Source organism: Arachis hypogaea, chromosome 18 (assembly GCF_003086295.3).
Source record: "Arachis hypogaea cultivar Tifrunner chromosome 18, arahy.Tifrunner.gnm2.J5K5, whole genome shotgun sequence".
NCBI classification, from domain to species: Eukaryota; Viridiplantae; Streptophyta; class Magnoliopsida; order Fabales; family Fabaceae; genus Arachis; species Arachis hypogaea.
In genome coordinates this window covers 104,010,476-104,082,564 of record NC_092053.1, presented here as the reverse complement: position 1 = coordinate 104,082,564, position 72,089 = coordinate 104,010,476, and the positions used below count along the sequence as shown (strand labels likewise).

At 39.0% G+C, this 72,089-nt stretch overlaps 1 protein-coding gene and 2 non-coding genes across 3 annotated transcripts; 2 read left to right on the top strand and 1 right to left on the bottom strand.

Moving 5' to 3' along the window:
- Positions 1-29,112: 29,112 nt before the first annotated feature.
- Positions 29,113-29,220, bottom strand: LOC112774704 (small nucleolar RNA R71). The gene has a single exon (XR_003189172.1). It is a non-coding gene; the product is annotated as a small nucleolar RNA R71 (small nucleolar RNA).
- Positions 29,221-47,379: 18,159 nt separating this feature from the next.
- Positions 47,380-47,760, top strand: LOC112770224 (uncharacterized). Its single transcript, XM_025814619.1, has one exon. It carries the CDS (start codon positions 47,380-47,382, stop codon positions 47,758-47,760), a length of 381 nt encoding a protein of 126 aa, XP_025670404.1.
- A 9,991-nt stretch (positions 47,761-57,751) lies between these two features.
- LOC112773727 (small nucleolar RNA R71) lies at positions 57,752-57,859 on the top strand. The gene has a single exon (XR_003188263.1). It is a non-coding gene; the product is annotated as a small nucleolar RNA R71 (small nucleolar RNA).
- The last annotated feature ends 14,230 nt before the right edge of the window (positions 57,860-72,089 follow it).

Below are 72,089 nucleotides of genomic sequence, written 5' to 3'. Positions count from 1 at the left end.
TGACGCGGTCGCGTGGATAGTGTTTTCGCCATATGACGCGATCGCATGGGGCATGCGGTCGCGTCGTGCATCCCTTTTTTTTTTAATTGAATGCAGGATGCAATGCTTAATGTGAATGCTATGCAGGATTCCAGGTTTAATAAAATAAAAATAAAATTCAAAAACAAACAAAACGAAATAAAATTAAAATTGCAAAAGGAACGATCATACCATGGTGGGTTGTCTCCCACCTAGCACTTTTAGTTAAAGTCCTTAAGTTGGACATTGGAAGGGCTTCCTGTTATGGTGGCTTGTGTTTAAATTCATCCAGAAATCTCCACCAGTGCTTGGAATGCCAATAGCCTCCGGGGTCCCAAACTAGGCATGTAAAGCTTCTGAGCAGCTTCAAACAGATTTTCAGGATCCCAAGCTTTGCTATTAAATCCGCCTCCGTCTTGATCTATATGTTTCCATCCGGGCGGTTTAAAAAGTGGAATCTCACCATGGTGACCAAACGTTCTCTGTGATCCATGCAATTGAGCATGATACCAATCCGTGTACTTCGAGGTGAAGCGTGGAACCTTATTGAACCTTGTGCACCAACTCTGAGTACGAGCCATTTCCCTCTTACTCTTAAAGCTGCAAAGAGCTCTACGCTGGCCATCTGTTTCAAGCAAACCATATTCAAGTGAATAAGTAAAGTTATATGTTAAGGATTGTACCCACTTGAAGCTTGTATTAGGTGGTAATGGCCTTGGGATAGGTGTTTCCGGTGGTTCTGTAAGTTCTACTCCCTTGTGCTCTTCCGTGAATTCCTCCACTTCCTTGCAAGGTTCTACAATTGTATCTGTGTCCTGGTCAAAGTCTTCTATGTCTTCCTCATCACTTGAGTCATAGATTGGAGGTTGAAAGAAATCTACCTCTGCATCATCTTCGTATTCATCTGGGGAAGATTCTTCGATCTCAGAGAATTCACTTGCGGATGCAAGTTCATTACTAGGAGAGCTAGACTTGTGACTATCACTATCAAGGGAAATTGCTTCTTGGATTATTCCGTCGGATTCTTCATAAACGACTTGCCTTGGGGGTTGTGTACTATCCTCCTTAGCATCAACTGTAGCGTCCTTGACGGAGTTCTCCTCAGTTCTGGATTCCCATGGAGGTTCAGCATCTCCTAGATCTTCAACCAACTCTTCTTCTTGAACAATGACAGCTTCTTCTACCTATTCTAGTACGACTTCATTCTCTGTCTTGTCTACTGGAGTTTCTGGTATCTCCTTCATGCTACGCTCTTCGTTAGACTGTTCACATGGGGCTGTGGTTGATCCTTGTGTATTTGAGTGCCTAGAAACCCATTGAATTATTGTTTACTCCAGTTGTCGAATGGTTGTTTGAAGTTTATTTACTGTTTCCTTTAGGCGAACCTCTGCTTCTCGGGTTGCCGGACTTGGGCATGATACATAGGAAAGTGGCGGTGATTGGGAGTGATTGGATTGGTACTGGGGTAAGGAAGGATCATATGGTGGCGAATGGTGAAGAGAAGCTTGTGAGTGTGGTGGTTCGAGGTTATGTTGAAAGGATGGTTTATATGCAGGGGGTGGGGCTTGTTGGTAGTTACAAGGTTGTCCACCATATCTTTCAGCTGGGTATGCACGGTAGAATGGTCTTTGTCCAGGATATCTCGGAGGGTGTTGCTGCCTAAAGGATTGATTACATCCTCTTGGCTCCATCCATCCTTGATTGGTCTGACCTTGATGCATATTCCTACTGTAACTTCTATTTCCTTCAACAAAGTTAGAACCAAACTCAAAGCGAGAGGGGTGAGAGTTCATGGTAGCAAATAAAGATAAAAAGGAAAAAAAAACAAAAATAAATAAACAAGCAAAAGAAAAATATTTACAATAACCAATAATAAGGCACACGTTAGCAGTTCCCCGGCAACGGCGCCATTTTGATGAGAGAACTTTTGCGTGGTCTAGAAATTTGCGGATAAATCCTCGTTGCAAGTATAGTTTCTAAACCTTCAAAAGTCCTTTCATACAAACGTTTTGGTTGTCACAAGTAACAAACCCCTTTTAAAATTGATAACCGAGTATTTAAACCTCGGGTCGTCTTCTCAAGGAACTACAAGGAAGTATGTTCTTATTATTGGCTATAAAGGTTGTAATAGGGGTTTAGAAGGTGAGAAGCAAGTGATTTGAATGACAAGTAAAGTAAATGGCAATTAAAATAAATAAATACTGTAAAGCAACTTTTGGCAAGGTAAGAGAAATTAGAAGTCCAACTTAGTTATCTCTCTCAACAATAATGAAAGTTGAATCTAAATTCCACTTAGTTAACCCTTACTAAAGCAAAGGAAAGTCAAGGGACTAATTAGTTTGACCTTCGAATCCTATTTATTTCCTAAGAAAAATTTGGGATTATTGAAGTTCAGTTTAATTAGCAAGATAACGATTATCAATTATGCTGAGGTTGATAACTGTTGAGTTACTGATTTCTTAACCAGGACCAAAAGGGGAAAAAGTAAATTGCTGGAATAAAATATCTTCATATCGAAAACAATGATAACTTAATTTAAAGAGAACAATAATGAACTGAAATACCTCAAATAATCATTAACTCAAATAATAATCTGTAACATGGAATAATTCATAAGCCAATTGGGCAACATCTGCAGATACGAATAAAAGCATTAAGGTGAAAGTAGCATAGAAACATGAATTAAAGTAAATATTAAACCTGGATCGAGAGTCACTCTTAAAAACTAAGAGAAGTCCTAAATCCTAATCCTAAGAGAGAGAAGAGAGAATCTCCCTCTCAAAACTAAATCTAAATCATGGAAAGTAATAAAAATGCGAGCTCTCCTTTTTGAATGGATGCATTCCCTGACTTTATAGCCTCTATTCTGTGTGTTCTGCACCTGGATCTGGGCTAAGAGGGCTTCAGAAATCGCTGGGGGAGTATTCTATAAATTCTGATACGTGGCGTCTGTCACGCGTCCGCGTGGGTCACGCGGTCGCGTCATCTGGAGTTTTCCTTGTGGCGCGGTCCCGTCGGTCACGCGTCCGCATCGTATGCGCTATTCTCAAGTCGCGCGGCCGCGTCAGTCATGTGGCCGCATCGCTGCTTCTTCGCGTCTGGCACGCGATCGCGTGGATGCCAGTTTCTTCAAAACTCCGTTTCGCACTTTCCTTCCATTTTTGTACGTTTCCTTTTCCATCCTTTAAGTCATTCTGCCTTAGAAAATCTGAAACTACTCAACACACTAATCACGGCATCGAATGGAAGTAAAGGTAATTAAAATAATTAATTTTAAAGCTTAGGAAACATGTTTTTCACATACATCACATAATAAGGAAGGGAAAGTAAAACCATGCAATTAATATGAATAAGTGGGTGAAGGATTGAATAAATCACTCAAACTAAGCACAAAATAACTCATGAAATATGGGTTTATCAAAGAGCTAATATCTCTTCGTCAAAGAGCTAATAACTCATGAAATATGGGTTTATGGAGAGCTTCATCCATTGGAGGAGGTGGTGGAAGAGTGGGCTCATTGCTTGAGAGAAAGGGTTCATAATTGGAAGGTGGTTCATCTTGGTAAGGATATGGAGGTATTTGGTGGTAGGGGGTTTGTGAGTAGGGTGGTTCAAAACTATCTTAAGGAGGTGATTCATAGGCATATGGTGATTGCGGTTGACAACCACAATGAGCGTCACCACATCCATTAGGTTGGTATGCATTAGGAGTTGGATTATACCTATAAGAAACCAGCGAAGGTTGTTGCCAAGAAGGTTGTCCATAAGCTTGGGTCTCCACCCACCATTGATTGTTCCATCCTTGATGCATGTTGTCATTGTAGTTCCCATTTTCAACAACATAGTTTGAACTAAACTCATAGCCAAAGGGGTGAGAATTCATATTAGAGAAACAAAAACAAAAGCACAAAAACAAAGAGATAAAATCTAACTACTAACTCAAACAAGCAAACCAACAAAAGAGCAAACTATTCACAATATTAACATATGCACAATAACCAATAACAAGCACACATTGCAATTTCCTGGCAACGGCACCAAAAACTTGAAAGAGTATTACCGTCGGTTAGGAATTTCTTCTCGGTTAAAGAGAAATAACTTTGTTGCAAGTATAGTTCCAAACCGACAAGTAATGCTCAATCAAAGTTTAATTTGTTTGTCACAAGTTCAAACTAATAAAAATACCAAGAATGTTAGATCTCGGGTCGTCTCTCAAAGGAATTGCAGTGAGATATGCACATTATTGGTTATGGTATCCAAGGGGGTTTGCAAATAAGGGGATAAGAAATTAAATGACAAGAAAATAAAGCCAACAACTAAATATAACAACTAATAAAGAGATACATTCATGGCAAGGATTGAGAATATAGGCTTTCTATCCTAGTTATCAATTATCATACAATCATTAATAAGAGCTAATCCTACTTAGTCATCTCCAACATTGGAAGAAAGTACAATGTTATCTTCACATGAGAGAAAGTCAAATAAGACTAGTTAATCTTAAGCCAAAAGTCCTAATCAACTCACTAATTGAATTAGCAAGAGGTTAGAGTCAATGAAAATAATATTAACTAACAACTCTAGATCACCAATCTAAATTGGGTATAATGACTCAAGAGCACCTAATTTCTCCTTCCAAGCCAAGAATGCTCAAAAACTACTCTAACATCCAACCAAGCATTTTGTCAAACACTTGGTGGGCATAAAAGGAAAGCATAGTAAATTACAAAAAATAGTAAATTCTACAACTACCCAATGCAAGAAATTAACACTAACAACTCATTCAAATAACAATAAACAAATAAACATCAAATAATAACAAGAGTGCTCATAAACATAAAAGTGACATAAAAGGGAAATTAACAAGGGAACTAAGAAGAACAAAGATGTAAGAACAAGAAATTATAAAGAAAACTAAATGAAAACAAGAAGTAAACCTTAAATCTAAGAGAATTTGACCTAATTCTACCCTAATTTTAGAGAGAAGATGCAGCTTCTCTCTCTAGAAAGTACCTAAAGCATCGTCCTAACCTAATCTAATTGCTCCCCCTTTGACCCATATTGAGTTCTGCATCAAATAGCCTCAGAAATGAGATGGATTTGGGCCTGGAAAGTTCAGAAATCGCCCCCAGCATTTTTACTTTAATGAGATCACGTGATTAGTGTCACGTGTGTGCATGGACGACGCGTGCGCGTCGCTGGAAAATTTCCCCCTCACGCGTACGCGTGGGTGATGCATGCGCGTGGCCTTGCAGATGTCCTTCTCTTGATTCCTCCAAATTCTCATTTCTTCATGAATTCTCCACTTTGCATGCTTTTCTATTCACTTCTTCCATCCAATACTTGCCTTATGAACCTAAAATCCCTTAACAAACATATCAAGGCATCAAATGGAATTAAAGTGATTTAAATTTAGCTATTTTAAGGGCTAAAAAGCATGTTTTCACACTTAAGTACACATTTAGGAAGAATTACAAAACCATACTATTTCATTGAATAAATGTGAGATAAGTTGATAAAATCTCTTAAATTAAGCATAAGATAAACCACAAAATTGGGGTTTATCAAGACTCACCCTCTCTCTGCCTGAAAGTCTGAATGCCCGTCTTCATCTTAGCCAGCCTTTGAGGTATAAAGAACTTGCTCAAAAACTTGTTAACCACCTTATCCCAAGTGTCTAGGCTCTCCTTGGGCTAAGTGTCAAGCCACTATTTAGCTCGGTCCGGTACAGCAAATGGTCAGAGAAGTAGCTTGTAGACATTAGGATGGACTCCATTAGTCTTTACAGTGTCACAGATCTGTAGGAAATTAGATATGGACAAGTTTGGGTGTTCCTGTGGGAGTCCATGAAATTGGCAATTTTTCTGCACTAGAGAGATCAACTGAGGCTTTAGCTCAAAGTTGTTAGCAACAATAGGGGGTATGATACTGTTATTCCTATAGAAATCAGGGGTAGGAGTAGTATAGGAGCCAAGTGTTCTCCTCGGTTGTTCAAGCATATTGGGAGGATTAACAACATTGGCATTGACCGCATTGTTGTTGTTGTTGAGCTCTATAGTGGACTCTTCAACTTCCTTATCAAAATTGCTTCTGAGATTCTCACCGACTTTATAAGCTCTAGCTTGTAGCAAATGCCGCCTCAAGGTCCTTTCAATCTCAGGATTAAAATCTAAAAGAGGTTCTTTGTTTCTGTTCCTACTCATAAACAAACAAAAAACAAAGAAAAGGTGGGAATCTTTATGATAGAGTGTAGAGAATTCCCAGTGAGGTATCCTGTGTAAAAGAAATACAAATAAAATAAACTGCACAAATAACACTAAAAGTTGCAAAAATCAACAAGGAAAAATGAACCACTAAATTCAAAAATAATAACAAGAAAATTAATCAGAAAAAATAAAATAAAAATACTAAGGCGGACACTAAACTTAATTTTAGAAATTAAGAGAAAAATTTTAAATAAAGTAACCCTAAATTTTCAAAAATTTAAAAGACAAAATTGAATAAAAATAAAAAACTAAGAATGCCTAATCTAAGCAATCAGACGACGGTTAGTTGTCAATCATAGTCAATCCCAGCAACGGCGCCAAAAACTTTGTACGGAATTCAAAGTCCACAAACTAACCGACAAGTGCACCGGGTCGTACCAAGTAATACCTCAGGTGAGTGAGGGTCGATCCCACGAGGATTGATGGACTGAGCTACAATAGTCGAATGAATAACTTAGTCTGGCAGTCAAAAAATGGTGTTTTGAGGTTCAAAAAGCATTAAACAGTACTTTAGAAAGCAAGAAAGCAAACAGTAGAATCGGTGTGAAATATGTGTGAGAGAACAGTTAAGATTTTAGAGTTGTTTATTCTTCCGAATTAAGTTTTCTTACCAACTATTTTAATCATGCAAGATTCAATTCATGGCAAACTGTAATTGACTAAACCCTAATTTCTTAGTGTTTTGGTCTCCTCTGGCCTCGTTAACCGTCAATAACTTGGTCACTTAATTTCAATTAGAGGTTTAAGTCTAATCCTATTTTATTATCCAAAAAAACCCTAATTACCCAAATATAAGAGGATTATATGTCACGTATCTCATTAAGTCCAAGCAACTAGAAGTTTCGGAAGAGTTTACTTTCAAGCTGGTATTCAAGTGAGATAACTTTTCCAAGAATTAACAAGAATTCATGTAGAATAAGGGTTGTTCTTCCGATATACCCAGATTCATAAGATAAATAAATGAAAGTAATCAGTGAAAGTGAATAAATATAGTAATTAAAATAGAATGACAAGAGTGTTAATCCATAGAAATCAACAGAGCTCCTAACCTTAACCAAGGAGGTTTAGTGGCTCATGACTCAGAGAGAAAACTAGGGTTCAGAAAATGTGAATGTGTGTAAGAGAGAAGATCTCCCGAAGGGCTAAATCTTTTCCCTTTTATATATAACCTAATTTGATTTGAAACTAAAATAAAAATAATAAATTCTAAACCTAAAAGATTTCGTTTGTAAATAAAAATAACTAAAATAAAATAAAATATAACAATTAAAAGCCAACTCCGACTAAAGATGCTCATTTGGTAGAGGTGGATGGTGCGGAATTTATAACCCACAAACTAACCGGCAAGTGCACCGGGTCGTACCAAGTAGTACCTCAAGTGAATGAGGGTCGATCCCACGAGGATTGATGGACTAAGCAACAATGATTGAATGATTTACTTAGTTAGGCAAACAGAAAATGGTGTTTTGAGAGTTCAATTGCATCAAATAGTCAGAAAAACAAAAAGCAAGGAATAAACAGGTTGTGAAATATATGGAGAAAACAGTTAAGGTTTCAGAGATATTTATTTTCCGGATTCTTTTCTTACCAACTATTTTAATCATGCAAGATTCAATTCATGGCAAATTATATGTGACTAAACCTTGATTTCTTAGACCTTTATAGTCTTCTCTAACCTTCATCAACTGCCAATTCCTTGGTCACTTGATTCTAATTAAAGGGTTAAGTTCAATTCTAGTTTATATGCCACAGAAATCCTAATTTTCCAAATATAAAAGGATTATATGTCACGTATCCCGTTAAGTCTAGATAATTAGAAATTTAGGAGAAATTGTTTTCAAGCTGTTGTTCAAGCAAAGAGCTTTTCCAAGTTTTACAAGAACTCAATTAGAACAAGGCTCATACTTCCGTTCCACCCAGATTCCTAAGATAATGAACGAAAATAATTATTGAAATTGAAATCAATACATAAATTAAAATAGAACAGTAATAGTATTAATCCATAGAATAAACAGAGGTCCTAACCTTAACAGTGGAGGTTTAGTTGCTCATGGGGTTCTGAAAAACTATAAACTGTGGAATGAGGTACGAGAGAAGAGAAGAGCCCGAAGGGCTGATTCTTTTCCCTTTTATATCTAATCCTAATTAAATGTAAAATATATTTTCTAAAACTAAATAATATCTTTTTCTATTTATAAATAAAATAAAAGTTTAATCAAAATTAAATGAGGATCTTCGTGTCTTTGCAATTGAGACGTGGGAACCATTGTTAATCATTAGTGTAGCGCCTAACTTGGATGAGGCAGCAAGGATTGGACGTGACTTGCTTGACCTAGCACCTAACTTGGTGGATTGTGGCGCCTAACTTGAAGGAGGCAGCAAGGAATGAGTGTGAGGGTAGTGTCTGGCGCCTAACTTGAAAATCTCCAAGTTAGACGCTACCTAGGCAGTGAACACTTGAAGCCTTTCTCTTGTCCTGGCTCCTAACTTGGTGAAACCCAAGTTAGGCGCCACCTATGCAGCATGCAATTAATGTGTGGAGTTTGTCTTGGCTCCTAACTTAGAGAATCCCAAGTTAGGCGTCAGCCTTGCCGAATTGATGGAGAAGAAGTGCAGACTATTATACATCGTTGGAAAGCTCTGGAAGTTAGCATTCCAATGCCACTAGAATCACATCAATTAGACCTCTATAGCTCGAGTTATTCATGTTAGAGTGCAGAGAGGTCAGGGTTCACAACATCATTCACTTTCTTCTCTTTTTCTACAAAAATTCCATCAAATCCATCCGAATGCCACCTGAAATAAACAAAATTGTACGCGACTCAAAGTAGCATCCATAGTGGCTAAAAGATATTTAATTCTTGATTAACCTCACGAATTTGAATACAAATTCACTAGGTAAAGATAGGAAAGATGCTCACGCATCACAACACAAAATGTGAATTGTTGCTTGTCCTCAAGCAACCAAAACTAATACAAGCTTAAGATATGAATTTGCATGAGAAGTGAGAGTACAATTAAGCTCATGTCTCTTCTTAAAGTGGAGCTTACATACTGCAATCTTGAATGGTTTTGGCATCTCATTCTCCTTTGAATCAGAGGAATGTCACTATCATTCGGAATTAGAATCCGGATAATATTATGAATTCTCTAATCTTTTATACTTCAGTTTAATCCTTGAACACAACAAATTTCCTTTAATTCTCTTTTCTTTGGTGCTTTGCACCCTGAGCCTAGCCGTGACTATAAATGTTTTGTCTCAAGCTTCACTTGACACGAAAACACCACAAGCACTTAACTAGGGAACTCTTTTTAAGTTCTGATTTTTCTTTCAGTTACTCCCAGAAAGTGGTGCTCAAAGCTTTTGGAACTATTAAATGCACTTGATCTCGACATTTAGTGCTCTGTCTCAAGGGTTACTTGACATATTTACACCACAAGAATATGACTAGGGAAACAACTCTTTAAGCTTTTAATCATGTCTGACCTCCCTAGTCATTGATGCTCAGAGCCTTGGACCTTGCTTTTATTTTTCTTTTGCTGTTTCTTTTGCTTCAAGGATTAAGCTTTTATTTACTTCAGAGAATTCATAATAGTTTTCTAAATTCCTGTTCCTTATACATCAACATCCTTTGATTCAAATTCAAATATGCACAGTTCATGTCATACATTCAGAATCACAAAGAATACCACCGCATTTAAGTAAATAAGACTACTCTTTGATATAAACTCTATTTCTCATGCAATACATCTTTTTCTTTTTCTTTTTCTTTTTCTTTTGAATTCAAGCTCAGTGAGTGGTACATGAGACACTTTTCAGAATTAAAATCAAATAATAAAATTAAAATAGTAAATCAAACTAGAACTCAAGAATTTAAATAACAAAGGATCATCCAGAAACTAAGATAAAACAACAGAAAACAGGAACATAACATAGTAATGGCAAAATAGTATAGGAAGTGAAAGGAACTAAGCCACCTCAATCTCCATGATGGGGATCCCTCTCCTCTGGCTGTGATCCATATGGTCCTCTTAGGCGACTATAATCCTGTCTCAGCTAGAAAATCTCCTGGCACTGAGAGTCTTGAGCAGCTCTCATCCGATCAAGGGTGGCGGTGAGATACTCCCAACAGTTGTTTTTTGTCACCCTCATCTCCTCAATAGACACAGTGTACTGCTGCCAGTGACTATCCTGTGTGATTCTATATGCTCAATAGAGGAAGTAAGCTGCTGCCAGTATTCCTGAGGTGGGAAGTAGTGTCCCTGAGGCAATGATGGCTGGTCTTGTTGAGCTTTCTCCTCAACTTGCTCTTCTTTGAGGGCCCTGTGCTGTTCCCTGTGAGTCTCCGTGGTCTTCTTGGTAATTGGTCTCTCAACAGGAATGGAAAAGTCATTCTCCACCTTTACCCCTGCTGTTTCACACAGGCGGTAAATCAGATATGGAAAACCAAGCCTAGCCTACTTAAGAGGATTGGAGGCAATGTTGTATATCTGTTCTGGAATAATTTCCTCTACCTCCACCACTTCTCCCTTCATGATATAGTAAATCATGACAGCCCGGTCGTATTCAGACCAGTTGCCAGTTGGCATGATAGACCTTCGGATGAAGTCTAACCATCCCCTAGCTACAGAAAAAAGATCAGTGCTCTTTAGTTGGTTCGGCTTCCCTTCTGCACCTATCCTCCACTGAGAACCCGGAATGCATAATTCTGAAATAACTAGATCCAGATGAAGGGCCTGGCAGATATTTCTTGGACTAAAATCAATGACTTTTCCTCTTACATAGCTCTGATAATTCTTTTCATTGACCCCCTCAACATCCTTGTACGTGACCCAGAGATTTTCATAAAATTCTTAGACCATCAGTTGTCCAACCTCCGTGTGTGGGTTACACAGAAAATGCCACCCTCTTCTCTCATTTTGAAATTGAATTTCCGGATATTCATCCGATTGCAGTGCAAATCTCACTTCCGGAGTCACAGCCTTCTTGTAGGTCTAATCATAAAAGTGTTCCCCATGGAGCTTGGATCGGAACATGTGTGTAGCATGAGAACTGGTGGCTGGCTCTTTGTCTTTCCTCTTCTTTGAAGATGTAATAGTTTTGGGTGCCATTACAGGAAACAGAGAAAACGAACAAGCAAAGCGACAACACCAAACTTAAAATTTTTTCTCGTCTCCGAGCAAATTAGAAGAATTCAAAGGGGAAGGTAGAGGGGAGTGAAAGAAGAAATTGAAAAAGAAGAAAATAAAAATTAAATTTAAAATTTTCTTTTCTGTCTTTTTTTTGTGATGAAACTAAAATACACTGAAGAAAGAAAGAAGTAGACGGGAGAAGGAGGGAGAAGAGGACGGACAGAGGGGCTTTGGGGGGTATGGTTGGGGAAGGGTTTAAAGTGAGGGGTAATGTTATTGTGGTGGTAAGAAGGGGATAGGGGAAAGGTTGGTTGTTCTTCGAAGAGGGGATTAGGGGAAGGGAATTGTTATTAGTTGTGTGTATAGAGGGTGTGGGGAAGCTACGGGCTTAGGCTCTGTATGAGGAGTTTGGGAAGTGTTGTGGTTGTGTTACTTGAAGTGGGATGGAAGAAGGCTTATATAGAGGAGTTGGGGTGGGGTTTCGTTGGGTGGAGTCACATGTATGAATTAGGAAGGGGAGGGAAATTTGGATTGGAGTTAGGGGAAGGGCTTGTGTCACGGACGTCTATGGGGAATATGTTGGGAAGCAGGGAATCAGGGAAGTAGGGGAGGGTTTCGGAGGGGTGTGGGGCAATATATGGGGAAGGGAAGGAATCTCTGGGAATTGAATGAAGGTTTTGGAAGGGAGTGGGGACCGAATCAGAGGGGATTTGGTGCAGGGACCATGAGATTTGGGTCAAGAATATATGAGATTTGGTTGGGAATAAGGCAAGTTAGGGGAGCCAGCGCCTAACTTGAGAAACACGGCGCCTAACTTGAGGTTATTGTCCTCTCTTGGCGCTTGACTTGGTGTGACTGGCGCCTAACTTGGTGTGAAGCCCCAACCTGCTGCCTAACTTGGATTCCCTGGTGCCTAACTTGATGCTGAGGCATACACCTGGCGCCTAACTTTGGGAACCTGGAACCTAACTTCATGCGTTTACCACTCACGGCGCCTAACTTCATATTCCTGGTGCCTAACTTCATGCCTCTCGAATGTGATGTAGTTCTAAGACTTGGTGTGGCACCTAACTTGAGGTGATGGAGTTAGGCGCAGACCAGGCAGAACCAAATTCCTCTTGCACACTTCATGTGGCGCCTAACTTGATGAAGCCAAGTTAGGCGCCACCCCTCTAGAGAGTAATTCCACTTTGAATGCATCATTGGCGCCTAACTTCAAGGGGTGAAGTTAGGTGCCACCCCTCCAGAAAGAAATGATGCACGAAAATTTGTATTGCTACAAATTTCCTTTGGCAAGTATACCGAATTGTCGTCAAGTAAAAACTCACAGTAGAGTGAGGTCGAATCCCACGGGGATTGATTGGTTGAGAAACTTTAATCAGAGGAGTATTCTAGTTGAACTGAGTAGATTTAAATTGGAAATTGCAGAAATTAAAATGGCGAGAAACGTAAATAGCAAGGAATGTAAATAATAGAAAGTAAATGGCAGAATATAAATGGCAAAAGGTAAATTTCAGAAACTTAAATGGGAATGGGGATGATGAACATAAATGTAAAACAGCAAAAGAAAGAGAATGGGAAGATCAGATATGGGAGATTCATTGGGCTCAGGAGATATTGTATTCTCCGGATCAAGTTTATTCTCATCTCTTCCTCAATCCAGGCAACTCATTGATCTCTTGGCAATCTTAGGTGATTGAATCCCGATTCCTTGGCAATTCAATCTCTCTAAACTTGAACAATTGCCCAATCCTTGATCTAATTGCTCATGGAAAGAGATGAAATACGGTCACTGATTATACCACATGTTTTCCTAGATTAAAGTATTGGTAGGATTATATGTCACTATATCCATCCAACCTCCAACCCAGTCCAACATGAGAAAGCATTTCTAGCATGATTTCCTCATTCCTTTTCCAAGGTTCAGAGGAAATTCAAGTATGAATAACTTCTCTTCCGAGACAGTTACCTAATTGGATGAAGATCGAAAGCTTTCAAGTAAATCAAAGAGAATGGAAAGAAGAAGAAGAATAAGAACTACAATTGATCCATTGAATTATAACAGAGCTTGCTAACCCAATGAAGGTGGGTTTAGTTATTCATAGCTCTGGGAATGGAAAAGTGGAATGTAAATTGCATTGAAAGTAAAAACTGAATTATAGAGAAAAATAAAATACAGAGTGTTTTCAGCCCTAGATCCCCAGGTTTCAATCCCTTAATCTAGTTCAAAACTACTCCTATTTATACTACTTCTCTGATCCTCAGTTGAGTTTGCAAGTCTCTGGATGTGGGCCCTTGGCCTTAGTTGAAGCAATTAACTAACTCATTGGGCTCTGTTCAGCTTGTTGGAACGGTTGAGGTTGGGAGCACTTCACGTTAGTCCCCACATTAGTGGCATTAACGTGGCCACTAACGTGGGCTTCCTTGGCCTATCAAAAGTTAGTGGAACTAACTTTTCCACTAACTTTTCATGCAGCTCCCATCTCCACGTTAGTGACTCACATTAGTGGCACTAACGTGGATCTCCTTGGCTTCGAATAAGTTAGTGGCACTAACTTTTGCACTAACTTTTCATCCTTGGCTTCGAACAAGTTAGTGCCACTAACTTTTCACTGTGCCCCTTTCTTCCACGATAATGCCCACGTTATTGGCACTAACGTGGGTCTTCCTTGTTTTAAACAAGTTAATGGGACCAACTTTTGTATCAACTTTTGAAGATGCCCTTCTCTTCCATGTTAATGCCCACGTTAGTGACACTAACGTGGGTCTTCCTTGCTTCAAACAAGTTAATGGGACCAACTTTTGTATCAACTTTTGAAGTTGCCCTTCTCTTTACGTTGGTGCCCACCACTAACGTGGGTCTCCTTGCCTTTCGCTGAAGTTAGTGGTGTTCACTTTTGCACTAACTTTTCCAAACCTTCCTCTCTTCCACATTAGTGCCCACACTAACGTGGGCATTAACGTGGGCCTCTTCTTCTTGCTACCTGAAATCAACCAAGCAAGGTGCATCAAAGTCTTGCTCTAATCATGAGATGATGCATCATTCAACTCTTGCATTATTCTCATGAAAAATGTATAGAATTCACAATGTTTACTTGAATCAAGGTATGAATGCATATTCAACCAAATACTTGCTTATTATCTAAGAAAATGCATGAAACTACCTTAAAACCTACTAAAAATGGCTAGTAAAACTAGCCAAGATGTCCTGGCATTACAACACCAAACTTAAATCTTGCTTGTCCTCAAGCAAGTGATAAAATCATAAGAAGAATGAGTGATAAAATCACAACACCCTTGGTTTATGGAGTTTCATGCATGGTCATTTAGGTTCATGTTTTTGCTAGTTTCTCGGCTATAATATGCTCTTGAGTACCCACTCTCTTGCCTTCTATGAGACTCTTATTCTTTGATCCTCAACTTAGCTTTGTTTTTGTTTTCTTTTTCTCTTTAGAGCTTATTACTTTCTGTAGCTAAGTGTTCTGTGTTGAGACAACTCTTTAGGATAGGCTTTCAGTCAACACTCCTGAACCAGTTGGTTGATGATTCCATATTTGATGATATATTTTGGATTGATTTGAGTGGATTTCATCACATAAACCCACATTTATTCATCTAAATAGCATACTTTTGTGTTTTCTCCCTAAATTGAGCTTAATTGTGAAAACATGCTATTTTGTGCTTAATTTAATCAACTTTATTCCACTTTCATTCCATTCGATGCCTTGATATGTTTGTTGAGTGATTTCAGATTCATAAGGCAAGTATTGGATGGAAGAAGTGATGGAAAAGCAGGCAAAAGTGGAGAAAGCATGAAGAAATGAAGTTTTGGAAGATTCAGCATCTGTGCATGCGCACAGTGATGCGTGCATACGCACAAGTTTGAGTTTGGTGACGCGTACACGTGGGAGTGTATTTCGCCAGATGACGCGTACGCGTGACCCATGTGTATGCGTCACAGCCAGCACGTGATCTCATTAATGCAAATCGCTGGGGGCGATTTCTGGGCCTCCAGAGCCCAGTTTTAGGACTCTCTGAAGCTGATTCTTGCTATATCAAAGGAGGCATCATTCCATGTGAAGGGGGGGCAATTAGGTTTAGCTTTTCTATGTTTTTCTCTTAGTTTTCTAGAGAGAGAAGCTCCCCCCTCTCACTAGAATTAGGTTAGGTTTAGTTAATTTCTCTTTAATTTCTGTCTTTAATTCTTTTTTTAATGTAGTTTCATTTATGTTTCTTTACTTTATTGTCTTAGTTCTCTTAGTTCTTCTTCTTAATTTCTCATTTTTGTCATTTTTATGTTTATGGATACTCTTGTTAATTTTAATTTTCATTTAATGCAATTTATGTTTTATGTTCATTTAATACTTTTTTTAGTTGTTCTTATCATTTTCTTGCTTTTGGTAGTTAAATTTTATTTGTAATGCATTTTAATATTATTTTATTCTCATGCACACCAAGTGTTTGATAAAATGCTTGACTTAGTTTTTACATAGTTTTTCTTCACTCTTGGCTTGGAATTGAGGACTTTGGTGACCCTTGAGTCATTGTTGTCTATTATTTTTTGATATATTAGAGTAGTTAGTTGATTTGGTTTCCATTGACTCTAAGTCTCCCATTAATAGTGTTGACTAGGACTTCTGGATTGGGATCAACTATGCCTATTTGACTTATCCTCGATGTAGGGTTGACTAAATAGGATTAACTCTTCATAATCATCATGTGTTTGTGGTCAATGGCTAGGATAGGTAACCTTAGCTCCTAATCCTTGCCAAGAGGTTTCTTGCATTTGAATTCTCCTTTCCTTGCTTTACTTGCTTTGACTTTTAATTCCTTGCATGATCATTTAATTGCTTTCATTTAATTTCTTGCATGTTAAGTTACTTTCTTGCTATTTATATTTCTTGCCTCTCTTGCAATAAATCATAGTCAATAATCTTAGCATTTAATTACAACTCCTATGGAAGATGACCCGGGACTTCAAACTCCCGGTTTATATATTTGTTTTGTATTGTGACTATCTTTTGATTTAAATTTGATTGGAAATTAGTTGTTGATCTAGACTATACTTGCAACGAAAGAGAATTCTATTTTGAGAAAAAAATCTAGATCGACGATAAAATTCTCTTCTATTAAATTTTTGGCGCCGTTAACGGGAAGTTACAATGGTGTTGTTATTGGCTATTGTGCATATTGTAAATATTGTGAATAGCTTATTTTTGGTTGATTGTGCATATGTTGTTTGCTTATTTTTTGCTATTGTGAATATTGCTAATATGTGAATATGTGAATAATTTGTTTTTGGTTGATTGCTTATTTTTGTTAGTTTTAGGAGTTCATTTTATTTGTTCTTGATACCTTTGGTTCTTTTTTTCTTTTTATCCTATGAATTCTCACCCATTGCATTTTGAGTTTGGATGCTATTGTGTTATAGGAATTGGGAATTTCAAATGCTTGTTACCTAGATGGAATGAAAGGAATTCACAACAAGATTTGGGTGCACAAGCTTTGGGACTCTCAAAAGCCTTAGAGAATACAAGCTTGGGTGGAATTTCAAAGAGCTTCTCAATAAAGTCCAACTTAAAGACTCTAAATAGAAGTGCTAGGTGGGAGACACCCCACCATGGTAACATTATTTCAACCCTCCTCTTTCTTCATAATTTTCCTTAATTGCATTTTTGTTTGATTGGTTAGCTTAGAATTACTTTAATTTTGAGTTTAGATAGGTTAATTTGTGTATGGATCATGATTTGGTGAAGTTTGAATGTTTTGGGGTTGAGCTTTTGTTGAGTTAAGGCTTAAAGCCTTAGATTTTGAAGAAAATTTGTTGGAAAAAATAGGGCAGGTGCGTGCGCACATACCCGTACGCACACCAGCCTGTATGCCCTCTGTTAGGAGCGTTGGCAAAGCCTGTGCGCATGAACCCATACCCCTTTTCGCTTTTGTGAGTGCGCACGGTTCTGTGTGTACACGCACACATGATCCTTTCCTATAAAAAAAAAACAAGAGTCCTCTGTGCATGCGGACAACCTTGTGCGCACGCACACTTCTTAATTCTTCTTCTGCTCGGAGCGCTCGCATAGAGTGTGCGAGCACAAATCTCCCCTGTTTCACCTTGTGTGCGTACGCACACGTGTCTGTGCGTACGCACAAGTGCTGTTTTGGGCAATTTTCTTTTGCACTTTTTCCTAAGCCCTAACACACTTCCACCCCCTCCATCCATCCCTTCTCTTGCTTTTCTCTTATTTTTCTACTTGTTTTACTTAATTTCCATTGCATTTTTTTTCATTTTAGTAATTTTATTAAGTTTGGTTTAGTTATTTGTTAATTAAAAAAATTTCAAGTGTTTGATTAATGATTGATTGGGTTACTTCTTGCTTGAATTGTGGTTTAATTTTTTATGAATATGTGCATTGAGCATCAAGCCTTTGTTTGATTGCCTAAATGCATTTGAGTTTGACTCATATGTTGTAGCTACTATATGCATTAGACTATATCCTTGTTTGGTAACTTCATCATGAATTGTGCACTTTTACTTTAGTAAATTGAGTTGAAATTACTTGTTCATCATCGTTTTCATATCAATTCAATCACATAACAAGATACTTGTTTGTTTTTAATGTTTTGCATTTGTTTAAGTGACTTGACTTAATTATTATCAAGCTTATCACTTTTTGCAATAAGTACCTTTATTATGTGGCTATTGCATTATGTTGGGGATGAATAAGTAGTTTGCTTTTCATCATTCGATTGATTATTGTTTATTGTGCTATTTTATATCAAATTAGCGCTTTCACTTGCACAATTTCAATATCCAATATCTTTAAATTCAATTTACTTTAGTTGTGGTTACCTAGGTTAGCTTGTGCTTTAATCTCTTGTTTTTCTTTACTTGCAACCTAGGCCACTTACTTGAGGAACATATACTATTTCTTTTGATTGTGGTTGCTGTTTTTATCCAGCCAATGTGTTGTGTTCTAAACCGTGTGCATTTAGAATACACACATTGCCTTTTCTCATACCACACTACTATGAATTTTTCCTCAATTCTTATTTTCTACAGCAAACCGGAACCCCGATATCCACCAACTGAAGGTGGAGCCTCACATCTCTTTACCCCCGGATTAAGTGAGTGTACGGAGGACCGTGCAATGTTTAAGTGTGGGGGAGGATCTGCAATTTTTGGGGTTAAATCTCTCTTTTTCAACACTTTGCACTATTTTTCTCTAGTTTTTAGTAATTATGAGCTTTCTGAATATTTGTTAGTATTGCATGACATTTCATTTTGCTTAGTTTGCTTGTATATATCTTAGTTGCTTATAGTTTTATAGTAGTAATTATTTGCATTTACTTAGTAAAGGAAATAAGTTCGGTAAAACAACAAAGAATTCTCAAGAAATCCCTTTTAGGGCGTTCCATTGATTAGTTTTGAAAACTTGTTTTTGAACTTGCATGAAGTAATTCTTTTTATGGAACATAAAAAAGAGCTTGACCAAATTACCTAGTGAGATTTGAGCTTTAATTGTGTGGTTGCACATTTTTAACCACAAATTTTGTTCTTGTGTGATATACTCATTTTATGATTGTGATCTTAGATTTGCTTGAATCTTTATGTCCTATATTTGTTGTTTTGAATGCATTTAGTATGATTGAGGCCATTTTTTTATATTAAACTTACTTAACCCATATGGCCAACCCTCACATCTACCTTTGTAACCACTTTTGAGCCTTTTAATTCCCTTTTGTTCTAATTTTAAGCACATATTTTACCCTAAGTGAAAAATCATTAATGTCCATGTATTGTATCTTTGATTAGCTTGGGTGGAGGAGTGTGTGTTATTCAAGTGTGGGAAAATTTGTGGGAAACATTGGTAGAGAGTTTACTTTGGATGTTCATTGAGAATACTTGGAAAAATGGATAAACACTCATGCATCTACTACTTAAAACATATGCATCTCTATTATATGATAAAAGAAAAAAAACGAAAAGAAAAGAAAAAGAAATGAAAATAAGAATGTAAATAAAGGATGCTTATGTGGTTGAATGAGAAAAAAAGGATGTATGAGTAAATGTGAGAAAATGGATAAATGGGTAGTTAGGCTATTTTGTTATGTATAAAGGATGATATAGGATTAGGTGGGATACTTGAGCTCATCAAAGATCCAATCTATTCGCCCACTTAACCATATTAATCCTACCCTTACCCTATGATGACTTGCATCATTTACCCTTTTTTCTTGTCTAAAAAGGACCATAAAGAGCATAATCTCATTTGATCATTGCAATTCATGAACTAATTGATGAATATTATGGTACATTGCTTTGAAATGGGGTTGTGCTGAATTTCAGGTGAAAAGAGCAACAAAAAGGGAAGAAAACAACAAAACAAAGCTGGGAGTGTGAAACTGGCGTGCTACTTGGAACAAACGCCATGAAAATGTATGGGCGTGGCACGCCAATACAGTTTTCCAGAGAGCAATGCTGAAGGCCACTAAAGGGGCACGGCACGCCAAGCTGGGCGTGGCACGCCAAGCTCATTACACACTATGGGCGTGCCACTTGGACCATTGGGCATGGCACGCCAGTTCATCAATCCAGAGGAGACAAGCACTTGGGCGTGCTACTTGGTGTCGAAAGTGTGGCATGCCAGCTCTTAATCCTCACTTGGGCGTGCCACTTGAAGACCCAGGCGTGGGACGCCAATGCAAAAGAAGGCCAAAGCAAGGCTGGGCGTGCCACTTGGTGTCGAAGGCGTGGCACGCCAAGCTCTAATCCTCACTTAGGCGTTGAAAGAACTGAAGATTGATGATTTAGAAGTTATAGTAAACTCTCGTTGCAAGTATAGTTACTAAACCAAGAAATCAACCTTTCTTACAAACGTTTTGGTTGTCACAAGTAACAAACCCCTAAATAAATTGATAACCGAAGTATTCAAACCTCGGGTCGTCTTCTCAAGGAACTGCAGGGAAGTATGTTCTTATTATTGGTTATGAAGATTGTAAATTGGGGTTTTTTAAGATGAGGAACAAGTAATTTAAATTGTAATTGAAATAAGTGAATGACTGTAAAATAAATAAATAACTGTAAAATAAACTTTTGGCAAGGTATGAGAAATTAGAAGTCCTATCCTAGTTATTCTTATCAATGATGATGAAGATTGAATCTTAATTCCACTTAGTTAGCCTTTACTTAAAGTAAAGAGAAGTCAAGTGACTAATTAGTTAGATCCTCAAATCCTAGTTAATCCCTAAGGAAAGATTGGGATTATTGAAAGTCAATTCAATCAGCAAAGATAACAATTATCAATCATGTTTGAGTTTGATAACTCTTGAGTTACTGATTTCTTAACCAAGACCAAAAGGGAAAAAAATAAATCTACCGGAATAAAAATATCTTCAGATTGGAAGCAATAGTAACATAAATAAAAGAGAGCAATAATAAACTGAAATACCTCAAATAACATTAATTCAGAGAATAATCTGTAACATAGAAGAATTCATAAATAAAATTGAGAAAATAATAAAAGGAATATTGAACCTGGTAAAAAGAGATAATCCTGAAAGTGAATAAAATCCTAATCTAAATCCTAATCCTAAAGAGAGAGGAGAGAACCTCTTCCTCAAAACTACATCTAAATCATGAAAAGTAACTAATTGGAGACTCTCTTTCGAATGGATGTATTCCCCCACTTCATAACCTCTGATCTGTGCCTTCTGGACTTGGATTTGGGCCAAAAAGGGCTTCAGAAATCGCTGGGGGCATTTTCTGTAATTTCTGGTGCGTGGCCTCTGTCACGCGTCCGCGTGGGTCACGCGGTCGCGTCAATTGGAGTTTTCCTTGTCACGCGGTCGCTTCAGTCAGGCATCCGCGTCATATGCGTTTCGCTTAAGGCGCGCGGTCGCGTCAATCACGCAGTCGCGTCACTGCCATTTCGCGTTGGCACGTGGCCGTGTCGTCCATGCGATCGCGTCACTACCAGTTTCTTCAAAAACTCCGTTTTATGCTTTCCTTCCAATTTTGTATGTTTCCTTTCCATCCTTTAAGTCATTCCTGCCTTAGAAGATCTGAAATTACTCAACACACGAATCACGGCATCGGATAGAAATAAAGGGTAATTAAAATAATTATTTTTTAAGCATAGGAAACATGTTTTTCACATACATCACATAATAAGGAAGAGAAAGTAAAACCATGCAATTAATATGAATAAGTGGGTGAAGGATTGAATAAATCACTCAATTTGAGCACAAAATATATCATAAAATATGGGTTTATCAACCTCCCCACACTTGAACAATAGCATGTCCTCATGCTAAATCCAAGATAAAGAGTAAGGTAAGGTTGAAGTGGTGGAATCTCATGCAATGCAATCTATTCTAAATGCAACTACCTAAATGCATCATGCAATTCTAATTATTTTTATTCACTTGTATATAAAGCTTACATGTAGTTGAATTAATTCACATTTCTCAAGGAATCATATACATAGCCAGACCTTAGATAATGATAAAGCACTTTTACAATTGAGATGGGAAAGAGAAATATTTTATAAACTTGTAAGACAATTAATAATTTAAGCATAGATATATGTTGATGAGCTATTAAACCCTTACTGGATTTTGTGTCTACTCTCTAGTCACTTAGTGTTTATTGGGTTAATCATTCTATTCTTCTTTTTATCCTTACATTCTATAACTTTGTTCTTCATCTAACCAATCAACAATCATAGAATATAGGCATACAAAAGTCATGAGGTCTTTAATTAAGGTTGTAATGGGGCCAAGGTAAAGGTAAGGGTACATGTATAAGGCTAAGTGAGCTAATTAAGCGAATCCTTGATTAGTCTAAGATCTCATCTAACATACATACTTTGTAAAGCAAAGCTTTTTTACCTATTTTACCCATATTTTCCCACTTTTGATGTTACATGCTCATATTTCAATTTTTTTTCTTTTTTTTTTTATCTTTTTTTTTAAACTGGTATGCAAGTATGCAGTATGCAATGCGAATGAATAATATTCAGGTTCAATTGAAAAGGAAAACAAAAATAAATGACACAAAATAAAACTGAAAAAGAAATGACCATACCATGGTGGGTTGTCTCCCACCTAGCACTTTTAGTTAAAGTCCTTAAGTTAGACATTGGATGAGCTTCCTGTTATGGCGGCTTGCGCTTAAATTCGTCCAAAAATCTCCACCAATGTTTGGAATGCCAACAGCCTCCGGGGTCCCAAACTAGGCATGTAAAGCTTCTGAGCAGCTTCAAACAGATTCTCAGGCTCCCGGGATGACGAATGTCAGAATAGATTCCAGGATCCCAAACTTTGCTTTTAAATCCGCCTTCGTCTTGATCCATATTTTTCCATCTGGGCGGTTTAGAAAGTAGATTTTCACCAAGATGACGAAACATTTTCCGAGATCCATTCGATTGATCACGATGCCAATCCGTGCACTTCGAATTGAAGCGTGGACCCTTATTGAACCTTGTGCACCAGCTCTGAGTGCGAGCCATTTTCCTCTTACTCTTAAAGCCGTAGAGAGCTCTAAGCTGGCCATCTGTTTCAAGTAAACCATATTCAAGTGGAAAAGTAAGGATTGTACCCACTTGAAGCTTGTATTTGGTGGTAGTGGCCTTGGGATAGGTGTTTTCAGTGGTTCTGTGAGTTCTACTCCCTTGTGCTCTTCGGTGAATTTCTTCACTTCCTTGCAGACTTCTTCAATTGCATCCATGTTCTGATCAAAGCCTTCTATGTCTTCCTCTTCACTTAAGTCATAAACGGGAGGTTGAGAGAAATCTACCTCCGCATCATCTTCGTATTCACTTGGGGAAGATTCTTCGATCTCAGAGAATTCACTTGCTGATACAAGTTCATCACTGGGAGAACTTGACTTGAGATTATCATCATCAAGAAAACTTGCTTCTTGGAGTATTCCGTCTTGTTCCTCATAAAAGACTTGCCTTGGGGGTTGTGTACTATCCTCTTTAGCATCAATTGTAATGTCCTTGACAGAATTCTCCACAACTCTGGATTCCCATGGAAGCTTAGCGTCTCCTAGGTTTTCAACCAACTCTTCTTCTTGTATAATGACAGCTTCCTCTACTTGTTCCAGTATGAAGTCATGCCCTGTTCTGTCCACTGGAGTTTCTAGTATCTCCTTCATGCTACGCTCCTCATTAGATTGTCCACACGGAATTGTGGGAGGTCCTTGAATGTTCGAACGTCTAGAAGATAATTGACTTATTGCTTGCTCCAGTTGATAAAGGGTTGTTTGAAGTTGATCTACTGTTTTCTTAAGGCGAACCTCTGATTCTCGGGGTGCTGGATTTGGATGTGGTACGTTGGGAAGCGGTGGTGTTTGGGAGTAATTGGATTGGAATCAGGGTAAATAAGGATCATATGGTGGCGAATGGTGAAAAGGAGCTTGTGAGTGTGGTTGTGCAAAGTTATGTTGAGAGGATGGCCTATAAGCGCAGGGTGGGGCTTGTTGGTAACCACAAGGTTGTCCACCATGTCTATTTGCTTGGTATGCATTGTAGAATGGTCTTTGTCCATGATATTTTGGAGGGTGTTGTTGCCTAAAGGATTGATCAGATCCTCTTGGCTCCATCCATCTTTGATTGCTCTGACCTTGATGCATGTTCCTGTTATAACTTTCACTCCTTTCAACAATATTAGAACCAAACTCGAAGCGAGAGGGGTGAGAATTCTTAGTAGCTAATGGAAATAAAAGGGGAAAATAAAGACAAATAAACAAGTAAAAGAAAAATATTTACAATAACCAATAATAAGGCACACAATTGCAGTTCCCCGACAACGGTGCCATTTTGAAAGAACTGAAGATTGATGGTTTAGAAGTTATAGTAAACTCTCGTTGCAAGTATAGTTACTAAACCAAGCAGTCAAGCTTTCTTACAAACGTTTTGGTTGTCACAAGTAACAAACCCCTAAATAAATTGATAATCGAAGTATTCAAACCTCGGGTCGTCTTCTCAAGGAACTGCAGGGAAGTATGTTCTTATTATTGGTTATGAAGATTGTAAATTGGGGTTTTTAAGATGAGGAACAAGTAATTTAAATTGTAATTGAAATAAGTGAATGACTGTAAAATAAATAAATAACTGTAAAATAAACTTTTGGCAAGGTACGAGAAATTAGAAGTCCTATCCTAGTTATCCTTATCAATGATGATGAAGATTGAATCTTAATTCCACTTAGTTAGCCTTTACTTAAAGTAAAGAGAAGTCAAGTGACTAATTAGTTAGATCCTCAAATCCTAGTTAATCCCTAAGGAAAGATTGGGATTATTGAAAGTCAATTCAATCAGCAAAGATAACAATTATCAATCATGTTTTTGTTTGATAACTCTTGAGTTACTGATTTCTTATCCAAGACCAAAAGGGAAAAAAGTAAATCTACCGGAATAAAAATATCTTCAGATTGGAAGCAACAGTAACATAAATAAAAGAGAGCAATAATAAACTGAAATACCTCAAATAACATTAATTCAGAGAATAATCTGTAACATAGAAGAATTCATAAATAAAATTGAGAAAATAATAAAAGGAATATTGAACCTGGTAAAAAGAGATAATCCTGAAAGCGAATAAAATCCTAATCTAAATCCTAATCCTAAAGAGAGAGGAGAGAACCTCTCCCTCAAAACTACATCTAAATCATGAAAGGTAACTAATTGGAGACTCTCTTTCGAATGGATGCATTCCCCCACTTCATAACCTCTGATCTGTGCCTTCTTGACTTGGATTTGGGCCAAAAAGGGCTTCAAAAATTACTGGGGGCATTTTCTGTAATTTCTGGTGCGTGGCCTCTGTCACGCGTCCGCGTGGGTCATGCGGTCGCGTCAATTGGAGTTTTCCTTGTCACTCGGTCACTTCAGTCAGGCGTCCGCGTCATATGCGTTTCGCTTAAGGCGCGCGGTCGCGTCAATCACGTGGTCGCATCACTGCCATTTCGCGTTGGCACGTGGCCGCGTCGTCCATGCAATCGTGTCACTGCCAGTTTCTTCAAAAACTCCGTTTTATGCTTTCCTTCTGATGAGCGGATAATTTATATGCTTTTTGGCATTGTTTTTACATAGTTTTCAGTATGATTTAGTTAGTTTTTAGTATATTTTTATTAGTTTTTAATTAAAATTCACATTTCTGGACTTTACTATAAGTTTGTGTGTTTTTCTGTGATTTCATGTATTTTCTGGCTGAAATTGAGGGGCTTGAGCAAAAATCAGATTCAGAGGTTGAAGAAGGACTGCAGATGCTGTTGGATTCTGACCTCCCTACACTCAAAGTGGATTTTCTGGAGCTACTGAACTACAAATGGCACGCTCTCAATTGCGTGGGAAAGTAGACATCTAGGGCTTTCCAGAAATATATAATAGTTCATACTTTGATTAAGGATAGATGACGTAAACTGGCGTTGAACGCCAGTTCCATGCTGCATTCTAGAGTCAAACGCCAGAAACAGGTTGCAAAGTGGAGTTAAACGCCGGAAACAGGTTACAAAATGGCATTCAAGTGGGCCCCAGAAGTGGATTTCTGCATCATTTACTCATTTTTGTAAACTCTAGTAACTAGTTTAGTATAAATAGGACTTTTTACTATTGTATTTACATCTTTAGTTTCATCTTTAGATCACGTTTAGGGGATGGCCTCTCGGCCATGCCTGAACCTTATCACTTATGTATTTTCAACGGTAGAGTTTCTACACTCCATAGATTAAGCTGTGGAGCTCTGCTGTTTCTCATGAATTAATACAAAGTACTACTATTTTTCTATTTAATTCAAGCTTATTCCGCTTCTAAGATATCCATTCGCACCCAAGAACATGATGAATGTGATGATTATGCGATGCTCATCATCATTCTCACTTATGAACGCGTGCCTAACAAACACTTCCGTTCTACATGCAAACAAGCTAGAATGAATATCTCTTAGATATCTAATACAGGGGACCGAGTCCGAGATATTAGAATCTTCGTGGTATAAGTTAGAACCCATGGATGGCCATTCTTGAGATCCAAAAAGTCTAAACCTTGTCTGTGGTATTCCGAGTAGGATCTGAGAAGGGATGGCTGTGACGAGCTTCAAACTCGCGAGTGCTGGGCGTAGTGATAGACGCAAAAGGATAGTAAATCCTATTCCAGTATGATCGAGAACCGACAGATGATTAGCCATGCAGTGACAGCGCATCGACCATTTTCACAGAGAGGATGGGACGTAGCCATTGATAACGGTGATGCCCTACATAAAGCTTGCCATGGAAAGGAGTAGGAATGGTTGGATGAAGACAGCAGGAAAGCAGAGGTTCAGAGGAACGAAAGCATCTCTACACGCTTATATGAAACTCTCACCAATAAATTACATAAGTATCTCTATCCTATTTCAATTATCTTTTAGTATACTATAATCTCTTAATACATTTGAATCCGCCTGACTGAAATTTACAAGGTGACCATAGCTTGCTTCAGGCCGACAATCTCCGTGGGATCGACCCTTACTCACGTAAGGTTTATTACTTGGACGACCCAGTATACTTGCTGGTTAGTTGTGCGAAGTTGTGACAAAGAATTAAGATTATGAACGTGCGTATAAAGTTTTCAGCGCCGTTACCAAGGAATGGAACCGTCATGATTTCTGCGCACCAAGTTTTTGGCGCCGTTGCCGGGGATTGTTCGAGTTTGGACAACTGACGGTTCATCTTGTTGCTCAGATTATGAAATTTTATTTTAATTTTAAGCTTTTTGTTTCTTATTTTCGAAAAATACAAAAAAAATTTCTTTTTTCGTTTTTCCCAATTAATTTTCGAAAAATACAAAAAAATTTTACAAAATCATAAAATCAAAAATATTTTTTGTGTTTCTTGCTTGAGTCTAGAGTCAATTTTTAAGTCTGGTGTCAATTGCATCTTTTTAATTTTCTAAAAAATTATTTTCAAAAATTTCATGCATTGCATTCTTCATGATCTTCATATTTTCTTGTTTTGTATTTTTTCTTGTTTTTCATAGGCATTCTTGAAACATTAATGTCTAAAGAATAAAAATTTTTAAGTTTGGTGTCTTGCATGTTTTCTTTTCTTGAAAATTTTTCAAAAATAAGTTCTTGGTGTTCATCTTGACATTCAAAGTGTTCTTGGTGTTCATCTTGACATTCATAGTGTTCTTGCATGCATCATTTGTTTTGATCCAAAATTTTCATGCATTGAGTCTTTTTGATGTTTTTCTCTCTCTTTATTAAAAATTCAAAAATCAAAAAAATATCTTTCCCTTTTCTTCTCATAAAACTCGAATATTTTACTTGACTTTTTCAAAAATTTTTAAAATCTAGTTGTTTCTTATGAGTCAAATCAAATTTTCAATTTAAAAATTCTATCTTTTTCAAATCTTTTTCAAAAATCAAATCTTTCTCATTTTTTCTTTCATAATTTTTGAAAATTCCAAAATGATTTTCAAAAATCTTTTTCATATTTCTATTTCAAATTTTCAAAATTAATGCTAACAATTAATGTGATTGATTCAAAAATTTTAAGTTTGTTACTTGCCTAGTAAGAAAGGTTCAATCTTTAAACTCTAGAATCATATCTTTTTAGTTTCTTGTTAGTCAAGTAATCAACATTAATTTTCAAAATCAAATCTTTTTCAAAATAAATTTGAATCACATCTTTTTCAAAATCAATTTCAAAATCTTTTCTAACTTCTTTTCTAACCTCTTATCTTTTTAATTTGATTTTTAAATCTTTTTCAATCAATCTTATCTTTTTGTTTCAATCATATCTTTTTCAAAACTACCTAACTAATTCTCTCTCTAATTTTCAAAAATCCCTTCCCTCTTTTTCAAAAAAAAAAATTTAATTAATTAATTGTTTTAAAAATTTAATTTAATTTGATTTCAATTTTAATTTTCAAAATTTAACTTTAAATTTTAATTTTAATTTAATTAATTTTTGAAATTCCCTCTCTCTCATCTCCTTCTAATTATTTATTTATTTATTTATTTACTAACACTTCTCTTCATCTCAAAATTCGAACCCTCTCTTCCTCTTGGTGTTCGAATTTCTCTTCTTTTATTCTTATCTTCTTCTACTCACATAAAGGAATCTCTATACTGTAACATAGAGGATTCCATATTTTCTTTTATGTTTTCTTCTTTTTCATATGAGCATGAACAAGGATAAAAACATTCTTGTTGAAGCTGATCCTGAACCTGAAAGGACTCTGAAGAGGAAGCTAAGGGAAGCTAAAGCACAACTCTCTGGAGAAAATCTGATAGAAATTTTCGAAAAAGAAGGAGACATGGCCGAAAATAATAACAATGCAAGGAAGATGCTTGGTGACTTTACTGCACCAAATTCCAATTTACATGGAAGAAGCATCTCAATCCCTGCCATTGGAGCAAACAATTTTGAGCTTAAGCCTCAATTAGTTTCTTTGATGCAACAGAACTACAAGTTTCATGGACTTCCATCAGAAGATCCTTTTCAGTTCTTAACTGAATTCTTGCAGATCTGTGACACTATTAAGACCAATGGGGTTGATCCCGAGGTCTACAGGCTTATGCTTTTCCCATTTGCTGTAAGAGACAGAGCTAGAATATGGTTGGACTCTCAACCTAAAGACAGCCTGAACTCTTGGGATAAGCTGGTCACGACTTTCTTAGCCAAGTTCTTTCCTCCTCAAAAGCTTAGCAAGCTTAGAGTGGATGTTCAAACCTTCAAACAGAAAGAAGGAGAATCCCTCTATGAAGCTTGGGAGAGATACAAGGAACTGACCAAAAAGTGTCCTTCTGACATGCTTTCAGAATGGACCATCCTGGATATATTCTATGATGGTCTGTCTAAGCTATCAAAGATGTCACTGGACCATTCTGCAGGTGGATCCATCCACCTAAAGAAAACGCATGCAGAAGCTCCAGAACTCATTGACATGGTTGCAAATAACCAGTTTATGTACACTTCTGAAAGGAATCCTGTGAGTAATGGGACGCCTATGAGGAAGGGAGTTCTTGAAATTGATACTCTGAATGCCATATTGGCTCAGAATAAAATATTGACTCAGCAAGTCAATATGATCTCTCAGAGTCTGAATGGATTGAAGGAATCATCCAACAGTACTAAAGAGGCATCTTCTGAAGAAGAAGCTTATGATTCTGAGAACCCTGCAATAGCAGAGGTGAATTACATGGGTGAACCCTATGGAAACACCTATAATCCCTCATGGAGAAATCATCTAAATTTCTCATAGAAGGATCAACAAAAGCCTCAATAAGGCTTTAATAATGGTGGAAGAAACAGGTTTAGCAATAGCAAACCTTTTCCATCATCCACTCAGCAACAGACAGAGAATTCTGAGCAGAATCCATCTAGCTTAGCAAATATAGTCTCTGATCTATCTAAGGCCACTGTGAGTTTCATGAATAAAACAAGGTCCTCCATTAGAAATTTGGAGGCACAAGTAGGCCAGCTGAGTAAAAGGGTCACTGAAACTCCTCCTAGTACTCTTCCAAGCAATACAAAAGAGAATCCAAAAAGAGAGTGCAAGGCCATTGATTTAACCATCATGGCCGAACCTACAAGGGAGGGAGAGGACGTGAACCCTAGTGAGGAAGACCTCCTGGGACGTCCAGTGATCAACAAGGAGTTTTCCTCTAAGGAACCAAAGGAATCTGAGACTCATGTAGAGACCATAGAAATTCTATTGAACCTCCTTATGCCATTCATGAGCTCTGATGAGTATTCTTCTTCTGAAAAGAATGAAGATGTCACTGAAGAGCAAGTTGCCAAGTACCTTGGTGCAATCATAAAGCTGAATGCCAAATTATTTGGTAATGAGACTTGGGAAGATGAACCTCCCTTGCTCATCAATGGACTAAGTGATCTGGATCAACTGAGATTGCCTCAAAAGAAACAGGATCCTGGAAAGTTCTTAATACCTTGTATCATAGGCACCATGACCTTTGAGAAGGCTCTATGTGCTCTTGGATCAGGGATAAACCTCATGCCACTCTCTGTAATAGAGAAACTGGGAATCTTTGAGGTGCAAGCTGCCAGAATCTCATTAGAGATGGCAGACAAATCAAGAAAACAGGCTTATGGACAAGTAGAGGACGTGTTAGTAAAGGTTGAAGGCCTTTACATCCCTGCTGATTTCATAATCCTAGACACTGGGAAGGATGAGGATGAATCCATCATCCTTGGAAGACCCTTCCTAGCCTAGCTGTGATTGATGTGGACAGAGGAGAATTGGTCCTCCAACTGAATGAGGACAACCTTGTGTTTGAAACTCAAGGATCTCCTTCTGTAACCATGGAGAGGAAGCATGAAAATCTTCTCTCACTGCAGAGTCAACCAAAGCCCGCACAGTCAAACTCTAAGTTTGGTGTTGGGAGGCTGATGAGCGGATAATTTATACACTTTTTGGCATTGTTTTTACATAGTTTTTAGTATTATTTAGTTAATTTTCATTATATTTTTATTATTTTTTAAATAAAAATCACATTTATGGATATTACTATGAGTTTTGTGTATTTTTCTGTAATTTCAGATATTTTCTGGCTGAAATTGAGGGAGCTGAGCAAAAATCTGATTCAGGCTGAAAAAGGACTGCTGATGCTGTTGGATTCTGACCTCCCTGCACTCGGAATAAATTTTCTGGAGCTAGAAGAATCCAATTGGCGCGCTCTCAATTGCTTTGGAAAGTAGACATCCAGGGCTTTCCAGCAATATATAATAGTCCATACTTTGCTCAAGGATAGATGACGTAAACTGGCGTTCAACGCCAGTTCGATATTGCAGTCTGGCGTCAAACGCCAGAAACAGGTTATAAATTGGAGTTGAACGCCAGAAACAGGTTACAACCTGGCGTTTAACTCCAGAAACAGCCCAGGCACTTGAGAAGCTTAAGTCTCAGCCCCAGCACACACCAAGTGGGCCCCAGAAGTGGATTTCTGCACTATCTATCATAGTTTACTCATTTCCTATAAACCTAGGTTACTTGTTTAGTATTTAAACAACTTTTAGAGATTTATTTTGTAACTCATGACAGTTTAGATCTGAACTTTGTACTCTTTGACGGCATGAGTGTCTAAACTCCATTGTTGGGGGTGAGGAGCTCTGCTGTGTCTCAATGAATTAATGCAATTACTTCTGTTTTCCATTCAAACACGCTTGTTTCTATCTAAGATGTTCATTCGCACTTCAATATGATGGATGTGATGATCTGTGACACTCATCACCATCCTCAACCTATGAACACGTGTCTGACAACCACCTCCGTTCTACGTGTCTCTGCTTTAGGGCCACAGGAAGAGAGAGCACTAATTCAGGTGCTAAGGACACACAGGACAGCTCTTGGGTGGTCCATAAGTGATCTTAAGGGCATTAGCCCAGCCAGATGCATGCACAAGATCCTATTGAAGGATGATGCTAAGCCAGTGGTTCAACCACAGAGGCGGCTAAATCCCGCCATGAAGGAGGTGGTGCAGAAAGAGGTCACTAAGTTACTGGAGGCTGGGATTATCTATCCTATTTCTGATAGCCCTTGGGTGAGCCCTGTCCATGTTGTCCTTAGGAAGGGAGGAATGACAGTGGTTCATAATGAAAAGAATGAACTGGTTCCTACAAGAACAGTTATAGGGTGGCGTATGTGTATTGACTAAAGAAGGCTCAATACAGCCACCAGGAAGGATCATTTTCCTTCACCATTCATAGACCAGATGATAGAGAGACTAGCCGGTCATGAATATTACTGCTTTTTGGATGGCTATTCAGGTTACAACCAAATTACAGTAGATCCTCAGGACCAAGAGAAAACAGCATTCATATGTCCTTCTGGAGTGTTTGCCTACAGAAGGATGCCTTTTGGTCTGTGTAATGCACCTGCAACCTTTCAGAGGTGCATGCTCTCTATCTTCTCTGATATGGTAGAGAAGTTTTTGGAAGTCTTCATGGATGACTTTTCAGTATTTGGAGACTCATTCAGCTCCTGCCTTAACCATTTAGCACTTGTTCTGAAAAGATGCCAAGAGACCAACCTAGTTTTAAACTGGGAAAAATGTCACTTTATGGTGACTGAAGGGATTGTCCTTGGGCATAAAATTTCAAACAAGGGAATATATGTGGATCGAGCTAAAGTTGAAGTAATTGAAAAATTACCACCACCTGCCAATGTTAAGGCAATCAGAAGCTTTCTGGGGCATGCAGGATTCTATAGGAGGTTTATAAAGGATTTTTCAAAAATTGCAAAACCTCTGAGCAATCTGCTAGTTGCTGACACACCATTTATGTTTGACACAGAGTGTCTGCAGGTGTTTGAGAACCTGAAAGCTAAGCTGGTCACAGCACCTGTCATTTCTGCACCAGACTGGACATTACCATTTGAACTAATGTGTGATGCCAGTGACCATGCTATTGGTGCAATATTGGGACAGAGGCATAATAAGCTTCTGCACGTCATTCACTATGCTAGCCGTATTTTGAATGATGCACAGAAGAATTACACAACCACAGAAAAAGAGCTGCTTGTAGTGGTTTATGCCATTGACAAGTTTAGATCATACTTAGTAGGATCAAAAGTGATTGTGTACACTGACCATGCTGCTCTTAAATATCTACTCACAAAGCAAGATTCAAAGCCCAGGCTCATAAGATGGGTGTTGCTTCTGCAAGAGTTTGATATAGAAATAAGAGACAGAAAAGGGACAAAGAATCAAGTAGCTGATCACCTGTCCCGGATAGAACCAGTAGCAGGAGCATCCCTCCCTCCTACTGAGATCTCTGAAACCTTTCTGGATGAGCAATTGTTTGCTATTCAGGAAGCTCTGTGGTTTGCAGACATTGTAAACTATAAGACACAAGGTTCTCCTTCCGTAACCATGGAGAGGAAGCATGAAAAGCTTCTCTCACTGCAGAGTTAACCAAAGCCCCCACAGTCAAACCCTAAGTTTGGTGTTGGGGGGCCACAACCAAACTCTAAGTTTGATGTTGAGCCCCCCCATTCAAACTCTAAGTTTGGTGTTGGGAGGTCCCAACATTGCTCTGAACAACTGTGAGGCTCCGTGAGAGCTCACTGTCAAGCTATTGACACTAAAGAAGCGCTTGTTGGGAGGCAACCCAATGTTAATTCATTATTTATTTTCTATTGTTATTTTATTTTTTAGGTTGATGATCATGTGGAGTCACAAAAACTACAAAAAAAAATAAAAAATAGGATGAAAAACAGCATTAAAAACATCACACCTTGGAGGAGGAGCACTCTGGCATTTAAACGCTAGAAACAAGCATCTGTCTGGCGTTTAATGCCAGAAACAAGCACCAAGCCGGCGTTTAACGCCAGAAACAAGCATCAACCTGGTGTTAAATGCCAGAAATAGGCTACATTTGGGCGTTTAACGCCAGAAACAGGTAGCAGTCTAGCGTTAAACGCCAGGATTGCATACAGAGGGCATTTTGCACGCTTAATTGGAGCAGGGATGCTAAATCCCTGACCCCTTAGGATCTGTGGACCCCACAGGATCCCCATCTACCCCACCTCTTCTTCTTTTGCTCGAGGACGAGCAAACATTTTAAGTTTGGTATGAAAAAAAAACATTGCTTTTTTTCTCCATAACCACTAATGCCTCAAGGGATGCACTTCCCTCCACAAAACTATTGGGAGCAAATCAACACTTCCCTAGGAGAATTAAGTTCCAACATGGGATAACTAAGGATGGAGCACCAAGAGCACTCCATCATCCTCTATGAGATTAGAGAAGATCAAAGAGCCATGAGGGAGGAGCAACAAAGGCAAGGAAGAACATAGAGGAGCTCAAGAGCACCATTGGTTCTTCAAGAGGAAGAAGACGCCACCCTCACTAAGGTGGACCCGTTCCTTAATCTCCTTGTCTATTTACTTTTTTGTTTTTCGTTTACTATACTCTATGTTTATTCATGTTTTTGTCTTTCATGATCATTAGTATTTAAGTGTCTATGCCTTGAAGTTATGAATGTCCTATGAATCCATCACCTCTCTTAAATGAAAAATGTTTTAATTACAAAAGAACAAGAAGTACATGGTTTCGAATTCATCCTTGAAACTAGTTTAATTATTTTGATGTGGTGACAATACTTTTTGTTTTCTGAATGAATGCTTGAACAGTGCATATGTCTTTTGAAATTGTTGTTTATGAATGTTAAATATGTTGGCTCTTGAAAGAATGATGATCAGGAGAAATGTTATTTGATAATCTGAAAAATCATGAAAATGATTCTTGAAGCAAGAAAAAGCAGTGAATACAAAAAGCAAGCAGAAAAAGCCAAAAGCTCTTTAAACCAAAAGGCAAGAGCAAAAAAAAAATAGCCCTTAAAACCAAAAGGCAAGGGTAATAAAAAGGATCCAAGGCTTTGAGCATCAGTGGATAGGAGGGTCTAAAGGAATAAAATCCTGGCCTAAGTGGCTAAACCAAGCTGTCCCTAACCATGTGCTTGTGGCGTGAAGGTGTCAAGTGAAAACTTGAGACTGAGCGGTTAGAGTCAAGGTCCAAAGCAAAAAAAAAAAAGAAGAGTGTGCTTAAGAACCCTGGACACCTCTAATTGGGGACTTTAGCAAAGCTGAGTCACAATCTGAAAAGGTTCACCCAATTACGTGTCTGTGGCATTTATGTATCCGGTGGTAATACTGGAAAACAAAGTGCTTAGGGCCACGGCCAAGACTCATAAAGTAACTGTGTTCAAGAATCAACATACTGAACTAGGAGAATCAATAACACTATCTGAATTCTGAGTTCCTATAGATGCCAATCATTCTGAACTTCAAGGGATAAAGTGAGATGCCAAAACTATTCAGAGGCAAAAAGCTACTAGTCCCGCTCGTCTATTTGGAGCTAAGTTTCATTGATATTTTGAAATTTATAGTATGTTCTCTTCTTTTTATCCTATTTGATTTTCAGTTGCTTGGGGACAAGCAACAATTTAAGTTTGGTGTTGTGATGAGCGGATAATTTATACGCTTTTTGGCATTGTTTTTACATAGTTTTTAGTATGATTTAGTTAATTTTCGTTATATTTTTATTAGTTTCTAAATAAAAATCACATTTCTGGACTTTACTATGATTTTGTGTGTTTTTCTGTAATTTCAGGTATTTTCTGGCTGAAATTGAGGGAGCTGAGCAAAAATCTAATTCAGGCTGTAAAAGGACTGCTGATGCAGTTGGATTCTGACCTCCCTGCACTCGGAATGGATTTTCTGGAGCTACAAGAATCCAATTGGCGCGCTTTCAATTGCGTTGGAAAGTAGACATCTAGGGCTTTCCAATAATATATAATATTCCATACTTTGTACAAGGATAGACGATGTAAACTGGCGTTCAATGCCAGTTCCATGTTGCAGCCTGGCGTCAAACGCCAGAAACAGGTTACAAATTGGAGTTGAACGCCAGAAATAGGTTACAACCTGGCGTTTAACTCCAGAAACAGCCCAGGCACGTGAGAAGCTTAAGTCTCAGCCCCAGCACACACCAAGTGGGCCCCAGAAGTGGATTTCTGCACTATCTATCATAGTTTACTCATTTCCTGTAAACCTAGGTTACTAGTTTAGTATTTAAACAACTTTTAGAGATTTATTTTGTAACTCATGACAGTTTAGATCTGAACTTTGTACTCTTTGACGGCATGAGTGTCTAAACTCCATTGTTGGGGGGTGAGGAGCTCTGCTGTGTCTCAATGAATTAATGCAATTACTTCTGTTTTCCATTCAAACACGCTTGTTTCTATCTAAGATGTTCATTCGCACTTCAATATGATGGATGTGATGATCCGTGACACTTATCACCATCCTCAACCTATGAACGCGTGCCTGACAACCACCTCCGTTCTACATTCGATTGAATGAGTATCTCTTGGATTCCTTAATCAGAATCTTCGTGGTATAAGCTAGAATCCATTGGCAGCATTCTTGAGAATCCGGAAAGTCTAAACCTTGTCTGTGGTATTCCGAGTAGGATTCAAGGATTGAATGACTGTGACGAGCTTCAAGCTCACAAGGGTTGGGCGTAGTGACAGATGCAAAAGGATCAATGGATCCTATTCCAGCATGAGTGAGAACCGACAGATGATTAACCGTGCGGTGACAGCGCACCTGGACCATTTTCACTGAGAGGACGGATGGTAGCCATTGATAACGGTGATCCACCAACACACAGCTTGCCATAGGAGGAACCTTGCGTGCGTGAAGAAGAAGACAGGGGAAAAGTAGAGATTCAGAAGACAAAACATCTCCAAAACTCCAACATATTCTCCATTACTGCATAACAAGTATCTATTTCATGCTCTCTTATTTTTCGCAATTCAAACTGATAAATATAATTGATATCCTGACTAAGAGTTACAAGATAACCATAGATTGCTTCAAGCCAACAATCTCCATGGGATTCGACCCTTACTCACGTAAGGTATTACTTGGACGACCCAGTGCACTTGCTGGTTAGTTGTGCGAATTTGTAAGAAATAGTAATATTGACATTGACATATACAAATTCGTGCACCAGAGGCCACAACCAAACTCTAAGTTTGGTGTTGAACCACCACATTCAAACTCTAAGTTTGGTGTTGGGAGGTTCCAACATTGCTCTGATTATCTATGAGGCTCAATGAGAGCTCACTGTCAAGCTATTGACACTAAAGAAGCGCTTGTTGGGAGGCAACCCAATGTTATTTAATCATATTTATTTTATTTTCTTTTTGTTATTTCATGTTTTATTAGGTTGATTATCATGTGAAGTCACAAAAACTACTGAAAAATTAAAAACAGAATGAAAAACAGCATTGAAAATAGTACACCCTGGAGGAGAGCAGTCTGGCGTTTAAACGCCAGAAACAAGCATCTGTCTGGCATTTAACGCCAGAAACTGGCACCAAGCTGGCGTTTAACGCCAGAAACAAACATCTGCCTGGCGTTAAACGCCAGAAACAAGCTACATTTGGGCGTTTAACGCCAGAAACAGGCAGCAGTCTGGCGTTAAACGCCAGGATTGCACAGCAAGGGCGTTTTATACGCCTAATTGTAGCAGGGATGCTAAGTCCTTGACCCCACTTGATCTGTGGATCCCACAGGATCCCCACCTCTTCTTCTCTCCTCTTCACACCTTTCCACAACATTCTTCCCCAAAATAACCTCCACCAATCACCTCCAATTCCTCTCCAAAACCATCATACCCCCACCTACACCCATCCACTCAAATTAAAACCATCAGTCCTTCCTTTTCACACATCATAACCACCTTAAACCCCCAGTGCCCGAACCATTCACACACCTCCATCTCCTCCATTTTCTTCTTCTTCTACTACTTCCTTTCTTCTTTTGCTCGGGGACGAGCAAACCTTTTAAGTTTGGTGTGGTAAAAGCATTGCTTTTTGTTTTTCCATAACCATTTATGACACCTAAGGCCAGAGAAACCTCTAGAAAGAGGAAAGGGAAGGCAAAAGCTTCCACCTCTGAGTCATGGGAGATGGAGAGATTTATCTCAAAAGCTCATCACTAAGAAAAGGATGGAGTAAACAAGAGAGTCCACTTATAGACCTCAACAAGAACATTAGGAAATTCCTCACCATGAAATCCCTGAGATGCCTCAAGGGATGCACTTTCCTCCACAAAACTATTGGGAGCAAATCAACACCTCCCTAGGAGAATTAAGTTCCAATATGGGACAACTAAGGGTGGAGCACCAAGAGCATTCCATCATCCTCCATGAAATTAGAGAAGATCAAAAAGCTATGAGGGAGGAGCAACAAAGACAAGGAAGAGACATAGAGGAGCTCAAGAACACCATTGGTTCTTCAAGAAGAGGAAGACGCCACCCTCACTAAGGTGGACCCGTTCCTTAATCTCCTTGTCCTTACTTTCTATTTTTCGTTTATTATGCTTTATGTTTTATTTATGTTTGTGTCTTTACTATATGATCACTAGTGTCTAAGTATCTATGCCTTAAAGATATGAATATGAATCCATCACATCTCTTAAATGAAAACTGTTCTAAAAACAAAGGAACAAGAAGTACATGGTTTTAAATTCATCCTTGAAACTAGTTTAATTATTTTGATGTGGTGGTAATACTTTTTATTTTCTGAATGTATGCTTGAATAGTGCATATGTCTTTTGAATTTGATGTTTATGAATATTAAATATGTTGGCTCTTGAAAGAATGATGAAAAGGAGAAATGTTATTTGATAATCTGAAAAATTATAAAAATGATTCTTGAAGCAAGAAAAAGCAGTGAATACAAAAGCTTGCAGAAAAAAAAATATGGCGAAAAAAAAAAGAGAAAAAGAAAAAGCAAGCAGAAAAAGCCAAAAGCTCTTTAAACCAAAAGGCAAGAGAAAAAAGCCAATAGCCCTTAAAACCAAAAGGCAAGGGTAATAAAAAGGATCCAAGGCTTTGAGCATCAGTGGATAGGAGGGCCTAAAGGAATAAAATCCTGGCCTAAGCGGCTAAACCAAGCTGTCCCTAACCATGTGCTTCGGGCGTGAAGGTGTCAAGTGAAAACTTGAGACTGAGCGGTTAAAGTCAAGGTCCAAAGCAAAAAGAAGAGTGTGCTTAAGAACCCTGGACACCTCTAATTGGGGACTTTAGCAAAGCTGAGTCCCAATCTGAAAAGGTTCACCCAGTTATGTGTCTGTGGCATTTATGTATCCGGTGGTAATACTGGAAAACAAAGTGCTTAGGGCCACGGCCAAGACTCATAAAGTAGCTGTGTTCAAGAATCAACATACTGAACTAGAAGAATCAATAACACTATCGGAATTCTAAGTTCCTATAGATGCCAATCATTCTGAACCTCAATAGATAAAGCGAGATGCCAAAACTATTCAAGAGGCAAAAAGCTACAAGTCCCGCTCATTTGATTGGAGCTAAGTTACATTGATATTTTGGAATTTATAGTATATTCTCTTCTTTTTATCCTATTTGATTTTCAGTTGCTTGGGGACAAGCAACAATTTAAGTTTGGTGATGTGATGAGCGGATAATTTATACGCTTTTTGGCATTGTTTTTACATAGTTTTCGGTATGATTTAGTTAGTTTTTAGTATATTTTTATTAGTTTTTAATTAAAATTCACATTTATGGACTTTACTATGAGTTTGTGTGTTTTTCTGTGATTTCAGGTATTTTCTGGCTGAAATTGAGGGACTTGAGCAAAAATCAGATTCAGAGGTTGAAGAAGGACTGCAGATGCTGTTGGATTCTGACCTCTCTGCACTCAAAGTGGATTTTCTGGAGCTACAGAACTCCAAATGGCGCGCTCTCAATTGCGTTAGAAAGTAGACATCTAGGGCTTTCCAGAAATATATAATAGTCCGTACTTTGATTAAAGATAGAAGACGTCAACTTGAGTTGAACGCCAGTTCCATGCTGCATTCTGGAGTCAAACGCCAGAAACAAGTTGCAAAGTGGAGTTAAACGCCAGAAACAGGTTACAAACTGGCGTTCAACTCCAAGAAAGACCTCTACACGTGTAAATCTCAATGCTCAGCTCAAGCACACACCAAGTGGGCCCCAAAAGTGGATTTCTGCATCATTTACTCATTTCTGTAAACCCTAGTAACTAGTTTAGTATAAATAGGACTTTTTACTATTGTATTTACATCTTTAGTTTCATCTTTAGATCACATTTGGGGGCTGGCCTCTCGTCCATGCCTGAACCTTATCACTTATGTATTTTCAACGGTAGAGTTTCTACACTCCATAGATTAAGGTGTGGAGCTCTGCTGTTCCTCATGAATTAATACAAAGTACTACTGTTTTTCTATTCAATTCAAGCTTCTTCCGCTTCTAAGATATCCATTCGCACCCAAGAACATGATGAATGTGATGATTATGTGACGCTCATCATCATTCTCACTTATGAACACGTGCCTGACAAACACTTCCATTCTATATGCAAACAAGCTAGAATGAATATCTCTTAGATATCTAATACAGGGGACTGAGTCCGAGATATTAGAATCTTCGTGGTATAAGTTAGAACCCATGGATGGCCATTCTTGAGATCCAAAAAGTCTAAACCTTGTCTGTGGTATTCTGAGTAGGATCTGGGAAGGGATGGCTGTGACGAGCTTCAAACTCGCGAGTGCTGGGCGTAGTGACAGATGCAAAAGGATAGTAAATCCTATTCCAGTATGATCGAGAACCGACAGATGATTAGCCATGCAGTGACAGCGCATTGGACCATTTTCACAGAGAGGATGGGATGTAGCCATTGACAACAGTGATGCCCTACATAAAGCTTTCCATGGAAAGGAGTAGGAATGGTTGGATGAAGACAGCAGGAAAGCAGAGGTTCAGAGTAACGAAAGCATCTCTACACACTTATCTGAAACTCTCACCAATGAATTACATAAGTATCTCTATCCTATTTCAATTATCTTTTAGTATACTATAATCTCTTAATACATTTGAATCCGCCTGACTGAGATTTACAAGGTGACCATAGCTTGCTTCAAGCTGACAATCTCCATGGGATCGACCCTTACTCACGTAAGGTTTATTACTTGGACGACCCAGTGCACTTGCTGGTTAGTTGTGCGAAGTTGTGACAAAGAATTAAGATTATGAACGTGCATATAAAGTTTTTAGCGCCGTTACCAAGGAATGGAACCGTCATGATTTCTGCGCACCACCTTCCAATTTTGTATGTTTCCTTTCCATCCTTTAAGTCATTCCTGCCTTAGAAGATCTGAAATTACTCAACACACGAATCACGGCATCGGATAGAAATAAAGGGTAATCAAAATATTTATTTTTTAAGCATAGGAAACATGTTTTTCACATACATCACATAATAAGGAAGGGAAAGTAAAACCATGAAATTAATATGAATAAGTGGGTGAAGGATTGAATAAATCACTCAATTTGAGCACAAAATATATCATAAAATATGGGTTTATCAGGCGTGCCACTTGAAGACCCAGGCATGGCACGCCAATGCAAGAGAAGGCCAAAGCAAGGCTGGGCGTGCCACTTGGTGTCGAAGGCGTGGCACGCCAAGCTTAAAAGAACCACATTAAAGTGGGCGTGCCACTTGAGCATCAAGGCGTGGCACGCCAGTACAAGTTTCCAGAGAAGAAGTTCAAGGTCTAAAGCACTTGGGCATGCTACTTAGTGTCGAAGGTGTGGTACGCCAGCTCCAAATCATCACTTGGGTGTGCCACTTGAAGAGCCAGGCGTGGCACGCCAAGCCTAAAGGAGCCACCTTAAGAGGGGCGTGCCACTTGAGCATCAAGGCGTACTACGCCAGTACAAAATTCCAGAGGAGAAGATAGAGTACCAAATATATGGGCGTGCCACTTGGTGTGGAAGACGTGGCATGCTACATACTGTTTCCCACTTGGGCGTTGATAAACCACTATTTTATGGTTTATATTGTGTTTAATTGTGTGGTTTTATCAAATCTTTACCCACTTATTCATTAAATAAGCATGCATTTATAATTCCTTCCTAAAAATACTTTATAGTTGAAAACTTGCTTCCTAGAGACTTTTAATTTTATATTTTAATTCTCCTTTATTCCATTGCCGTGATCTGTGTGTTAAGTGTTTCAGGCTTTATAAGGCATGAATGACTTGGAGATTGGAAAGGAAGCTTGCAAAAATGGAAGGAACACAAGAAATTAAGGAGATAACCAGCGAGAAGTGACGCGGGCGCATGGCTCACGCGGCCACGCGATATAGAGGAAATTGCAGTGACACGAACGCATGGCCCACGCAACCACGCGGATTGGAAATTGCACCAGTGACGCGAAGGCGTGGACGACGCGCACGCGTGGCAAGGCAAAACGCTGGATGACGCGAACGCCTGGATGACGCGATCGCGTGACATGCGCGATCTGTAGAATCTGCAGAATTCGCTGGGGGCAATTTTCGGCCATGTTTTGACCCAATTTTCGGCCCAGAAAAGCAGATTAGGGCCAGGGAATATGCAGAGACCAGAGACAACATTCATTCCACATAGTTTTAGTTTTAGATCTAATTTTACCTCTCCTCTAGGTTTTCTCTCTACATATTCATAGTTCTTAGGATTTGATTTTATTGCTTTTTGGATTGGAACATTGAAAAGAGTTATTACCTCCGTCAAGACTTCACCATTCTAGTTTGTTTCCTTACTTGTCACTTACTCTTTCATGTTCTTTATTTACTCAGAGTTACTCTTGGATTATTTCTAGAATTTATTTATACAAGAATTACTTTTATTTTTAATTGATCCTTTTGATTATTATTTATTATGTCTTTCATAATTTCTCTTCTTTATTTTGTGAAATTTACATTCATAATGAGCGAGTAGTTCCATAACTTGATTGGGAGATGATTGAAAGGAAACCTTGAGTTGGGTTACTTAAAAGAAAAATTGTAATTAGGTTTATTGTTGGATCACCCTCTAGTCATTGACACTAGTCCTTCCCAAGGGAGAGGATTAGGACTTGTGACCAGAAATAGCTTTCCAACTTGCTTGAGTTTCCTCTACCTAGTAAAGGATAACTAAGTAGAACAACCTTCAATTACCAATTAATCTTGAGAGTACTCCAACAAGAATAGGGCTTCCAACTAATCTACTCCCAGTCAAGGTCTTTATTTAAATTACATAAATTCTCTAATTTACTTTCCTGTTTACCAACTCAACTCATTTTAGAAAACATCTGATTAATAAAATAGCACACCTTTCTGCAACTCGTTGGGAGACGACCTGGGATTCATACTCCCAGTATTTTAATTTTAATTTTGTTACAACCCTTCTAAATTGATAAGTAGATTTTCGGTTAGTTAAGAACTGTACTTGCAACGTATCTCTTATAAAAATTTCTTAACTCACCAATTTCTGCCACGTCAGGCGTGCTACTTGGGCCTCAGGCGTGGCATGCCAGCATCATCAATCAACAAGAAGAAGACTTGGGCATGCCACTTGAGTTCTAGGCGTGGCACGCCATCAAAGAAAACAAGCATATACAAGGGGCGTGGTACGCCAGACCATGGGCGTGCCACGCCAGTTCAATCATCAAGAAAGAAGAACTAAGCACACATAATGGGCGTGGCACGCCAGATGATAAACCACTATTTCATGGTTTATCTTGTGCTCAATTGAGTGGTTTTTATCAACTCTTTACCCATTTATTCATACCAATCGCATGCTTTATGTCTTCCTTCCTGATTTTGTGCTATGATTAAAAACATGCTTCTTTTGCCTTTATATTGCTAATATTAATCCTCTCTTATCACCATTAGATGCCTTGATATGTGTGTTAAGTGATTTCAGAGATTACCAGACCCTGGGCGTGCCATGCCAGTTCAACTTTTCAGAGAGGAGAAGAAGGAGGAAAAGGCCTGGGCGTGCCACTTGGGTTTGAAGGCGTGGCACACTAGGCCAACCAAAGCTTAAGAAGACCCTGGGCGTGCCACTTGGGCTCGAAGGCGTGGCATGCCAGGGACTCCAACACATGGAGCGTGCCACTTAAGGAGTTGGGCGTGGCGCGCCAAGCCAAATTGGAGGCTGGGCGTGGCACCCCTTTTGAACGCCAATCACACGCCAGCCTGGAAGGTCATGTTTATCGAGTTTTCTTTTCCCTCCAAATTGTATTTTTCTTTTTTCTTTTGTATTTTCTTTATTCTAGTGCTAGGAGTAGTGTAAATAACCCCTGAAAGTACTGAAAAGGAGGTTAGCTGTTAGTGGGATTGTGAGTAGTGGCTCTGTTGAAGTATAGTTAGATTTACTTTTCACATTATCTCTTCCATCTCTTGTACTTTTCTCTTGAGCTATGAGTAGCTAAATTCCCTCTCATTGAGAGAGGGAGCTCTGTTGTACTTGATGGATTAATGATAGTGAATTTTTTCTTCTCTTCATCTTCTCTTTGATTTGCTAGAAGGATTTTCGTTCTTCATGCTTAGCATTCAATTATCTTGGAAAAGGGGTTGAATACAAAATGGGTTTCATGGGAACCTTGGAAAAGGAAACATGAAATCATGCTAGAAATCCGTTCTCACACTTGAGTAGGATCTGGGTTTTGGTGTTTGGATATGGTGACATATAATTCTCTCTGTACCTGGACCTATGATGATGTGTGGTATAATCAGGGACCAAGCATATCTCTCTTCATGAGCAATTAGACTAAGGAATTGGCTATTTATCAAGATCTGAGAGATTGAATCACCAAGGGATTGGGGTTCAATCAATCATGATTGCCAAGAGGTCAATGAGTTGCATGATTGAAGATAAGTTAAACTGGATTTAATCCAAAGAGAACAACATCTCCTGATCTCAATGAATTCCCCCTATTCTTACCTTCCACCTTCTTTATAGCTTTCTTTACATTCTGTCACTCCCCATTCCCATTTACAATTAAGTCATTTATGTTTTTGTATTTTACATTATTGTTATTTTCTTTTCTGTACTTTACTGCTTCTCTTTACTTTTGAGTCATTTAGTTTCCTGTTCATTTACAATTCTACAATCACATTCTATATTGTTCAGCTTAACTAATTCACCAATTGATTAAATTTGCTTAAATCTACCAATCTCTGTGGATACGATCCCGCTCCACTGTGGGTTATTACTTGACGATAATTTTGGTGCGCTTGCCAAAAGAACGGATTCATCATTTTTATACGGGGAGTGAATTCTGGTCATGAACTTTTATGGCGCCGTTGCCGGGGAATTAGTCCTTCAATGTGCATGCACAAAATCCTACTTGAAGAAGGAGCCAAGCCATGAATGAAGTAGTCCAAAAAGAGGTGTTGAAATTGTGACAAGCTGGGGTGATCTATCCAATCTCGGACAGCCCTTAGGTAAGCCCAGTGCAAGTAGTCCCTAAGAAAGGAGGGGTCACTATTGTACCAAATAAGAAGAATGAGCTGATACCTACAAGAACAGTGACCGGCTGGTGCATGTGCATTGATTATAGGAAGCTTAATGAAGCCACCAGGATGGATCACTTCCTCCTACCTTTCATGGACCAGATGCTAGAAAGACTTGCGAGACATGAATATTATTGCTTCTTGGACAGTTACTTTGGTTACAACCAAATAGTTGTAGATCCTAAGGACCAAGAAAAGACCTTATTTACCTGTCCCTACGGTATTTTTGCTTATAAGAGAATGCCCTTTGGATTGTGCAATGCACCTGCAACATTCCAAAGGTGCATGCTCTCCATATTTTCAGACAAGATTGAAAGATTTATTGAAGTGTTTATGGATGACTTCTCTGTGTTTGGTGATTCATATTCTAACTGCTTACACCACTTAGCCTTGGTGCTAAAGAGATGCCAAGAAACCAACCTCGTTTTGAATTGGGAAAAGTGCCACTTTATGGTTGCGGATGGGTGGTTCTTGGCCACAAGATCTCAAAAAGAGGCATAGAGGTGGACAAGGCCAAGGTGGAGGTAATTGAAAAATTACCCCCACCTTGCAATGTTAAAGTAGTTAGAAGTTTTCTAGGACATGCTGGCTTCTATAGGAGGTTCATTAGAGATTTCTCAAAGGTTGCCAAACTTCTAAGCAACCTGCTCATCTCTAATGTACCTTTTGTTTTTGATAAAGAATGCATGCTAGCCTTTGAAGAGCTTAAGAACAAACTTTCCTCTGCACCTATCATAACACCACCCTGTTGGGATCTACCCTTTGAGTTGATGTGTGATGCATCTGAATTTACTGTTGGTGCTATTTTAGGACAGAAGAGGGACAAATTGGTGCCTGTCATTTTATTATGCCAGCAAAATCTTTAATGAGAATCAAAGGAACTATACCACTATAGAGAAGGAATTACTTGCCATTGTCTTTGCTTTTGACAAATTTAGATCATATCTTATTGGCTCTAAAGTAATTGTATTCACTGATCATGCAGCACTCAAATATTTGCTTACCAAACAAGAGTCCAAGCCCAGACTAATAAGGTGGATCCTGCTACTCCAAGAGTTTGACATTGAAATTAAAGATAGGAGTGGAGCAGAGAACAAAGTGGCTGACCACTTATCAAGGATCCCACAAAAAGAAGATGAGGCACACCAATTTGCAATAAATAAGAGCTTCCCTGATGAGCAGTTGATGATGATCCAAGAAGCTCCTTGGTTTGCAGACATAGCCAATTTCAAGGCTAACATCAACAAACCCATGAGGGGAAAGCTAATCAAAGATGCTAAACACTACATTTGGGATGAGCCCTAGTTGTTCAAAAAGTGTGCTGATGGGATCTTAAAAAGGTGTATTTCCTGTGAGGAAGGGCAAGAAGTACTCTGGCAATGTCATGGATCTGCATATGGAGGCCATTTTAGTGGGGAAAGAACTGCAGCCAAGCTGCTACAATGTGGGTTCTACTAGCCAATAATGTTCAAGAATGCAAAGGACTTGTTAACAAGATGCAATAAATGCCAAAGAGCTGGAAGTCTACCCAAGAAAAATGAGATGCCACAAAAATTTATAATGGAATTGGAGTTGTTCGATGTGTGAGGAATTGATTTCATGAGGCCATTTTCCTCCTCATACTCAAACAACTATATATTAGTGGCTGTAGAGTATGTGTCAAAGTGGGTAGAAGCCATAGCCACAGCAACAAATGATAACAAGGTTGTGATGAACTTCTTGAGAAAAAATATCTTCAGCCGATTTAGAGTTCCTAGAGCCCTTATTAGTGATGAAGGGACACACTTCTGCAATAGGCAACTTGAAGCACTCCTCCTTAAATATGGGGTAAAGCACAAGGTGGCAACTCCATACCATCCACAGATCAACGGGCAAGCTAAGATTTCAAATAGGGAGCTCAAAAGAATTCTTGAAAAAACTATTGGAAGCTCAAGAAAGGATTGGTCTAAGAAAATGGATGATGCATTATGGGCCTATAGGAAAGCCTTCAAAACACCTATTGGGATGTCTCCATACCAATTGGTGTTTGGTAAGGCTTGTCACTTACCAGTTGAGCTTGAACATAGAGCATTCTGGGCTCTAAAAATGTTGAATTTTGATGACCAAGCTACTGGAGAAAGAAGGCTAATGCAACTCAATGAGCTGGAAGAATTCAGAAATCAAGCTTATGATAGTGCAAAGATTTACAAGGAAAACACAAAGAGGTGGCATGATCAAAAGATAGTAAGGAGAGAGTTCACAGAAGGTCAGAAAGTGCTGCTATACAACTCAAGGCTCAAGTTCTTCCTAGGGAAGCTTAAGTCTCGATGGTCTGGACCTTTCACCATCCTCAAGGTGTTTCCCTATGGACATGTAGATCTCATAGAGGACAAAACACAAAGAACTTTCACTGTAAATGGTCATAGACTCAAGCATTACTTAGAAGACTCTTTGGAGGAGCAAAGAGTGAGCTACAACCTTAACTAAGAAGGAAGGAACATCAAGCTAATGACGCTAAAGAAGTGCTGGTTGGGAGGCACCCCAACACTCTATATCCTTTTGATTTATTGCTTTCTTAGAAGTAGCTTAAAACTGTCAATTTAGGTAGTTTAAGTTCCAGTTTAATATTTTTGTTTCACTGCTTTCTAAAGGTAGATTGTAAGTGGTAAATTAGGAAGTTTAAATATCAATTTTTGTTAGTTAGAGAATTTTCAATTTGTTGTCTTTTTTCTTTGGAAGTGCAATCTGATGAACACAATTACTAATTATGAGTAATTGGACTGGGAACTAGCTAAAAAGCTAAGTTTGGTGTGGCCACTAACCCACTTAATCTAGAATTTCAACCATTTAAATGAATTAACTTTGAGAAGTAAGCCCGGAGATTAAGTTTGGTGTGGCCACCACCATATGAAAATCACACTGTAAGCCCAACACGATTCAAGTTTGAAAACATTTAATAAATTGGTGGGTGCATAAAAGTTGGTTTTAATGTGTTCAGTGGGGATTTGAAGTGAAGGAATGTGAAAGGATTGGAATTATTTCATTTTTATGAACACATTAAAACCCAATGATGAAACCAATTTATTAGATGCAATGGGATTAAGTTTGGTGTCCCAAGGGACACTCATCAGTTGTAATTTCATTGGCTCATACTATAAGGAATGTGAAGGATTCTTTTATCATTACTAATGGGGTTTTGCTTTTTTATTTTCAGGGGAAAGGATGGGGCCTACATGATTGATAGCTCATAAAGCAAGAAGTCAAAGTGTACTTGCACTTTGGAACTCAACACATGCAGGAAGCAAAAAGGGATAAGGATTGGCACCTCTTCCCACGCTAGACGCCACTCCCCAAGTGGGAAAACACTGAATTGCTTTCACTTTCCACCCTCCATACTACACTTCCCTCCCCTATAAAAGCCCCTCACTTTCCCACCCCTCTTCACACTTTGAACCCCAACCTCATACACGAAAGAGAACCTCCACACTCTCCCCCTCTTGTCTTTACCATTCTTTTCATCTTCTTGTTTGGGACAATCAAGTCTTAAGTTTGGTGTTGGAGCAAAATTGTGTTTTGCTTAATCTCTTGCAATCTTCTTCAACATTCTTTAACCCTTCAAACATCTTTTCTCAACCCAACATCCAACACCTCTGAGGTAATACTGGAGAGGGCTGTGGTTATATATAGCATCATGAAAGAAGAAAATGTGAATGTTGGGGAGATGATAGCCAGCAACATCAATAGGGTGCTGAAAAGCACCAAGGATAGCACAAGGTTGGCCTTCCCCAGCATTATCCAAAGGCTCTGTGATGAAGCAGGGGTTGAGAAGATCATTGATGAAGTGCTAGTGGATCAAGATAAGCCCATAACTGCCAAGAAGATGGCCAAAGTGATGGCTATCAACCCACTTGAAAGGAGGAGGGAGCATAGAGCTCATGCTCATGTGCCACTAAGGTAACCACAACAAGAAGAATGGGTTGAAGAGCAACCACACTACTTGGCACTCCAACCACCACCATACCAACAATACCAACAATTTCCTGAAAGATTCAACTGGGAGCAACTGCAAGGAGACATACACCAAATGAAAGGAGACATACACCATCTGAGAGAGGATGTCAACCAACTCAAGGAACAACAACAATGGGACCAAGTGAATAAGAACATACAACAACTCCAAGGGAGTATGGAACACATGAAGGAGCAGCAAGATCAGATCAATTAGGGAGAGATGCAAGGCAGCCTCGGAATAATTCTGGAACAATAATAACGCCAACTAGGGAGCCTTGCTGAGTTCAGGCATCTCTATGAAGCAGAACCATAGCAAGAGGGGAATATGACTACTACGCACAAACAAAATTGAGCTACTTGTGCAATGCAGTAGCCAACATGAACCCCAATTATCCAACGTACATGCAGAAGATGGAGGAACTCAGTGCAAGGCAGGAAGAAATTGCATACCAGCATAAAGGAAATGTAAAATCCTACATGAGGAGGCTGGGATTTTGGAAGTCCAAAGACAAAAAGGCAAAAGAGGTGTCCTCTAAGAAGAATGATGATGACTCCTCCCCCTCCAAGAAGAAAGACAAGGGAAAAGGGCCAATAAACTGAAGCTGCTCAAGGTTGTTAAGTCCCATGGTTGACACTCTTAAATTTCTGAAATTCTGTTTAGCTTTCTTTATGTTTAAATTTCTGTTTAATAATAAGTTGCAATGTTAGGATAGTTTATGTTTAATGCTTAGTTTTCTTATGTCCTGAAGTCTTTTATGAGTCCTTTATATTACAAGAAAGAAAATGCAATGCTATTTCAAGTTTTATCAACATCAATAAAAGAATAGTTTGTTTCCATAAGAGTTGTTGTGAGTTGTTACAAAAACAAGAGTAAAAGAGACTAAGACCAAGTGGGGCTGCTCAAAACCAAGAGATAAAGGAACTAAGTGTAGAACCTTGAATGAACTGAGAAGAAAATGAGTCATGAAAAGCGACTAGGCTTGGAGGGTATGACAAGTAGAGGCTAAGGGGTGTTCCTTAAATATCCATAGAACCAAGAAGTAGTAAGCAATAAAGACCCAAGGCTCTGAGCATCAACTATTAGGATGAAAGGAAACACAAGCTTAAAAGAGTTAGAAATCCTAGTAGATACTTGGGGTGAAGATGTGTCAAGAAAAGAGACCTAGGCAAGTAAATTTTTAGGGGTGTTTCAACACCTAGTACCCTAAAGCCAACTAGTTTGGGAGTGCTAATTGAAAGCCTACCTAAAGGGTTGTCTTGAGACAAAATATTTAGAGTTATGGTCAATGAAAAAGGAAAATTGAGAAGGAAAGAACAACCAAAAGAAAATGGAATAACTCTTACTACTTCAAGGTGACAACCAATAAAAAGGACCCCTGAGGCATATACTTGGAAGAACCCTCAAGGATCTAAGAGTTCTTTGTGACATTGAAACAAAAATATTCATGCATGTGTTAAACACTTAGCCCTACCCTTGGTAATGTTTGCATCTATTCAAGGTCAAGTTTCAATCTATCCAAGAACTACTCACATTGATTTGCTTGGGACAAGCAAAGCTTAAGTCTGGTGTTGTGATGACTTGCATCATTTACCCTTTTTTTTGTTCTAAAAAGGACCATGAAAGAGCATAATCTCATTTGATCATTGCAATTCATGAACTAATTGATGAATATTATGGTACATTGCTTTGAAATGGGGTTGTGCTGAATTTCAGGAGAAAAGAGCAACAAAAAGGGAAGAAAACAACAAAACAAAGCTAGACGTGTGAAACTGGCGTTTCACTTGGAACAAACGCCATGAAAATGTATGGGTGTGGCACGTGGTGCACGAAATTGTGATCTCAGGCAACGGCGCCAGAAACTCTGTACGCACATCTTAATAAATTGTTTTTCATTCACAACTTCGATACAACTAACCAGCAAGTGCACTGGGTCGTCCAAGTAATAAACCTTACGTGAGTAAGGGTCGATCCCACGGAGATTGTTGGTATGAAGCAAGCTATGGTCACCTCGTAAATCTCAGTCAGGCGGATATAAAATAGTTATGGAGTTTTCGAACATAAATAATAAATAGATAGAAAATAAGGATAGAAACACTTATGTATATCATTGGTGAGAATTTCAGATAAGTGTATGGAGATGCTTTCGTTCCTCTGAACCTCTACTTTCCTGCTGTCTTCATCCAATCAGTCTTACTCCTTTCCATGGCTGGCTTTATGTAAGGACATCACTGTTGTCAATGGCTACTTTTTATCCTCTCTGGAAAATGGTCCGATGCGCTGTCACTGCATTACTAATCGTCTGGAGGCATCACCCTTGTCAATGGCTGCATCTCATCCTCTTGTGAAAATGGTCCAAATGCTCTATCACAGCACGGCTAATCATCTGAGGTTCTCGATCATACTGGAATAGGATTCATCCTCCTTTTGCGTCTGTCACAACGCCCAGCACTCGCGAGTTTGAAGTTCGTTACAGTCATTCAATCCCAGAGTCCTACTCGAAATACCACAGACAAGGTTTAGACTTTCCGGACTCTCATGAATGCCGCCATCAATCTAGCTTATACCACGAAGATTCTGATTAAGAGATCCATGAGATACTCATTCAATCTAAGGTAGAACGGAAGTGGTTGTCAGGCACGCGTTCATAGGGAATGATGATGATTGTCACGTTCATCACATTCAGGTTAAAGTGTGAATGAATATCTTAGAAGCGGAATAAGTTGAATTCAATAGAAAAACAGTAGTACTTTGCATTAATCTTTGAGGAACAGCAGAGCACCACATCTTAATCTATGGAGTGCAGAAACTCTACCGTATGAAAATACATAAGTGATAATGGTTCAGGCATGGCCGAATGGCCAGCCCCCATGAAAGTCTAAGATAGCATAAAACTGATCAAAGATGTCTAATACAATAGTAAAAAGTCCTATTTATACTAAACTAGTTACTAGGGTTTACAGAAGTAAGTAATTGATGCATAAATCCACTTCCGGGGCCCACCTGGTGTGTGCTTGGGCTGAGCTTGAATGTTACACGTGTAGAGGTCAATCTTGGAGTTGAACACCAGTTTGTAACGTATTTCTGGCGTTCAACTCTGGCTTGTGACGTGTTTCTGGCGTTTAACTCCAGACAGCAGCATAGAACTGGTGTTCAACGCCCTTTTACGTCATCTAAACTCGGCCAATGTATGAACTATTATATATTGCTGAAAAGCCCTGGATGTCTACTTTCCAACGCAATTAAAAGCGCGCCATTTTGAGTTCTATACCTCCCAAAAATCCCCTTTGAGTGCAGGGAGGTCAGAATCCAACAGCATCAGCAGTCCTTCTTCAACCTCTGAATCTGATTTTTGCTCAAGTCCCTCAATTTCAGCCAGAAAATACCTGAAATCACAGAAAAATACACAAACTCATAGTAAAGTCCAGAAATGTGAATTTAACATAAAAACTAATGAAAACATCCCTAAAAGTAACCAGATTCTACTAAAAACATACTAAAAATAATGCCCAAAAGCGTATAAATTATCCGCTCATCACAACACCAAACTTAAATTGTTGCTTGTCCCCAAGCAACTGAAAATCAAATAGGATAAAAAGAAGAGAATATACTATAAATTCCAAACTATCAATGAAACATAGCTCCAATCAGATGAGCGGGACTTGTAGCTTTTTGCCTCTTGAATAGTTTTGGCATCTCACTTTATCCATTGAGGTTCAGAATGATTGGCATCTATAGGAACTCAGAGTTTAGATAGTGTTATTGATTCTCCTAGTTCAGTATGATAATTCTTGAACACAGCTATTTTATGAGTCTTGGCCGTGGCCCTAAGCACTTTGTTTTCCAGTATTACCACCGGATACATAAATGCCACAGACACATAATTGGGTGAACCTTTTCAGATTGTGACTCAGCTTTGCTAAAGTCCCCAATTAGAGGTGTCCAGGGTTCTTAAGCACACTCTGTTTTTGCTTTGGACCTTGACTTTAACCGCTCAGTCTCAAGTTTTCACTTGACACCTTTACGCCACAAGCACATGGTTAGGGACAGCTTGGTTTAGCCGCTTAGGCCAGGATTTTATTCCTTTAGGCCCTCCTATCCACTGATGCTCAAAGCCTTGGGATCCTTTTTATTTACCCTTGCCTTTTGGTTTTAAGGGTTATTGACTTTTTGCTCTTGCCTCTTGGTTTTAAGAGCTTTTGGCTTTTTCTGCTTGCTTTTTCTCTTTTTTTTTTTTTCGCCTATATTTTTTTCTTTTTTTTTTTCTGCAAGCTTTGTTCTTTGCTGCTTTTTCTTGCTTCAAGAATCATTTTTATGATTTTTCAGATTATCAAATAACATGTCTCCTTATCATCATTCTTTCAAGAGCCAACATATTTAACATTCTTAAACAACAACTTCAAAAGACATATGCACTGTTCAAGCATTCATTTAGAAAACAAGAAGCATTGTCACCACATCAATATAATTAAACTAAGTTCAAGGATAAATTCGAAACTCATGTACTTCTTGTTCTTTTGAATTAAAACAGTTTTCATTTAAGAGAGGTGATGGGTTCATAGGACTTTCATAACTTTAAGACATAGTTACTAACTACTAATGATCATGTAATAAGACACAAACATGGATAAGCACTTAACATTAAGAAAACGAAAAAACAGAAAATAAGAACAAGGAATGAGTCCACCTTAGTGATGGTGGCGTTTCCTTCTTGAGGAACCAATGATGTCCTTGAGCTCTTCTATGTCTCTTCCTTGTCTTTGTTGCTCCTCCCTCATTGCTTTTTGATCTTCTCTTATTTCATGAAGGATGATGGAGTGCTCTTGATGTTCCACCCTTAATTGTCCCATGTTGGAACTTAATTCTTCTAGGGAGGTGTTGATTTGCTCCCAATAGTTTTGTGGAGGAAAATGCATTTGAGACATCTCCGGGATCTCATGGTGATGAGCTTCATGCGTCTCTTGAGATCCATGAATGGGCTCTCTTGCTTACTCTATCCTTTTCTTAGTGATGGGCTTCTCTTCCTCAATGGGAATGTCTCCTTCTATGAAAGCTCTAGCTGAGTAACATAGATGGCAAATAAGATGAGGAAAAGCTAGCCTTGCCCCAGGAGAGGGCTTTTCGGCTATTTTGTAGAATTCAAGGGAGATGACTTCATGAACTTCTACTTTCTCTCCAATCATGATGCTATGAATCATGATGGCCCAATCCACAGTAACTTCAGATCGGTTGCTAGTGGGGATGATGGAGCGTTGGATGAACTCCAACCATCCTCTAGCCACAGGCTTGAGGTCCAGTCTTCTTAATTGAACCGGCTTGCCTTTGGAGTCAATCTTCCATTGAGCTCCTTCCACACATATGTCCATGAGAACTTGGTCCAACCTTTGATTAAAGTTGACCCTTCTAGTGTAGGGGCGTGCATCTCCTTGCATCATAGGCAAGTTAAACGCCAACCTCACATTTTCCGGACTAAAATCTAAGTATTTCCCCCGAACTATTGTAATATAATTCTTTGGGTTTGGGTTCTTACTTTGATCATGGTTCCTAGTGATCCATGCATTGGCATAGAACTCTTGAACCATTAGGATGCCGACTTGTTGGATGGGGTTTGTTAGAACTTCCCAACCTCTTCTTTGGATTTTATGTCGGATCTCCGGATACTCATTCTTCTTGAGCTTGAAAGGGACCTCGGGGATCACCTTCTTCTTGGCCACAACATCATAGAAGTGATCTTGATGAGCTTTGGAGATGAATCTTTCCATCTCCCATGACTCGGAGGTGGAAGCTTTTGTCTTCCCTTTCTCTTTTCTAGAGGATTCTCCGGTCTTGGGTGCCATCAATGGTAATGAAAAAACAAAAAGCTTATGTTTTTACCACACCAAACTTAGAATATTGATCGCCCTCGAGCAAGAGAAGAAAGAATAGATGAAGAAGAAAAAGAAAATATGGAGGAGAGGGGGGAGGGGTGTATTCGGCCAAGAAGGGGAAGAGAGGGTTGTGTTGTGTGAAAATGAAGAAGAATGGAGGGCTTTATATAGGGAAGGGAGGGGGGGTAAGGTTCGGCCATAAGGGTGGGTTTTGGGTGGGAAATTGATTTGAATTTTGAAGGTAGGTAGGGTTTATGAGGTAGGTTTATGGGGAAGAGTGGATGGATGTGAGTGGTGAAGTGGTTATAGGGAAGAGAGATTGAGGTGATTGGTGAAGAGTTTTGGAGAAGAGTGTTTATGGGATTGTGTGAAAGAGGGGTGAGAAGAAGTGAGTGGAGGTAGGTGGGGATCCTGTGGGGTCCACAGATCCTGAGGTATTCAAGGATTTACAACATTGTACCAAATTAGGCATGCAAAATGCCCTTGCACACAACTCTGGGCATTCAGCCCCAGATTGGTGCTTGTTCTGGGCGTTGAACGCCCATTTGTTGCCCATTTCTGGCATTGAACGCCAGAAGCATGCTTGTTCTGGGCGTTCAGTGCTAGCTCTTCTCCAGGGTGTAATTCTGGCGTTCAAACGCCCAGATGCTTCCCATTTTGGGCGTTCAGCGCCAGAACCATGCTCTGTTCTGGCGTTGAACGCCAGCCAGATGCTTCTTACTGGCGTTTAAACGCCAGTAAGGTCTTCCTCCAGAGTGTGATTTTTCTTCTGCTGTTTTTGATTCTGTTTTCAATTTTTATATTTATTTTGTGACTCCACATGATCATGAACCTAATAAAACATGAAAGAACAAGAAAATAAAATTAGATAAATAAAAATTGGGTTGCCTCCCAACAAGCGCTTCTTTAATGTCAATAGCTTGACAGTGGGCTCTCATGGAGCCTCACAGATGTTCAGAGCATTGTTGAGACTTCTCAACACCAAACTTAGAGTTTGGTTGTGGCCTCCCAACACCAAACTTAGAGTTTACTGTGGGGGCTCTGGTTGACTCTGTTTTGAGAGAAGCTTACTGTGCCTCTTTTCCATGTTTACAGAAGGGTAACCTTGAGTTGTAAACACAAGGGAGTCCTCATTCAATTGAAGGACTAATTCACTTCTGTCAACATCAATCACAGCTCTTGCTGTGGCTAGGAAAGGTCTTCCAAGGATGATGGATTCATCCTCATCCTTCCCAGTATCAAGGATTATGAAATCAGCAGGGATGTAAAGGCCTTCAACCTTTACTAACACGTCCTCTACTTGTCCATAAGCCTATTTTCTTGAATTGTCTGCCATCTTTAATGAGATTTTAGTAGCTTGCACCCCAAAGATTCCCAGTTTCTCTATTACAGAGAGGGGCATGAGGTTTATCCCTGAACCAAGGTCACACAGAGCCTTTTCAAAGATCATGTTGCCTATGGTACAAGGTATTACGAACTTTTCAGGATCCTGTTTCTTCTGAGGCAATGTTAGTTGATCCAGATCACTTAGTTCATTGGTGAACAAGGGAGGTTCATCTTCCCAAGTCTCAATACCAAATAATTTGGCATTCAGCTTCATGATTGCACCAAGGTACTTGGTAACTTGCTCTTCAGTAACATCCTCATTCTCTTCAGAAGATGAATGCTCGTCAGAGCTCATGAAGGGCATAAGGAGGTTCAATGGAATCTCTATGGTCTCTAGATGAGTCTCAGATTCCTTTGGTTCCTCAAAGGGAAACTCTTTATTGATCACTGGACGTCCCAGGAGGTCTTCCTCACTGGGATTTACGTCCTCCCCTTCCTCTCCAGGTTCGGCCGTGTTGACTATGTCAATGGCCTTGCACTCTCCTTTTGGATTTTTTTCTGTATTGCTTGGGAAAGTACTAGGAGGGATTTCAGTGATCCTTTTACTCAGCTGGCCCACTTGTGCCTCCAAATTTCTAATGGAGGACCTTGTTTCATTCATGAAACTTACAGTGGCCTTAGATAGATCAGAGACTAAGTTTGCTAAATTAGAGGTATTTTGTTCAGAGTTCTCTGTCTGTTGCTGAGTGGATGATGGAAAAGGTTTACTATTGCTAAACCTATTTCTTCCACCATTATTAAAGCCTTGTTGAGGCTTTTGTTGATCCTTCCATGAGAGATTTGGGTGATTTCTCCATGATGGATTATAGGTGCTTCCATATGGTTCACCCATGTAATTTACCTCTGCTATTGCAGGGTTCTCAGGATCATAAGCTTCTTCTTCATAAGAAGCCTCTTGAGTACTGTTGGATGCAGCTTGCATTCCATTCAGACTCTGAGAAATCATATTGACTTGCTAAGTCAATATTTTATTCTGAGCCAATATGGCATTCAGAGTATCAATTTCAAGAACTCCCTTCTTCATAGGCGTCCCATTACTCACAGGATTCCTCTCAGAAGTGTACATGAACTGGTTATTAGCAACCATGTCAATGAGTTCTTGAGCTTCTGCAGGCGTTTTCTTTAAGTGAATGGATTCACCTGCAGAGGTATCCAATGACATTTTAGCTAATTCAGACAGACCATCAAAGAATATGTCCAGGATGGTCCATTCTGAAAGCATGTCAGAAGGATACTTTTTGGTCAGTTCTTTGTATCTCTCCCAAGCTTCATAGAGGGATTCACCTTCTTTCTGTCTGAAGGTCTGAACATCCACTCTAAGCTTACTCAGCTTTTGAGGAGGAAAGAACTTGGCTAAGAAAGCCTTGACCAGCTTATCCCAAGAGTTCAGGCTATCTTTGGGTTGGGAGTCCAACCACACTCTAGCTCTGTCTCTTACAGCAAAAGGGAAAAGCATGAGCCTGTAGACTTCAGGATTTACTCCATTAGTCTTAACAGTATCACATATCTGCAAGAATTCAGTTAAGAACTGAAAAAGATTTTCAGATGGAAGTCCATGAAACTTGCAGTTCTGTTGCATCAGAGAAACTAATTGAGGTTTCAGCTCAAAATTGTTTGCTCCAATGGCAGGAATGGAGATGCTTCTTCCATGTAAATTGGAATTAGGTGCAGTAAAGTCACCAAGCATCCTCCTTGCATTATTATTATTTTCGGCTGCCATCTCCTCTTCTTGTTCGAAAATTTTTGAAAGGTGCTTACTGGATTGTTGTAATTTAGCTTCTCTTAGTTTCCTCTTCAGAGTCCTTTCAGGTTCTGGATCTGCTTCAACAAGAATGTTCTTGTCCTTACTCCTGCTCATATGAAAAAGAGGGACAGAAAAATAATAATAATAATAGGGGTCCTTTTTACCACAGTATAGAGGTCCCTGTGTGAGTAGAAGAAAAGAAGAAGAAAATAATTCGAACACAGATGGAAGAGGGGGTTCGAATTTAGGTGAGATGAAGTGTTAGTAGATGAATAAATAAATAGAAGGAGATAAGAGAGAGAGAGAATTTTCGAAAATAATTTTTGAAAAAGAGTTAGTGATTTTCGAAAATAGTTTTTGAAAAAGGTTAGTAATTTTCGAGAATTAAAATCAAAAATTAAAATAATTAGTTAATTAAAAAGAAATTTTGAAAAAGAGGGAAGATATTTTTGAAAATTAGAGAGAGAGGGTTAGTTAGGTAGTTTTGAAAAAGATAAGAAACAAACAAAAAGTTAGTTAGTTAGTTGAAACAAATTTTGAAAATCAATTTTGAAAAGATAAGAAGATAAGAAGTTAGAAAAGATATTTTAAAATCCAATTTTTGAAAAAGATATGAATTTGAAAAAGATAAGATAAGAAGATATTTTTGAAAAGATATGATTGAAATTAGTTTTGAAAAAGGTTTGATTTTTAAAATCTCAATTAATGACTTGATTCACAAGAAATCACAAGATATGATTCTAGAACTTAAAGTTTGAATCTTTCTTAACAAGCAAGTAACAAATTTGAAATTTTTGAATCAAAACATTAATTGATGATGTTATTTTCGAAAATTAGGAGATATAAGAAAAAAATTTTTGAAAAATATTTTTAAAATTTTCGAAAATAACTAAGAAAAAATGAAAAAGATTTGATTTTTGAAAAAGATTTTGAAAAAGATAAGATTTTTAAATTGAAAATTTGATTTGACTCATAAGAAACAACTAAGTTTTAAAATTTTTTGAAAAAGTCAACTCAAATTTTCGAATTTATGAGAAGAAAAAGGAGAAGATATTTTTTTTTATTTTTGAATTTTTAATGATGAGAGGGAAAAACATGAAAAAGACTCAATGCATGAAAATTTTGGATCAAAACAATGAATGCATGCAAGAATGCTATGAATGTCAAGATGAACATCAAGAACTTATTTTTGAAAAATTTTTAATGCAAAGAAAACATGCAAGATACCAAACTTAAAAATTTTTCATGTATAGACACTATGAATGCAAGAATGCATATGAAAAACAAGAAAAGACACAAAACATGAAAACATCAAGATCAAACAAGAAGACTTACCAAGAACAACTTGAAGATCATGAAGAACACTATGAATGCATGAATTTTTCGAAAAATGCAAGATGAATATGCAATTGACACCAAACTTTCAACTTGACTCAAGACTCAAACAAGAAACATGAAATATTTTTTATTTTTATGATTTTTTTTGGATTTTTGTATATTTTTTTCGAAAAAAACATATAGGAAAAAGAAAATAAGGATTTCAAAATTTTTTAATATGAATTCCAGGAATCTTGTATTCTTAGTCTAAAGCTCCAATCCGAGGGTTAGGCATGGCTTAATAGCCAGCCAAGCTTTAGTATGTAACTCAAACATGCCACGGCTGACATTCCAATTAACTTGCCTCTATGCTGATGGTTGGAAGCCCCTATCCAAAAGAATTAGACATGGCTTTACAGCCAGCCAGGCTTCAACATGCTTCATGAAACTCTAGAATTCATTCTTAAAAATTCTAAAGATAAATATATTTTTGAAAAGATTTATTTTTTTTTTTTCGAAAACAGATGAGAAATTTTTGAAAGTTTTTGAAAAATTTTTGAAAATAAAACAAAAAAAAAATTACCTAATCTGAGCAACAAGATGAACCGTCAGTTGTTCAAACTCGAACAATCCCCGACAACGGCGCCAAAAACTTGGTGCATGAAATTGTGATCTCAGGCAACGGCGCCAGAAACTCTGTACGCACGTCTTAATAAATCGTTTTTCATTCACAAATTCGATACAACTAACCAGCAAGTGCACTGGGTCGTCCAAGTAATAAACCTTACGTGAGTAAGGGTCGATTCCACGGAGATTGTTGGTATGAAGCAAGCTATGGTCACCTTGTAAATCTCAGTCAGGCGGATATAAAATAGTTATGGAGTTTTCGAACATAAATAATAAATAGATAGAAAATAAGGATAGAAACACTTATGTATATCATTGGTGAGAATTTCAGATAAGTGTATGGAGATGCTTTCATTCCTCTGAACCTCTGCTTTCCTGCTGTCTTCATCCAATCAGTCTTACTCATTTCCATGGCTGGCTTTATGTAAGGACATCACCGTTGTCAATGGCTATTTTTTTTCCTCTCTGGAAAATGGTTCGATGCGCTGTCACTACATGGCTAATCGTCTGGAGGCATCACCCTTGTCAATGGCTGTATCCCATCCTCTTGTGAAAATGGTCCAAATGCTCTGTCACAGCACGGCTAATCATCTGAAGTTCTCGATCATACTGGAATAGGATTCATCCTCCTTTTGCGTCTGTCACTACGCCCAGCACTCGCGAGTTTGAAGTTCGTCACAGTCATTCAATCCCAGAGTCCTACTCGGAATACCACAGACAAGGTTTAGACTTTCCGGACTCTCATGAATGCCGCCATCAATCTATCTTATACCACGAAGATTCTGATTAAGAGATCCAAGAGATACTCATTCAATCTAAGGTAGAACGGAAGTGGTTGTCAGGCACGTGTTCATAGGGAATGATGATGATTGTCACGTTCATCACATTCAGGTTGAAGTGCGAATGAATATCTTAGAAGCGGAATAAGTTGAATTGAATAGAAAAACAGTAGTACTTTGCATTAATCTTTGAGGAACAGTAGAGCTCCACACCTTAATCTATGGAGTGCAGAAACTCTACCGTATGAAAATACATAAGTGATAATGGTTCAGGCATGGCCGAATGGCCAGCCCCCATGAAAGTCTAAGATAGCATAAAACTGATCAAAGATGTCTAATACAATAGTAAAAAGTCCTATTTATAATAAACTAGTTACTAGGGTTTACAGAAGTAAGTAATTGATGCATAAATCCACTTCCGGGGCCCACTTGGTGTGTGCTTGGACTGAGCTTGAATGTTACACGTGTAGAGGTCAATCTTGGAGTTGAACGCCAGTTTTTAACGTATTTCTGGCGTTCAACTCTGGCTTGTGACGTGTTTCTGGCGTTTAACTCCAGACAGCAGTGTAGAACTGGCGTTCAACGCCCTTTTACGTCGTCTAAACTCGGCCAAAGTATGAACTATTATATATTGCTGGAAAGCCCTGGATGTCTACTTTCCAACGCAATTGGAAGCGCGCCATTTTGAGTTTTGTAGCTCCAGAGAATGCACTTTGAGTGCAGGGAGGTCAGAATCCAACAGCATCAGCAGTCCTTCTTCAACCTCTGAATCTGATTTTTGCTCAAGTCCCTCAATTTCAGCCAGAAAATACCTGAAATCACAGAAAAATACACAAACTCATAGTAAAGTACAGAAATGTGAATTTAACATAAAAACTAATGAAAACATCTCTAAAAGTAACCAGATTCTACTAAAAACATACTAAAAACAATGCCAAAAAGCGTATAAATTATCCGCTCATCAGCACGCCAGGAGCTGGGCGTGGCACGCCAATACAGTTTTCCAGAGAGCAATGCTGAAGGCCATTAAAGGGGTGTGGCACGCCAAGCTGGGCATGGCACGCCAAGCTCATTACACACTATTGGCGTGCCACTTGGACCATTGGGCATGGCACGCAAGTTCATCAATCCAGAGGAGACAAGCACTTGGGCGTGCCACTTGGTGTCGAAGGCGTGGCACGCCAGCTCTCAATCCTCACTTGGACGTGCCACTTGAAGACCCAGGCGTGGCATGCCAATGCAAGAGAAGGCTGATAAACCCATATTTCATGAGTTCTTTTGTGCTTAATTAGAGTAATTTATTCAACTCTTCACCTACTTATTCACATTAATTGCATGATTTTACTTTCCCTTCCTTATTATGTCATATTGTGAAAAACATGTTTCCTAAGCTTTAAAATCAATTAATTTAATTACCTTTATTTCCATTCGATGCCATGATTAGTGTGTTGAGTAGTTTCAGATTTTCTAAGGCAGAATGACTTAAAGGATGAAAAAGAAAACATACAAAAATGGAAGGAGAAAGCAAAACGGAGCTTTGAAGGAAACTGATATTCACGCGATCGCATGGATGACGCGATCGCGTGCCAAGCACGAATCAGCAGCGACGCGGCCGCATGACTGACGCGACCACGCGCCTTAAGCAGAACGCATATGACGCGGTCGCATGACTGACGCGACCGCGTGGCAAGGAAAGGCTCCAAATGACGCGACCGCGTGACCCACGCGGATGCGTGACAGAGGCCACGTATCAAAATTTACAGAATACGCCCCCAGCGAATTCTGAAGCCCTTTTTGGCCCAGATCCAAGTACAGACAGCATAGACCAGAGGTTATAAAGTGTGGGAATGCACCCATTCAAGGAGAGCTCGCCAATTTCTAGTTTTCATGATTTAGATTTAGTTTAGAGAGATTCTCTCTCTCTTTTAGGATTTAGGACTTCTTCTTGTTTTGGGAGTAACTCTGGATCCATGTTTTAATGTTCTTTTATTTTAGTTCTATATTTATTTATTCCAACATTTGAATTGATTATTATAATTTGATTCATGAATTATTCCATGTTACAGACAGTTAATTGAATTAATGATAATTGAGGTATTTTCAGTTTATGATTGTTCCCTTTGATTTAAGTTACCATTGCTTCCCATCTAAGGATATTTTTATTATTCCAGCAATTTTACTTTTTCCCCTTTGGGTTCTGGTTAAGAATTTAGTAACTCAACAGTTATTAAACTCAACATAATTGATAATCGTTATCTTGCTAATTGAGCTGAACCTAAGTAATCCCAACCTTTTCTTAGGAAATAAATAGGATTCAAAGGTCAATTCAATTAGTCCCTTGACTTTCCTTGCCCTGGTACAGGTTGACCAAGTGGAATTAAGATACAACTTTTATTATTGTTGAAAGGGATAGCTAAGTTGGACTTCTAATTTCCCTTATCTTGCCAAAAGTTGTTTTACAGTTATTATTTATTTTTAATTGTCATTTAATTCACTCATCATTTAAATTACTTGCTTCTCACCTTCTAAACCCCGATTACAACCTTTATAACCAATAATAAGAACATACTTCCTCGCAGTTCCTTGAGAAGACGACCCGAGGTTTGAATACTCGGTTAACAATTTCTAAGGGGTTTGTTACTTGTGACACCCAAAACGTTTGTACGAAGGGATTTTTGTCGGTTTAGAGACTATATCTACAACGCGACTGTTTTTATGACATTCTTTACTGGCAGAAATCTCGACGTCAAAATGGCGCCGTTGCCGGGGAACTGCTAACGTGTGCCTTATTATTGGTTATTGTAAATATTTTTCTTTTGCTTGTTTATTTATTTTTGTTTTTCCTTTTTATCTTTAATTGCTACTATGAATTCTCACCCCTCTCACTTTGAGTTTGGTTCTAATATTGTTAAAGGAAATAGAAGTTACAGCAGGAATGTGCATCAAGGTCAGACCAATCAAGGATGGATGGGACCAAGAGGATCTAATCAACCCTTTTGGCAGCAACACCCTCCGAGATATCCTGGACAAAGACCATTCTACCGTGCATACCCAGCTGAAAGACATGGTGGACAACCTTGTAACTACCAACAAGCCCCACCCCGTGCATATGAACCATCCTTTCAACATAACCTCGAACCACCACACTCACAAGCTTCTATTCACCATTCGCCATCATATGATCCTTCCTTACCCCAATACCAATCCAATCGTTCCCAATCATCACCACTTTCCTTTGTATCATGTCCAAGTCTGGCAAACCACGAAGCAGAGGATCGCCTAAAAGAAACAGTAATTAAATTTCAAACAACTATTCAACAACTGGAGCAAGCACTAATTCAATGGGCCACTAGACGCTCAAATATACAAGGATCATCCACAGCTCCATGTGGACAGCCCGATGAAAAGCGTAGCATGAAAGAAATACTAGAGACTCCAGTGGACAAGACAGAGAATGAATTCGTACTAGAATAAGTGGAAGCTGTCATTGTTCAAGAAGAATAGTTGGTTGAAGATCTAGGAGATGCTGAACTTCCTTGTGAATCCAGAATTGAGGAAAACTCCGTCCAAAATACTACAGTTGATGCTAAGGAGGATACCGTACAATCTCCAAGGCAAGTCGTTTACGAAGAATCAGACGGAATAATCCAAGAAGCAAAATTCCTTGATGATGATAGTCACAAGTCTAGTTCTCCTAGTGATGAACTTGCGTCCGCAAGTGAATTCTCTGAGATCGACGAATTTTCCCCAAGTAAATATGAAGATGATGCGGAGGTAGATTTCTCTCAACCTCCAATCTATGACTCGAGTGATGAGGAAGACATAGAAGACTTTGACCAGGATACAGATACAATTGAAGATCTTTGCAAAGAAGTGGAAGAATTCACAGAAGAACACATGGAAACGAAACTTGCAGAACCACCAAAAACACCTATCCCAAGGCCATTACCACCTAATACAAGCTTTAAGTGGGTACAATCCTTAACTTATAATTTTACTTATTCACTTGAATATGGTTTGCTTGAAACAGATGGCCAACTTAGAGCTCTCTGCGGCTTTAAGAGTAAAAGGGAATTGGCTCGTACTCAGAGCTGGTGCACCAGGTTCAATAAGGTTCCACGCTTCACCTCGAAGTACACGGATTGGTATCATGCTCAATTGCATGGATCACGGAAAACGTTTGGTCACCACGGTGAGATTCTACTTTTTAACCAGCCCGAATGGAAACTTACAAATCAAAACGGAGGCGGATCTAAAAACACAGCTTGGGATCATGGATTATATTCTGACATTCGTCATCCCGGGAGGCTGAATATCTGTTCTAAGCTGCTCAGAAGCTTTACATGCCTAGTTTGGGACCCCGGAGGCTATTGGCATTCCAAGCACTGGTGGAAATTTTTGGATGAATTTAAACATAAGCCACCATAACAGGATACTCTTCCAATGTCCAACTTAAGGACTTTAACTAAAAGTGCTAGGTGGGAGACAACCCACCAGGGTATGGTCGCTTCTTTTTCAATTAAATTCTTGTTAACTGCTTTCATTTTTCCTTTTTCATTTTAATTTATTACACCTGGAATCATGCATAACATTCTTATTAATCATTGCATTCTACATTTTTCATGCACAAAAAAAAAAGAGGTTGCACGACGCGACCGCATATCTCATGCGATCGCGTCATATCGCGAAAAACACCACCCATGCGACCGCGTCACCCACACGGCCGCGTGAAATATATATCGGCGTAAGGATCCAACGAACAGAAAGTTGGGCTGGAATCGTGCGGCCCCTGTGCGTTTCGCACAAATTGGCCCACGCGATCGCATGCCCCATGCGACCGCGTCACTTGCACAATACCAATCCCACGCGACCGCGTGAGCGACGCGATCGCGTCGCATGGATTGCACATCACCCCAAAAGGAGACAGAGAGTTGCGCTGAAACGGCGCTGGAGTCGTGCGTTTAGCACAAATTCCAGCGAGGCGATCGCGCGACCCACGCGATTGCGTCACCCCTCTTTCCCCCTCTCATGCGATCGTGCGACCCACGCGATCGCGTTCCCCCCATTTTCACCCCAGCCACGCAACCGCGTGCCCCACGCGGCCGCGTGGATTCGAAAATATAACCCCCCCAGCCCGCGAACCCTATCAGTCGCGAGCCCCCCCACCCCCAACCCTCTTCTCCCTCTCTGCCTCCTCTCCCCCAATCACCACCCAGCCGCCACCGCCGGCCACCTAGACGCCGCCACCACCCCGTATGCCGCCGCCCCAACCCCCTCCCCTCCCTTCTTCTCACTTCCTCCTCTCTCCTCCCCTCTCCACCACTGCCAACCGCAACCACCGCCCTCCACCGCCGGCCATCCAGCCGTGCCCCCCTCTCTGCCACCCACCCCCTTCAGCCAGCAACAACCACCACCCTCCCTTCCCTTATCCTCTTCCTCTCTCACTAACCCTAATACCCCTCTCCGCCACTGCCCCCTCAACCGCCACCGCGACGCCGTGCACCACCACCACGCCGGACGCCGCCGCAGCCACCTTCTTCCCTGTTCCACCTCTTCCGCTTACCAGGTTCCGCAACACGCAATCCTTTTTATCCGTTCGTCACTTTTCTGTATTTTTTATTCCATTCATGATTAGGATAGCTAGACTTGCATGTTGTAGTGGATTTTTAGGTTGTTAGGTAGCTTAGGCTGTGGTTAGTGGATCTAGGTCTGTTTACTTGCACTGTTCTTACTTCTGTTTTATCCTATGTGCAAATCTGTTGCTGCTATAATCATGATTCATATGCCGCTTTCTTTTATGTTGCTGCTGTTTACATTGAGTTTTTATGTTTATTTTATATCTATATACATGCAGCTTGATTTTTTTAATTCATATGAACTGATATGATTGCTGTTTATTTTCCAGGACAATCCAATTTTAGCCGGAATGCTGCCCAATTTTTTTAAATTTGTTCTCATTCATGTTTTGGTTTGGCATTTCTGAAATCTGTTTTACTCTGCTTTACCCAAACCATTACATGAATGCTATTGCAGACTTTCTTATCCTTTTTGATTTCCTGGTTCATAAAACTGCTTGTTCAATTATGAGTACTTCTATTCTTACCTGTGAATCCTTGTTATATGGTTTTTTTTTTCTCTATGCCACTTACTTTAACCCGCACTTTACTAACTCACTGATTTTAATTTACTAATTTCCTTTTCAAATCCTAACCATACTAACCCTTTTGATCTCTTTTCTGATTATTTTCACTTTCCTCTAACTTTCTAACCATGGCATATTGCTTATTTTCTTTCCATTTAACCTTAATTCAATCACATTTTCAATTACTCATTTTCCTTATTCTATTTCTCCCTTACCGCTTTGAGTTTCCTTTGTTTAATTGCCTATTTGCTTTCCTATTTTTTTATCCATTCCTGGTTTTCTGTTTTTCAGGATGTCTGCCTCATAGAGGAAAGGCAAAGGCAAGGCCACTGGCAAGCGCAAGAGAGGAGATTCCTCCCAGTCCATTATTGCTCTAATGCACGATTCCTCATGGCGGGAGAAGAACTTCACACAGCAGGAAAAAGCTGACCAGCTGCTCCCTTCGACTGATCCTATAAAATTTGCAAACCGGTACTGTGAGCTGATGTACCCGACTTTTGCAAACTCCAGAAATCTATACCTGGAACATACCTTGAAGATTCCAGAAGCCCTCCAGCAATACACTACTGAGCAAATCAAGCAACGGGGCTGGTTCTTTCTGGAGAGACCACTGACAGAGGTCAATGCATCATGGGTCCGGGAATTCTATTGCAACTACTACCTTACTACCCTAGATGTAGTGAACCTGAGGGGAAAGCAAATTCTGGTCACTGAGGAGGCCATAGAGACCATTCTCCAGCTCCCAGCCAAGTCCGATCAGCCAGATGGTTTTGCACAGGCTGAGGAGGACATGGGCCAGATGCAGTTTGACTGGGACGCCGTGAAGGCACGGATAGCTCTCGACCCTACTGTTCCTTGGGAGATGGGTCAGAACACCACTATGCCTAGAGGGATCAAGAGAGTGTACTTGAATGATGAGGTTCGGTTATGGCATTAGATCTTGAGTAATTTTGTGATGCCGAGTACTCACGAGACGGAGATCCCGGCTACCATGATCACCCTCCTTTGGTGTGTGCTGGAGGGTAAGGACCTTTATCTGCCATGTTTCATTCGGCACCATATGGCCAGGGTCCACGTCCGCGGCACCCTCCCTTTTCCGTATCTGATTACACAGCTAGGCCGTCGAGCTGACGTGCCATGGGAGGATGCCGATGAGAGACCACCAGCGGCGGATTACAGGAAGATCATTCCTCACAGCAAGAACTTCCTTGCTTTGGGCTACAGACCACCACCTGTCACTGCTACTGATGAGACAGCCCCTCCGTCTGCTGGACCCTCTTCATCCACAGCTGCCACAGCTGCCCCTGCTGCCACCACTGCACCTCCACCCGCCTCTGAGCCGATTTATCGCCTCGTGCACCGTCTATTCCACCAGCTTGATCAGATGGAGCGCCGTAACAGGCGCCGGTATGAGAGATTGGAGCGCCGCAGCAGGCGACGCTATTCCCATCTGAAGCTGATGATCAGACAGGGCGCCGACATTCCCTCCGAGCCCGACACACCATCAGAGCCATCAGAGGAGGAGGAGAATGAGCACGAGGAGGAGCCTCATTCCCAGGCGGAGACTCATCAGCAGGCAGGCACAGAGCACCCCACACCACAGCAGGAGGCCTCGCATCAGCTTGAGGCTGCAGATCCGGAGATCCCGCTCCAGTCAGTCCCTCCTCTACAGCAGCCAGACTCTCAGCCACCACCGCCACAGAGACCCCAGCTACCATCCCTCCCAGTGATGACACTCCTTCACACCCGGCTTGATTGAGCATCAGGGACGATGCTTCATTTTAAGTGTGGGGAGGTCGCCATCTCTGGTGTTTATTTTGGTGAACTACTACATACTTTTTCTTTTATTTTGGATATTTTTCTGTAATTTTTTTTCTCTTTTTCTTTTACTGTTATTTTCTAAGTACTTATACATTGTTACTTGTGTATTTTACTCTATTTTCTGCATTTTGCATTTTTTTGTTCACATTTTAGTTATTTAGTTTAGTTTGCAATTCTGATTTATTAGTGGATTAATTAGTATAGTTTACCCTTTTTACATAAGATAGCTTAGTTATAGCTTAGTTTAAATTGACAAATATAAAAAAGAGTAAGATAGGAACTTGAACATAATAGATTTAGATCCATAAAACCTTGTATATATAGCATTACATGATGTAGTTAAGCTGACAACATTTCATCAAAGAGGAACATTAAAACTTTTAAAGCTACCCTAAATAATTTTTTTATGAGAATAATGGGAATTTTTAACTAAACCTGCATACAATATATAAATGATATATGATGCTTGAGTTAGAGAACACACAGCCTGTGAGTCTTGAGCTTAAATTGTATGGTTGCATTCAAACCATAATTTCATTTCTGTGTGTTACATTTCTTTTTATTCTGATGTTCTTTCCTTTGCTTTAATCTATATGTCCAATTATAGAATATAGAATAGATATATACCAAGAGAATGATTGAGGCCATCATTTGATTTTAGCTCACTCACCCCAAATTAGCCTACCTTTTACATCACCCTTGTTAGCCCCCTTGAGCCTTTTAAAACCCATTTATTCTATTTAGCCAAATTACTAGCCTTAAGCAGAAAAACAAAAGAAAATCCCAAGTGAATCCTTGGTTAGCTTAAGATAGAAAATTATAAATATAGTAGAATGTGGGAAACCTTTCGGGAACATGGATGATAGAAACAAAAGGTAGAAAAGTTAAAAGGAATAAAATAAAATTTGGGAAGCATGCTCATGAGAAAATCTAAGTGATTCAATTACCATGTGCATTAAAAAAAAAAAGAGAGAGAAAGTTATTTTTTTTTTTCGAGCATTTGAATAAAAGGGGATACAAAAGAATTTCTCCAATGAAAAATAAAAACAATGCACATGGGATAAAAATAAAAGAGTGAAACATGAGCATGTAACAATAAGTGGGATAGTATGGGAGAATAGGTAAAGAAGTTTTATCTTGCTAGAAATGTATGTTAGGTGAGATCTTAGTCTAATTAAGGATTCACTTATTAGCTCACTTAACCCTATACATAAATCCTTACCTTTACCTTGGCCCCATTACAACCTTAATTAAAGACCTCATGACTTTTTGGTATGATTATATTCTATAATTGTTGATTGGTTAGATAAAGAACAAAGCTATAGAAATTAAGAATAAAAAGAAAGATGGAGTGAATAAACCCAATAAACACTGAGTGACTAGAGAGTAAACACAAAATCCAGTGAGGATTCAATAACTCATCAACATATATCTGTACTTAAATTACTAATTGTTTTGCAAGTTTGCACAATGTTTTCTTTCCCATCTCATTTGCTAAAATGCTTTATTATTTAAGGGTTGGCTATATATATACATAACTCCTTGAGAATGTGGATTAACTTGACTACATGTAAGCTTTATATATGAGTGAATAAGTTAGAGTTGCATGATGCATCATTCATTTAGGTAGTTGCATTTAAATTAGGTTGCATTTCATAACATTCCATCACTTTAGCCTTAATTATTTACCTTGGATTTAGCATGAGGACATGCTAGTGTTTAAGTGTGGGGAGGTTGATAAACCCATATTTCATGAGTTCTTTTGTGCTTAATTAGAGTAATTTATTCAACTCTTCACCTACTTATTCACATTAATTGCATGGTTTTACTTTCCCTTCCTTATTATGTCATATTGTGAAAAACATGTTTCCTAAGCTTTAAAATCAATTAATTTAATTACCTTTATTTCCATTCGATGCCGTGATTAGTGTGTTGAGTAGTTTAGATTTTCTAAGGCAGAATGACTTACAGGATGAAAAAGGAAACATACAAAAATGGAAGGAGAAAGCAAAATGGAGCTTTGAAGGAAACTGGTATTCGCGCGATCGCATGGATGACGCGATCGCGTGCCAAGCACGAATCAGCAGCGACGCGGCCACATGACTGACGCGACCACGCGCCTTAAGCAGAACGCATATGACGTGGTCGCATGACTGACGCAACCGCGTGGCAAGGAAAGGCTCCAAATGACGCGACCGCGTGACCCACGCGGACACGTGACAGAGGCCACGTATCGGAATTTACAGAATAAGCCCCCAGCGAATTCTGAAGCCCTTTTTGGCCCAAATCCAAGTACAAACAGCATAGACCATAGGTTATAAAGTGTGGGAATGCACCCATTCAAGGAGAGCTCGCCAATTTCTAGTTTTCATGATTTAGATTTAGTTTAGAGAGATATTCTCTCTCTCTTTTAGGATTTAGGACTTCTTCTTGTTTTGGGAGTAACTCTGGATCCAGGTTTTAATGTTCTTTTATTTTAGTTCTATATTTATTTATTCCAACATTTGAATTGATTATTATAATTTGATTCATGAATTATTCCATGTTACAGACAGTTAATTGAATTAATGATAATTGAGGTATTTTCAGTTTATGATTGTTCCCTTTGATTTAAGTTACCATTGCTTCCCATCTAAGGATATTTTTATTATTCCAGCAATTTTACTTTTTCCCCTTTTGGTTCTGGTTAAGAATTTAGTAACTCAACAGTTATTAAACTCAACATAATTGATAATCGTTATCTTGCTAATTGAGCTGAACCTAAGTAATCCCAACCTTTACTTAGGAAATAAATAGGATTCAAAGGTCAATTCAATTAGTCCCTTGACTTTCCTTGCCCTGGTACAGGTTGACCAAGTGGAATTAAGATACAACTTTCATTATTGTTGAGAGGGATAGCTAAGTTGGACTTCTAATTTCCCTTATCTTGCCAAAAGTTATTTTACAGTTATTATTTATTTTTAATTGTCATTTAATTCACTCATCATTTAAATTACTTGCTTCTCACCTTCTAAACCCCGATTACAACCTTTATAACCTATAATAAGAACATACTTCCTCGCAGTTTCTTGAGAAGACGACCCGAGGTTTGAATACTCGGTTAACAATTTCTAAGGGGTTTGTT

Excerpts from the sequence above, each read along its gene's own strand:
- LOC112770224 (XM_025814619.1), top strand. The coding sequence starts at position 47,380 with ATGTTGAATTTTGATGACCAAGCTACTGGAGAAAGAAGGCTAATGCAA.